A 72089-nucleotide genomic window follows, 5' to 3' on the forward strand; every position below is an offset into this window, starting at 1 on the left:
GTCCATAAAAACAGGTAACTCCTGAAATGGCATGCATGGATGGGAGAGTTCTGATAACAATTGCATTAGGGTACTCTGAAAAATGAGTATGTTGGACCAAAGTTTTTAGCATTCCCAAATTCAATGGAGTCTATATTTTGATTAGTAAGTTAAGGAAGCAACAAAGCTTCCTCTTATATAAACTGTGGGTTAAAAAATTTTAACTCCAGTAATTTTTTTCTTAAAAAGTAAAAACGCAAACCAAAATGTGAACACCCAAATATCTTCTCCTTGCAGTGCTAGACTCAAGTAAAAAATCAGATGAAGTGACGCCTATTCACCTTACCTTTTAAGGGACACCTGTTTACTTCTGTACGAGCCTAGCCCAGTGATTTGAGTTGGCCTGTACGTTTACCCCAGGCCCCCTGCCAATTGCCCTTTTTTGAGTTACGTACCCATTTTTAAACTTAAAAGTCACCTGCAGTCAAGGCTACTCCCTCCTAGAAGCATTCCTAATGCTGTCAATGTGTTGACTCTTTTGAGGGAATTGTGTGGTCAGGGAAATGAAACTGCCCCATTATTTTTACTGTCCTTGGTCACGGAGAGATTATAGGGACCCAGTAAAGGAGTTCTCTATTACTGACTGGAAAACGCAGAAAAGCAGGTTTTAACCATTTGTACATTCAATATTACCCTATAAAATTAGAAATCTTATTACTAAGGAATCTGACAGAGGAACTACCTTTGTAAAATCAAAAATTTTAAGAGAATAAAAGTAGTCACGAAAGAATGTGCCAGAATGACTGATGGGACAAAAGTTATAATTACAAACAAAATACAGGAGAAAAAGCCCCTGATTATAAGGAAAGACTAAAGCCTTTAACAACATCTTCAAAGCAGTATTTCATATTCTTTTATGGAATGTTGCCATCAATCTCCATGCCTTGCTAATTGTCATGTAAAACTGTGTTCAATGATAGACTATGAAAGCTTCGCAATTCCTTTGCCGGAAGGGTTTCAGAATCCAGCTGTCTGCTGATACCACCTTCAACCAAAAGATTATTAATATAATTAATGATTCTAATAAGCACTACAAAGGTTGTTTCCACAGCTTAATGGATTGACAACTGGATATCCTTACTAATTTCACTATTTCTACATTTGATAATGATGTCTACTCCCTCTCGAATTTGTTTAGCACCACTTTCCTAACTCCTGTTTTTCCTTCCTACTTAAGTCTGCTCTCAGGCTCCTCTTTAGCTAATTCTATATATTTTTTAGTATTCCCTAGTATTTGCTCCTTAGTTTCCTTCTCCCCCTTTATATTCTCTCTAGATGCTCCCTATTTCAACTTTCATGACCTAAATGACTCCTAGTTCCCTAATTCTAGCCCTAAGATCTAAAACCACATTCCTGCCTGTGTACCTAACAGACAACTTCAGCTTAAAGCCAAAAAAATCATGATACATTGCTCAAGGCAATGTTGTATCCAAAACTATATTCATCTTCCCCTCCCAACTTGCTGCTTTTCCTAAGAACCAACATTTCTACATATAAAAGTGAAACACTTTTGCATCATTGTGGACTCCTCTCTGCTTCCTTCTCTTCCCATAAACTAAGGATAGCCTGATCTCTTTCACAAGAGCTTCATGCTATGGTTTCTACTTGCTCTTCCAGCTTCATCTCCTCCCTCACCTCAGAATTCTCAGTCTTCTTATGTACACAGCATGCGCTCTTCCTTTCCTCTGCTGAGCTCTCTTCCTTACCTTGCTAAACTGCAGATTCCTACAACCTCTCAGATTTACCTCCAGCATCCCCTCTTGGAACCTGAGAATTGGTTCAATACTTATTGGTGACAGAGACCAAAGTAACTTTCGTTTGGTACTAGGGACAAGTCCTGGCATTACTGCTGATAAGCCTATAAATAAGACTACAAATAATTACAATGCAGTCTGCTATGTACCAGGGTGCCACGGTGCTGCGGCAGCAGAGGAGGCTTACACAATCACTATGTGTTACTTCTATCAGTTTTTCTTGTACTGAGCCTTGTAGATAAGTAGGAATTTGTCTGGTGGACAAGTTAGGTCAGAGGAAGGCATTAGATATCAGAGTACATTCTGGTAACTGCTAGTAAGGTGCACCACACAAGGGGAAATGAGTGGGGTTTGGGGGATAGAGAAGGATGGAGAGGGAGGGCTCACAGGAAGACCTCAAAAGGCGAACTAGCAGCCATGTGGAGGACACATTACAGAGGCCAGGTCAGAGGCTAGGAGACAACCAGGAGGCTACTGCACTACACTTAGCAAAAAATGATGCCCCAAAGCTGTGGCAGCGAGATGGGGGAGCAGGGCACAGAAGACAACTCTTTATCCTTGATCCAAAGTAAAGCCATTTCATCTTCACAAGAAGCCTAAGAGGTAACGTTCCTATTTTTAACTCGAGGAAACTCAAGCTCCTAAGGATGTTGCTCACTTGACATGACACAGCTTAGAAGCAGAAGCAGAGATACAAACTTCAAAGATGCTGCTCCTGAGTAGCATGTGTCAGTATCTTAAATGTATGTCCGAGTATAAAACAATAAATCATGTTTCACGACTAATTCTGGCCTGTTCAACTTACCAGGATTCCTAAGTAAACTTCCTCTTCCCATGGAGAAGCATAGCAAGTATATAGAGGAAGGAGAAATACCCGAGCAGATTTAGGGTTACATAGCAAGATCTTAATATTATTCTAAGATCTGTACAATTTTAGTAGAATATACAAATTCTAAAGTTACCTTATGGGCCTAGTTTAGTGCTACATTCTCCAATTAATAATTTTGCATGGACCACGGAGTTGAAAAGTAATTTTATTTGCCTGTAAAATCTCCACTCTGCCCACTTAATCTTATAGAGGTAGGACATATTAAAAAAAAAAAGAATATAAAAATAAAACAATATAGAAAACAAACTTATGGTTACCGGGGGTAAGGGGGGGGAGGGATAAACTGGGAGATTGGGATTGACATACACACACTACTATATATAAAATAGATAATAAGCACCCACTGTATAGCACAGGGAACTCAATACTCTGTAATGGCCTATATGTGAAATGAATCTCAAAGAGTGTATATATGTATATGTGTAACATTCACTTTGCTGGCCACCTAAAACATAACATTGTAAATCAACTATACTCCAATCAAAATTTAAAAAATAAAATTTTAAAAATAAAAGAAAAAATCTAAAAATAAATAATAAAAATAAAACGATGTGAAAATATGCTTAAAATGACATCAATATTCTGCCTTAGGCAATAGGCTTGAGGAATAAAATATTCAATATTTTAAAATCACTTACTTAACAAACATGCTACATGTATATTACAAAACAATGTGTTTGGCAATCTTTCTAAAATACAGAACATCACCTCTAACCAATGAGATGTTAAAGCTAAGTGAACATGATATTCCTCAAAGTTCTCCTTTAGTGTTCAGGGAATAGATTTCTTATTCTAAATTACTTTTCTAAAAAAAAAAAAGAAGCTAAGGTTAGAAATGACCAATTTCAGAAGAGATATACACCTACACAAAACGTAATCTACCAAACTATATAAATATTAATACAAGCAATATGGGTAACCCCTAAATTTCTTTCATTCTTTAAAACTCACAAAGGAGAGAGTGTAAGTTTACTAATCTACTTAACTCCAATGCTTCCTTCTCATTACAGAATTAAAGATTTATCTTAGACATTAAGAGGAAGATAGGAAGATTTGAACTGTTTTAGGTTAAAAAGCACCCTCGCCATGTCAAGTGTATTGATGGCAGCTATAAATAAAATACTGAGCCCAAATGTACAGTAACAGCACACCTGTAAATGCTGCAAGAAATGTAGTATACATCCTCAGGCCTTGAGACAAAGATAGCAGACAGGTTTCAACTCACATGTCTGTCAACTCCAGCAGATTAAGTAGCTACCTACAACAAAACGAGATTGGGGGATAACCTGACCAAAATGGAGCGTAAATGTCTTCCGTGGGCATAAGAGTATGGTAGCCTGCGTGCTACTCTTTGCCCTCAGCCTTATGCTGACAAAGACTCTGTACTGAAATATTTTTGTCTCTATTATGGATAGGCTATTTCATTATTGTTTCACACCAGATAATGCATCCTGCTGTAAAATATAAGTCAAATCAAGAGAAAAGTTTTGTGGGGTATTTGTGGTTTTGTTCTGGTTTTTGCTATGTCTGACAAAACAAACAATAAACCTAATATCTGTTTTCTAGAAAATACTATGTAATGGATGGCTACCATTACAATAACTAAGGTTATATTTTTAAAATGCTCTTCCTATTCATCTGGAAAATTAAGTGTTACATATAAATATGTATATATGTGTGTGTATATACACACACACAGTTTTAGGAGAAAACATCAGCATTTCAGCTTCGTAACTTAAATAATGTTAACTATGCATGTTTATTTGTAAAACTTCCCATAGTGAAACATGTTACAGTTACCTATAAACATTCATTTCTCACTACTTACAATTTGAATAATTATGAAATGTTTGTATATTGCAAGCAAGTTATAGAAAGTCACATAAACAATATAAATCTGATGCCCAGTCCTTTACAGATATGAAGTTATTTTCACTGGGTTTTCAAACTGTCAAGTATAAATAGGATGAGGTCACCAATACTTAGATGAGGCACTTGAACAATTACCCAAAAAGGTTGTTAAGTGTACAAAAGTGTAAAACAAAACTTTTGATATTAATCTTACTCAATTTCAGACGTGATTAATCTGAGATGGTCTATATTAAGAAGTGTTATAAACTTTTATTTTATTTCTTGCCCTTCTGCTTCCCCTTGACCCAAGGCAACATAACCGTGAAATAGACATCACCACAGACCAGTTAATGTGCTTCCATACAAAGAAACGAAACATTATTTAATGACATTGGGGTTTCAGAAAGTGACTATTTTACCACAAAAACTTGTGCATAATTTTTTTCAGACACATGGATAAATACACTGGTGACTCAAAGGCAAATCAGTATCTTGACCAAGTCCTAGACAAATAGGTCCTCAAATTTATTATCAACTGAATCAAAATTTTAAGTCTTACGTACTTTTTAAACACTGAATTTTTAAAATACTGAGAAATTTTAAAACTTAATTTTAAAAATAGAAAAATTAAAAAATTAAATTTATTAATATTTTCTAGATTACAGTTTAAGATTTAAAAAATAAGGAACAGATGCTTTGTCTTGCCAGCCTTTTGTGAAAGACCTTTTAAACATATATATGTGGCTAATTCATTTTCAACCTTAACATGTTCTCTGTATATTTACACTGTATCTTTTGGTAGTTAAAATATTAAACGCTTGATTAAAAGAGATCAATTCCTGTCGCTTCATGAATTCATAGTACTGTATTTTTCCCTACTGTCAGATTTCAACATACCTCTACTAGTAAAGAAAATAACTCAAATTTTAAAAGTTTATCCAATAGGGTTTAAAATCTGTGGTCCCATTAACTAATAGTTTTAGGTGAGAACAGTTAAATCTCATTAAACTTATTTAATTCTGATAGTTTATAATTTGAGTAATTTCTATAGCCCAGATACCCAAATGCTGTTTGACAAACATATGAGTTAGTTACTCATTGGAACATGGTTAGCCATTCCAAGTCCACTTATCAAAATCACTTCCTGTGTGTGTGCACATGAGCGCACATACACTCCTTAATTCCCTAAAACAGTTCTGCTCCTCTAAAGAGAGAAACTGTCTTTTGATCAGTATGCTACCAGACACCTATGTCTCTGCTAAAATCAGAAGATGGCCAATTTTCAAATAAATGGAAAGGGAAAATACTTATTTAGAACAACAAAAATTAAGCTTGGCAAAAGTAGTTACTTTTATTTACAATTGCATGTATTAAGATTACAAGAGAAACACTAGTGATACCATCTGAACAAAAGCAATGATTTATTGGTAATGGCAATGAACGAAATATTGAAAGTCTCTGGTGAGAATCAAGCAATTATCCAGGAGCTGTAGATCTGACTGCAATATGGTCTTCCAGTGTCTTTTGTACCTTAGTGGCTTTCTCCTTTTTTGCCAACTACCTAGGAAGAACAAAAATAACTTTATATGTACTTCTTATTGATTTAGAAATATGAGTTATTTTAAAAATAATATTACAAATTGTAATCATTTTTAAAAGCTGGTATTAATTTTTATCTTTGCAATTTTTTGGCATGCAGTATTATCTTCATTGTTGAAGCACACTGTGACCCTCCCTCCCTTCCCAGACTCTAGAAATTAAAAATAAAACACATGCAGGCTATTTTTGGTTTCCCACACTGTTTTAAGAAAAAGTAATGCAATTTTTCAAAACAAGGTTGACAGTTTAGAGAAGTTAATAAAAAGATGATGCTACATGAGTGAAACATATTTGGCATACTATTTTTAGGCAATGAGATATCAAATGCCTGCCGATCATAAAATAATGTACAATTAAAAGAGTATGCTAAACTTATGTCTTCATGCCCAGGATGACAGGTTTCTAGACTTTTCTATCAATATGCAGACATGCAATGAAAACAGATTAAAAATGACTAATTTGGCCTAGTTTCTATTTTTAAAAAACCCTGATTGCTACAATGTACTACTGAAATGATAAAGAATAAACCTTGTTTCAGGCAATGACTAGAAAAATTCTCTACTGAAGGGTTTAAAAAATGTTCTAGTTGCTATAAATGTAGCAGATTAAAAATATAAAGAATAAATTTGGTTTCTACCAATAGTTCTAGAAAACAAATCCTCTGTGGGAAGGAAGGCTCTAAAACTACATTCTAATCAAACAATTTACTTTAAATCTAAAGTTTATAACAATGTATTCTCATGGCAGAAATTCCTCTAAGGAAATCTACTTGCAAGCTATTGAACATATATTTATATACAAAAAATTTCTATGTATGTCTGTAAATATAATTTTCATATTTTAAATTGATTCTGGTCCCAATGGTAGTATCTGAATCAAGTAAAACTCACACAGGTCTTCAGTACAAGTCTGGTCTAAACTAGAACATGGCTGGGTCAATGTCATTCATGGGAAAAGATTATAAAAACCCTTTCCACTGAATTCCTAATCACATGATGCTAGAAATGCTGTTTTCCCCATCTTGAGGAAAATCACTTTTACTACTTTAAAATAACTCCTCTCTGATCCAAGGAAACCATGTGTTAAAAAGCCCAAGATGCCAAAAAGATACAAAAGGTAGTCTCATAAAAGAGTACGTGGATGACAGTTAAGAAATTTAGATTTTAAGAGCTGGGGGGAGCTTTCCTAAGAAAGAAGGGGAGGGGGCACTATCTGTACCACAAATGGATTTAAGCAGATAAACACTGAAAGCATTATTGATCATTATATTCCTTGGGAACACACAAAACACAGAGCTATTGGATTAAGCAAAAGAAAACAAAACCAACTAATATTAAAAATTTAAATTTTAACAGATGTGACACAGTAGAAGACATGAATCTGCATACTGTTTCACAGGTTGATAACTCTCAACTTGCCAATGTGTATTCTCTGTAAAAAAGAAGAAATTCAGCATTCCAATATGGAGTTTCTCACCCCAAAAGTAAAGCTCTTTTATTCATTTTTAAGTCTTTATATTACACCTCAGACAAACAAAAATTTTGGTACATCAAAATTAGATGTCAAAAATATTTATTCAGTAAAGAGTCCATTGATCTTCTATGTTAATATTTTAACCCAGCCTAACATCCAGTCCATAAGTCTTTCAACTGGCCTTGATCTCACTTGTGTTGGCAAAGCACAGGACATGCCCACAATTAATCAGCAAAAAGATTTTGGGGCTACAGTTCCAATGAGAAAATAAAACCCACGTCTCTCAAATTCAGCCTAATCAATATATTACACTAGTACTGATATAAAAGAACTTGATGAAACTGCTCGTATTTGATTTCCAAAATGATTCTATAGTTCCTAAAAAATAAAATTTAAACTTCAGATCAGATTAAAACATTAACTAGTTAAATCTAAAAACATTTACAACAATGTAAGTTTTATTGCAAAATTATTTCTCAAAATGTAGCACAAAATTAAATGAGACAGGAGAAAGTAAATTAAAAAAAGTAACAAAAAGTTGGGTGAGCAACCTGGTATGGTAATGAAATTAAAGCACCTAGTTGCAAGCCCAGAACAAAAACCAAAACAAATAAAAGGCCAACTGAGAAACATGACTAGAATGAGATCTGAAGAAGAGACAGTTGAGGAAATTTAGGTAACAAGAAGGCTGATCCAGATGATAGAAGCTGTAGAAATCTTGCCCCAACAATGGTGAGAACATGAGAAGGGTGAGAGCAGACAGGTGCAGAGAAGCAAGGAGGGGAGTAGAGTGAGATAAGGTCAGTCTTTATATTACTTCATTTTTAAAAATCTTCTGGTTTTAGTTCATTTGAGTTGGATTAAAAAAGCTGAAAAATAAACAGACAAAAATGTTACAAAAATAGCTGATACAGTGAATGGCCAGTTAAGAAAAGTCTATTTTTATTAGTCATAGAAAATCTTCTCTGCCTTTCAAATGCACCTCATTCCCTAAGAAGCAGAAGCCCCTTCATTTTTGCTCAGTTTTGTATACTTATATTATTTTTGTGTTCAAATAAAGCAATCCATGTAAAGAGCATATTTTAGCAAAGAAAACATCTACTTCCAATTAAAATGGCAAGCTTTTTTCATGCTGCAACACAAAGAATCCATTTACAACAGAGAGCCTAAGTATATATTATGATCTGGGCATAATGCTTCTTATGAGCCAAAAACAGACCAGTGGAAGGTATGTTCTAGTCTCCAAAATCTGAAAAGTATAACCTTCTAAAGCTGTAACAGCATGCAAGGTGGTCTCAGATTTCTAGCCACATACAAGATTCACCAGCATTACCTTAGCTCTGTCATCTTAGTGACATAAGGAGAAGATCAATGACATTCTGAAAACTAAAATTATCTGGAAACAACTCATACAACATACAAATGCAAACTGAAAACGCTACCAAATTCTATTTTATCATCCATTAAAATCATTTTACACAACTCTCTTCACTACACAGAGGTATCAAAACTTTCCTCTCTGTGCTGATAAAATACATGCCCAATCTATATTGAAATTTTAAATTCCAATTACTATGTACAATTCCTTTAAAATTCAGACTGACTAAATAAAGGAAAGAAGTGCCATACTTGACCCATCCTCGAATGAAGGACCTGCACCTTCCCACTTCCATGCCCAAGGTTCCTGTTTTCCATTCTACCTAGAGTGCCCACTGCTATCTTTTCCTCTATCCATTTCTACTCCCACAGCTTAGTTCTAGGCCCTTTTCCTCCACAAAACATTCTGATATTTTCCCAGCCATTCTTGGGAAGAAGGAAATATCACCAGGCTGGGAAAGGATGAGAATACTCTGTAGAGGAAGAGAGCCGTGAACTAAAGCTTTGATTAACTTTGATTAGCATTCCAAATGTTTGTGCATTACCCTTTAACAATATAAACTCGTTACTGGCAGAGCTTATGACTATACCTAGCATAGTACCACAGGGACAACAAGTACCATACCATGTATCGTTTATTTCCTTTACTAGAAACACCAAGCTCACTGATAGTTTTTAATTAAGTGACTCTACACAAGGCCAATTTCAGTTAAACATAAGCTAGCTTTTTAATTGCAGTTTTCCTACACTGAAGTTGTTGACTTAGCACAACATGAAGAAAACTGAAATATTAGCTTACTCTTGAAGAATAACCCTAGAGTTCAATGAATGACACGAGAACAAAACTCATTTGGAAACTACTGAAAGAAAATGTAATATTTATATAAGAAAGTCATTCAACCAATTAAAATTTATCAAACATTAAAAGCAATGGATTAAGAAGTCCAGAACACGAAGAAGGGAGTCCATTATAGCATTACATTATTTTCACAGCAGTTCTCAGTGTGGTCCAGGCTGGGCATCCCTGAGACCCTTTCATGGAGTCTTCAAGGTCAAAACTATTTTCATAATAATGCTAAATTGTTACTTGCCTCTTTAACTAACTCTCATTGTCTCACAAATGTACAATGAAGTTTTCCAGAGGTTACATGACTTACTATAGCAAAACTGACTGAATGCAGAAGCAGATATGAGAATGAGAGGATTCTATTAAGCTAGACTATAAACAAATTGGTCAAAGTGTAAAAACAATGCTCTTCTTCTCACAAAATTAGTTTTTGTTTTGAAATATATATATTTTAAAATATTACTTGTGTTAACAGTGATTTTATTTGTAAATAAATATTTTTTAAATTTCTCAGTTTCAACTTCTAAAATGGTAAATATTAGATAAATATTGGTCCTCAATAATCTTTAGTACTGTGAAGGGGTCCTGGGACCAAAAAGTTTTGAGAACTATTGTTCTGCCATAATTTTCAATAAGGTTAATAGCATTTTAAAACAAACACAAATACTCTCAGACAAGAAAAGAGAAATACCTTTGCTATCCTGAAGACAGTCCAAAAAAGGTAGTTTGATAGTCAAAAAAGAGAGAAAATAGGCTAGAAGGGATGTGAGGTGGGATGTTAAAAACAAAGAGGTGGAGACATCCTTAGATGGACAATTATTAATGCACATTGGAAAAACTATAACTGAATGGCAGGCTGGTAAGAAGATGGACAAGATAGAGTAGGGGTTACCTAAAGGAAAAATGGAAATCAAGTAGCATAAGCTGAGGTGAGAAGCAGGAAACCAGAGCCGAATTAATGATATGAGAAAATAATAGGATTTAGAATAATAGATCTTAGGAAAGAACTGAGCTAAAAAGAAACTATGCAAGGCATGGTTAAAGCCAAATCCAATGGCATTTAATTCAAACAAGCAAAGTAGCAAAGCAGGTGGCCAAAACGACTCTGTTGCTCACAGTTTCCCAGCGCAGCATATTTCATATCATAAAAACGTAGATGTTTAATCTCTGCTTCTTCTGACCTGTCATTATGTGCATGTCAAACATTTGACATGACAGATCTAATAACTGTTTCTAAACCTCCCAAAAGTTAACTATGCTGTGAGACAGAAAGATAGCAGTTGGAAAATGACATTAAAATATCTATTGTCAAGGTTATCAATTTTGCAAAAACAGCGTACAATTTTATAAGCTCATCCACCGTTATGAAATTTTATGAATTTTTCTGTCATTGGATTAAAATTATATCTGCAGTGCTATCAAAAAGAATACGCTTTCAGGGTGTTCCATGGCTCCAATTCCCCAAACAGGGCTCTAAGTTTTAAGCCAGGTGCCTCTTCCTCCAGGCATTGACAGTGCTAGGGAAACTCTTCCTCTCTTATAATCACCCCAAGTTCTAGACTGCCCGCCAGATGCAGCCATCAGAAACACAAGTAAAACCTACATCTCCGGTGCTGCTGCACATTTAGTCTGTGTACAGCAACCGGGTTCTGTACTGATAAATACATCTATGATCTGTGGTTGTATATTTTAAGAGTCATCCTAAATGAACTGTTACCAATTAGAAGTAGTTCCAAGAATGAAAAAAATGTTCTCTTTCCTAAAGGTCCCATGGAACTTATAAATTCTTTCACAAACTTTGGGACTATGTCCTCAAAAACAAAAAACAAAAAAATTCACTGAATACCTCCATATATGCCTGTTCACTGAATAGTTATTTGCTGAAATGTGTTCTTTCAGCACGAAGACATGGTTTGAAAGCATCTCAGTGTAGTAAAACTGAGTCCATTCTTTTTGATTAAAATTGTCATTTTAAATATGTTTTCATCAGAAACAATGATAATCAAAATCTTAATATAAGCAAAGTTCTTAAAAATTCATTAATAATGATTTAACTTACTACTACTATTTTTCATTATTCCTAACTACTTTCTATAACCAAACAATAATTTTTACCCCTCTTATTTGGATGCCATTCATTAATAGACACTATAACAGTAGGACTTATTTTTATTAGAGATTTCGTTTAGTAAGAAATCTAAAAATGTGATTAGAAGAACCTACTGTTCTGTTTAACCTTATAAAATTTCATGACATATGATTTTGACAGCTTTAAAATTATTTCCTTAAAATTGTTATTTTTATTTCTCCTAGCTATCATTTAAACAAACTTACTCGTTTGAAGTCATTCATATTTGTTGCCTGGACTGGAGTCCCAATAAAAGTAAAATATGAAATTCTTGTTGTTTCTTCTTCACCCTGATTGGACTGAACAAATATCTACACACACACACACACACACACACACACACACACCAAAAAAAGGAAAGAATTTTTACATTAATGATTACACGCCTTCTTTTATAAACATGCTTTAAATTTAATCAATTTCCTTAGGTTATTAATAAAAATATCTTCCATTCTTTGTAAGGATTAATCCAAATTACATTTAGACTAGTACTCCTATAGCATTATTAATTCTATTGTTTGCCCAGCTGTTCTTACCTTCTCCAGGGATGTCATGGCAAGACACTCACATACACAAGTTCTTGATGATTTAGTGTGATGGTGTAGAAGGGTCATAGTTAACTTATTTACAAAGAATGTTGAAAGGGTATGAAATTCATGATTACAATGGGCAGAGTGTTACTGAAACTTTACTAAAATTATAATTTTTCACTGAGGAAAATCTCTGCAGTTATATTCTTTCTGATAATCCTTCATTCATTCTATTTCCTACAATTTTAAAAGAAAAAAATAGTACTGGAAATAGGGTCCTAAAACTATACTGTGGCTTACATGTTTTTTCAAGCTTGGCTCTTTACCCTTTCTATTTAAAAACTCCCCTCAGCATGTTAGGAGACAGAAACTTTACTCATAGATCCTTTTTCAATATACTGAATTTTTAAAATTTGCCCTATTTAAAAAAATAATACTCTACATGCTGTCTACTTAAGATTATTGCCTCTCTTGAATTCAGCAACATACTTTTTTCATTCTCAGATGGCACTAAGCAATCAGTTTTTGTTGTTTTTACAGGAAACCACAGATTCATCTCAAACTGAGCTATTCAATTAAAAACTCTAAGTCTATAAGTGGACTATTAAACTAGCTATCTATTTATTTGCAATGCTTTTTTAATCTAAGCACAACAGTTTATATTTACTGCTTTTAAAATCCATCTACTTATTCTGATTAGACTTCCTGATCAAAGCTGTCATTTCAATTTCAATTTTATCACCAAAAAAAGTGACAGGCATGCTTTCTCTGTTGGGATTTAAGTCACTGACTAAAATTTTGATTTTGATAGGACACAGTGAAGACTGTGAACCTATCACAAGATAACTATGTTCAATGATTCTCAAAGATAAAGGAGATTATATTAGGATCTCTGGGTTTAAAGGGCTTTTCCAATAAACAAATGCCTTCCTCCCATCACTAAATAAAGTAACAGGTGTTATTAATTGAATGTTACAAATATGAGTAAAGTCAAAAAATATTTCATAACCAGTGTTCCAGTATAGTATAACCATTTTCTGTAATTTCATCTGGTTAAAATATTTCAACTACTGAAAACTCAACTTTATATAATCTTTCATCTTACCACCATCTTACCATCATATACCACAAGTATATTCTGTGAAATTCTACTTTCTGAAAACCTCGTAAAATGAACACATGCTATGGCATTCTAATTTACAAAAACCAGAATCCACTAACACAAAGAAATCACATTAGCTTGGCATGCCTTGTTCTCAAGTGACTCTGTGCTGGTTCCCACTCCTTTTTCTAGGTATTCTACTATTCTTTTATAACCCTCCTACCCCCTCCTCTGAAGGAACGGGCTAGGGTGGACAGGTGGTTTAGGAGCATGTGTTGGGTTTTAATACTAAAATTCACAAAAGCAATTAATAACTGCTAAAAAGCTGCTGCTTTCTTAATGTAAATTAAGATAATATAAAACTATCTTTTAAAAGCCATTTTTACTGAGATCGCGGCCACTACACTATTAAAAACTCTATATTCTAGAAAAGTAAATTGGACTTTACAAACGTATCATCACTCATCACCAGGTATGAAGGAAGCACAAATATCTTCTACTTAAGTATAAATGTTCTAGAATAAACTTTTAACAAAAGCTGCCAAAGATGTATATGTAATATATATATATGTAAACTGACAAATCCACAAATTAAAAAAAAATCAATCCGTCTTTCCTCTTTAGGGCACACAGATGAATTAGAAAGAAGAAAATTCAGTTAGCTCATTAGACATGTTTATGCATTTCAAACCAAGTGGACAATTATTACTTTTAAGGATCACTTGGAATCAGCTAGGATACTAAAGATGGCATGAACTGTCACCCACAACCCGTTAAATATATCTGAATGAAATATTACTTACAGTTACACTGTTAACATTCTGAAACTTTACATAACGAAGTGGGACAATACCATCTTCTTTAATATCATCCTCTGTTAGTTCCAGAGCTTGAGTTGGCTCACTTCTTTCTGCCTCTTCAAAATCCATAGACCGGGGTAGATTGATAAAAATTTTTACATACTTAGGACCCTGACCTATAAAATGGTAGAATAAAATTAAATGCTAACGCCAAACATATTACTGGTATATTCTTGGCCTGCTAAAACTATACTAAGTACTAGGAATACTAGATGAAAACACATACATATATATGTACATGCATAACATATACACAGAGTTCTTGCCCTCAACTATAAAAGACATACTATGATACATGCACAACTCTCAGTGAGGAGGTACAGGGAAGGTGGCAGTGGAGTCTGACAGCACATGCAGGCTGACAGAAAGTTTCATAAAAGAAATAACATTGACATGGGTCTTGCAGTTGCCATCAGTTGGTACATTTTGTTATTTAGGAGGAAAGCACTATCAGTGACAACATTTAGCCAGAAGGAAATTAATTACACAAACTACCAAAATTCATCTTAGGGATTAGGATGTGCTCAGTGGTAAAATCATATTGATAGAGTGTCTTAGTCCTTTTAACTTCAGACCAGTGTTTTGTGACTGATTAAGGAATCTTAAGATAGTCACACTGCTTAAATACTCATTTCTATAGCATTTGCTTTTATAAATACTTTGTATTCTCAGAATAAAGAAACAATTTTATTAGTGAAAAGTCATTAATACACGAAAATTTAGAATAGCAAATGATAAGGGAATGCTACCTGATAAGCGTACTGCTTCTCCCAACCAACTAAAAAACCAGAATCCTAGTCCCCACTGCCCACCCCATGCCCCCACCCCTGCCCGCCCCAACCAGCAAAAAACACTTCAGTAAGAAACAGAAAAAAGGGGGTGGGAGGGTGAATAGCACAATTCTTTATTTAATGAAAAGAAAAATGCCAAGTTTGTACAATCATGTTTACAGCATCATAATATGTATAAAGAAGATGAAACTATAATTAGAGCACAAATAGGAAGATCCGGAGCCTGTCTTATCACCTATAACAGGAGGAATGTGAAATAATTCTCCCAGTTCTGATCCTGAAAAACAGCTACCTCAACCCTAGAATCTTTAGTTGGAAGAAAGGGCTACCTCGTTTTCAGATTAAAAGGGAACTTAAATTCTAAAATAAAAAACTTTGGAAAAAGGGTAAACGTTTCTTTTTTTATTACTTTCGGTCCAATAATCTCACATTATTTGCCCACTGCTTTGTTCTAAGAACAATTTCACTCCTTCCCAAAACAAGAAATCTTTACCTCTATTTAATAAAAAGTTTTAACCTAAGTGTCCATCAACAGAATGGATAAAGAAGATGTAGTAAATATATATACAATGGAATCCTACTCAACCATAAAAAAGAATGAAATTTTGCCATTTGCAACAACATGGATGGACCTGGAGGGTATTATGCTAAGTGAAATAGGTCAGACAGAGAAAGACAAATGCTGTATGATATCACTTACTTATATGTGGAATCTGAAAACTACGACAAACTTGGGAATATAACAAAAAAGAAGCAGACTCACAGATAAAGAAAACAAACTAGTGGTTACCAGTGTGGAAGAGGGGAGGAGGGAGGAGCAAGATAGGGGTAAGAGATTAAGAGGTACAAACTTCTATGTATAAAATGAATAAGCTACAAGGATATACTGTACAACACAGGGAATACAGCCAATATTTTAGAATTACTATAAATGGAATAACCCTTAAAAATTGTGAATCATTATGTTGTACACTTAAAACTTACATAGCAGTATACATCAACTATACCTCAATTTAAAAAAAAAGAAAAGAAAAAAAAGAAAAGTTTTAAATATGTGCTAGCAGGTCTACAGAGCAGAAAGTTAGTTTAAAGAAAAGCTGCCCATTACTCACCATTATCCGGCCCTTGAAATTTCATTGAATAAAGCTTAACAGGCTGATTGAATGCCACGGTAATAAGTAGCTGTGAAGAAAATAATAGTTTCATTTTTAAAGGACTGTTGAACACCTTAAATAACACAATAGCTAAGGAGATTTAAATAATTAAGCAGCAGACAAAATTTAATTCATCTAACAAAACCAATGTAATACAGAATATCAGTAAGTTGAAAGTAACTTGATTAGGTTGACATTTGAGAAATACATTAATGTATTATTCGTATAAAGAAATAACAACAAAATTTAATAGAATTAACTAAAATTATATGTAAGAACCTAAAGTCTTGTAACCTAAAACTGATAAGCAATCTGCTTTCCAAAAAAACAAACAAAATCCCGAAATTAAAATTTAAACTATATATTTTAGCATATTAAGCTTATTATTTTGCAAAACAATTTATTTGTGGAAGCATCCACCCACGTCACTTGACAATTTGGAGACAATGCACACAGGCTACGTGGAGAGACTAGACCTCAAATGAACTCTATTTGATCCCAAACTCAAGAGAACAGGACTCACAGCTCTAACAGTAACCTCCAAACCTCCATCTTAAATTTATCTGACTAACTGAATCTGAAAAGCCAGGTAAGGGAACTGGAACACAAAACAATGCCGAAATGCCTGTCTCTGATTCATTCACTCAATCTTCTTTCCAGCTAAAATTCTGTCTGATGTAGGTACCTATGCTTCTACCCTGGGAGGAAGATTTCCTTGGCAGGAAGATTTCAGGGAAGCTGTAGCCAGTCCTTCTGATATGCATCACCACATTATTTCAGGGCACCATTTACAAGGAGCACAATGTGAATGATATTCTCAAAGCTATACAGTAAGGTAGCTCTGGCTGGAGCAAAGAAAGATGGGATTTGGATTTATGATTTCAAATCACTGTGGTCTATTTGCTTAAGAAAATACTTAAATTACTCCCTTTGGTTATGTAAGTACCTTTTATACTTGACCTGTAATTGTGTGCCAGAAAATAAGCATGACATGCTTAGAGACTTGAACCACAGGTGAAGAGGATTATGAGAGTAGAAAGCTAGAAGCAGATAAAGTCAGCAAGAATATGACACCTTCTTCCTGAAGTCACTGAAGAACCATTTAACTCTTTTAAGAAAGAGAAGCATGATCAGATTTATATTTTAGAGAAATAACTTTTGTGAACATGTAAAAGATGAACAGGAAATGGGAACAAAGCAGAGGCAATGGAATAGAAATTAAATTAAGGAAAATAACAGTCAAGATGAAGACAGAGATGGCTTGATAAAGGCAGTACTATACTACACTACTTCCTCTGGAACAATAACGCTGGGAATTATAGGGAACTACAACAGGTTTACATCTGGGAGTGTGGACTAGACATACAGGGAGGGCTCATCTAATTAGTTTCTATTTCTCAGGGACAAAGTCGTGTAGGAAGTATGAAGGCAAGTCAAGAATGAACAAAAGGACTTAAGAAGAGTGAAGGCTCAACTCAGCCTTCGGGGCAATCCAAGAGATCGGTGATTCTCCGCAGTGCAGCTGGCATAGAAGAACAAAGAAACGAGGGGGGTCTGCAGGGTCAAAGGACAGGGGTGAAGTTATAAAAAGGAAGAAAGAAATGAGCATCTGGAAAAGAGAAACATGAAATCCTGAGATGGAAACCTGAACAAGAAACAGCAGGCATAAATACTGATAATCCTTACAAGCCTTAAGCATTCGGTTACCTGTTCATCACAATCAGATTCCAAGAAGGTCATGTCTTTTCGTAAACAGTTGTCAAATCCATGCTCGTCGCTTTCATTAAGACATTCACAGCCAGCTTTGTTAATAAAAGGCATTAAATCCATCTGAAAAAAATTAAACCAAGACTTTAGGCAAAGCATTTGGATTTGGTATAAAAATCTTAATAAGAAATGTAAATATGTGATTCTTTTTTTTATTGTACAATATTGTGTTTCCGGGGTACAACACAGTGATTAACAATTTTTAAAGGTTATATTCCATTTATAGTTACTATAAGATACTGACTATTCCCTGTGTTGTACAATACATCCTTGTATGTGATTCTTTTTTTCTAAACTTTTTATTTTATATTGGAGTGACTCTCTCGATTAAGCAATTTTAAAGAAAACTTATATCTCATTTAAAATAGTTACTAAAACTTTTATAATAACCCTTTCATTTGAACTTCTAACTGACATCTATCACTAATAATTAAAGCCAAATTTAGGCTTAGCCCACTTAATAAGAATCCAAAATCAAGTCTTTAACACAAAGATTATTAAATGTTGACTTATACATTTTTTAATAGCAGTGTTTTGAAGTGGAAAATATGCAAATTAAAATATCTACAAAATATCCAAAGAAAGCCTACCTCCCTCTTCTAGTAATCATGCACTCTTTAAACCTATATCCGTGAAGAGTTTAAAGATGAATAGCAAATAACTATTTAAAAAATTTTTATCATGGAAAATTCCAAACATACACAAATAGACTAATACAGTGAACCTCAGGTATCCACCTCCCAGCTACAATAATCATCAACTCATGCCCACTCTTATCTCACCTTTACCCTGTAACCATTCCCAACCTTTCTCCCAATTATTTTCAAGTAAATTTTAGACATTTTTTTCATTTCATTCATGAACATTTCAGTGTGTTCACAAGAGATAAGTACTCAAAAAAAAATCCTCAGTATCATTATCACAACTAAAACAATTTTAATATCATCAATATCAATGTTCAAATTTCTTCAACTGTCTCATAAATGTTTTACAGTTGAAATTACTGAGTCTCAGAATAAGAATCCAAGAAAAGTACAAATACCGTATTTGGTTAATGTCTCTTAAATCTCTTTTAATCTATAGTCATTTAGCCTATAGATTTCTTATATTCTGGATTTTGCTGAGTGCTTCCCTGTGGCGTCATTTAACATTTTCCTGTATATGTTTTGGCTAATACTTTCAACACAACGCCATAGAGCTGCAGTGACAGTGGTCATCCCTGTCTTGTTTCTGACTTCAGTGGGAATGCCTCCAGTACTTCCCCATTAAAATTTTATTGAACACTTTAGGAATAAATAGATATTGCACTCTGTCAAATGCTTTTTCCCCATATTAGGAAATCATGATTTTTCTCCTCTAGATTGCTGAATTTTGTTTACTAATATTTTATTTAAGATTTGTACACCAATATTCCTAACTGGAACTGGTTGGTAGCTTTCTTTTTTGCTGCAAACTTTGTCAGATTCTGGGATCAATGTCATAACTTACTTCAAAATGAAACTTTTAAGTTTTCTCTCTTTTTATACGGTCTTGAGTAGTTGCAGTTAACACAAGACTACCTGATCTTTAGAGATTTGGTAGAATTTCCCTGTGAAGTCATCTTGGTATTTATGTAAGAGCTCTTTTACTATTTTCTCTACTTCCTCAATGGTGATTGGTCTATTTAGGAGTTCTGCTTCTAGTGGAGTTGATTTTGAAACTATTTTTCTAGAAAAGTATCCATTTCACCTACTAAACAAAAACTGTTTTTAAAGTTTACCAAGTAATTTAAAAAAAATAAAAAATAAAAAAATAAAGATTACCAAGTATTCTAAGTTATCAGATACATGTTCACCATTCTATCAGTCTTCATTACGAATACTAATACACATACTAATACATGTGTATATGGTTCTGAAAGACTAAAGAAAACTTTACATTTCAAATAATTATCAATATGGTAATAATCCATTAGAATATACCCTTAATTATTCATAGACTAGCCTAGATGCTTCCAAAGCCAAAATATTCTTTTCTATTATATCAAATGTTACATTGCATTAGATGTTAAATGTATTACTCAGGGTAACATAATGTAGCCAATTCAAAAAGGGAGGCAGGAAGAAAAGGAGCACTACACAGCTAAGTTCTACTACTACAGAATTATTCTGAACTTCTTGAACATTTGCCTTGAAAATGTGACAAAATCTTTCAAACATTTGCCTACCATCCTACCGAGATGCCTCTTCCATACTATATGCAGGATCAAGACCCCAGGCTTGAAGACAACATTGCAGTCGTACTTCCAATACCTTAATGATGAAAATAAACTAAATAGGTAAATAATTTAAAATTGCTTTTTAATTTATCATGGGGCACACAAAACAAGTATCATATTTGAACAGTTGCATTAAAGTGCTCTGTTTTACAACACTGTCTGGGACAAACTGGCATAATATTGTATACTTGACATAACTGCAAACTGACATATTTGGAAAATATGTAATTGGAAATAAGTATCACTACTTATGCAATCAACTTGCCAATAATGAGGAAAGAATCATGAGAACACAATCAGACAAATCCAGACTGTGGGACACTGTGTAAGACAAATGGTCCAGACCTGCACTGTACGATGAGACCGCCATTAGCCACGTGTGTAAATTTAAAACTAAGTCAATTAAAAACATATAAAACTAAAAATTCAGTTCCTCAGTTGCCCCAGTCACATAAAAAATGCCACATGTGCCTAGTGGCTACTACAGTAGACTGGCGTTGCTTTAAACTTTAAAAAAAGGCAGTCATGGGACTTCCCTGGAGGTCCAGTGGTTGGGACTCTGCGCTTCCAATACAGGGGGCTCAGGTTCGATCCCTGGTCAGGGAACTAGGATCCCACATGCCGCATGGCACAGCCAAATTAAAAGGCAGTCATGAAAGAAAAAAGGCGGAGAGAAGTTTCTAGACTAAAGAACACTAAAGAGATTGACAACTTAAATGCAATGCATGACCCTTGATTTGATCCAAGATTGGGGAAAAACAGCTATAAAGTATATTTTGGAGATATATTAAGGAAATCTGAATATAGGCTGTACATTAGGGATAGATATCATATCAATGTTAAATTTCTTAGAAGTGATAATGGTATCATGGCTATACAAGAGAATGTCCTTGTTCTTAGGAGCTCCATGCTGAAATATTCACAGATGAACCATCTAGATGCCTATAACTTACTCTGTAAATGATGCTGCAAAATATAAAAGCAGATAAATACATATCAAGATAGAACAAAAACAGGGAAATATTCACAACTGATGAACACAGGTGAATGACATGCATGTTTATAACACTACTCTGTCAACTAGATTTTTTGTTTGCTTGAACAAATTTCACCTTTGGGGGGAGGAGGTGAGTGGAATCCAACATGAGACACACAGGAAGTTAGAAAGTTTTTGGTTAAAGAAAAATCTGTTCTACCTACTACATAAATTAGGGACATTTAATGTTTATTTTGATGCATGTGACATATTTGTAGACCAAAACCTACAGGTCAGAGGTTGGAACACTGAAATACACTAATAAGTCTCAAGATTTAGAACACATGTAAATACAAGTTTGATTCCAGAGTGCCTAGACTGCAAACTTCTAGAGAGGAAGACTTGATATTGATAGCCCCCTCATGCGATTTGAAGCCATACTAGGTACTCTTATAAAATATGGGATTGTAAAGCAATTATACTCCAATAAAGATACCTTTAAAAAAATAAATTATGGGGGCTTCCCTGGTGGCACAGTGGTTGAGAGTCCGCCTGCCGATGCAGGGGACATGGGTTCGTGCCCCAGTCCGGGAAGATCCCACATGCCACAGAGCAGCTGGGCCCGTGAGCCATGGCCGCTGGACCTGTGCGTCCGGAGCCTGTGCTCTGCAGCAGGAGAGGCCACAACAGTGGGAGGCCCGCGTACCGCAAAAAAATTAAAATAAAAATTAAAATAAATAAATAAATAAATTATGGGACAGGAGGGGTGGGAGGGAGATGCAAGAGGGGGGAGATATGGGGATGTATGTATATGTATAGCTGATTCACTTTGTTATAAAGCAGAAACTAACATACCATTGTAAAGCAATTATACTCTAGTAAGGGTGTTAACAAAATAAAATGAAATAAATAAAATTTTAAAAATAATAAGTAAATTAAAAAAAGAAAATAGGGGAGAGAAAAAATAGAATGTTTAAAACTTTCCCAACTTCTAAAGAGATACTTGGGGCAGAGACTTATTTTTTTCTTTCTGGCTGCGTTGGGTCTTTGTTGTGGCATGTGGGAGCTTTTTTGTTGTTGTGGCGCATGGGCTTCTCTCTAGTTGTGGTGTGAGGGCTCCAGAGCACGCAGGCTCTCTGGTTGAGGCACATGGGCTCAGAAGTTGTGGCGCTCGGGCTTAGCTGCTCTGCAGCATGTGGGGTCTCAGTTCCCAACCAGATACCGAGCCCGCGTCCCCTGCATTGGAAAGTGGATTCTTTACCACTGGACGACCAGGGAAGTCCCAGGGTGGGGAATTTATAGCACTAAATGCCTATATTAGGCAAGAAGAAAGGTCTCAAATTCGACCTTAAGAAACTAGAAAGAGAAGAGCAAATTAAACCCAAAGTAAACAGAGAAAAGAAAATAATAAACATCAAAGCAATGAAATGAAAAACGATAGAGAAACTCAATGAAATCAAAAGCTGCTTCTCTGACAAGATCAGTGAGTTAAGAAACATCTAGCCAGAGTGGTCAAGACAAAAAAATCCCAATATTAGGAGAGGTGACAGTACTACAGTTTCTTTAGATATTAAAAAAATGAGAGAATATTATGAACAATATTTTGCACGTAAGTTCAACAACACAAATGAAATGGACAAATTCCTTGAAAGACACAAACCACCAAAGCCCACTCAAGAAGAAATAGATAACTGGATTGTTTACCTATTTTTAAAAATTAAATTTGTAGTTAAAAGTCTTCCCACAGAGCTTCCCTGGTGGCGCAGTGGTTGAGGGTCCTCCTGCCGATGCAGGGGACGCGTGTTCATGCCCCGGTCCGGGAGGATCCCACATGCCGCGGAGCAGCTGGGCCCGTGGGCCATGGCCGCTAAGCCTGCGCATCCGGAGCCTGTGCTCCGCGACAGAGAGGCCACAACAGTGAGAGGCCCGCGTACCGCAAAAAAAAAAAAACAAAAAAAAAAAACAAAAAAATCTTCCCACAAAGAAAACTCCAGGAACAGCTGGCTTTACTATTAAATTCTAACAAATATTATAGGAAGAAATAGTACCCATTCTACACAAACTCTTCCAGAAAATTGAAGAGGAGAGAATATTTACTAATTTAATGACACCAGCATTACCCTGATACCAAAACATACAAGAAAGGAAACTACAGACCAATGTCCCTCATATACATAGAGGCAAATATTTTAAACAAAATTTTAGCAAACCTAATTCAACAATATATTAAAAGGATAATGCATCATAGTCAAGAGTGGCTAGAGTATGCTAGGTTATGGTAGGTTGGTTTAACAGGCAGAAGTCACTCAATGTAATTCACCATGTTAAGAAACAAAATGTTGAAATATGATCATCTCAATGGACACAGAAAAAAATATTTGTAAGAATCTAATACCCATTTCTGATTTTAAAAAATTCTCAACAAATTAGGAATAGAAGAGAATTTCTTCAACCTGATAAAAGGCATATATGAGAAACTTCCAGCTAACATCATACTTAATAGTGAAAGACTGCATGCTTTCCCCCTAAGATGAGGAACGAGTCAAGGATGTCTGCTTTCAATACTACTGTGGAAAAAGTCACTATAGTAAGATAAGAGAAATAAATAAAAGACAACAGGATTGGAAAAACAAAATTTTTTCGAACTTCAATAAACATATTAAAAACTCAAAGTCATGATGTTTACAAAAACACTGTATTACTTCCGATTTTTGATTCTTAACCTTTTGAGTATCATACCCTACATCTTTTGTAATATCTCAAACCCCTCGAAGAGAGATATTTCTTTCTTTCACTCTGGCTCCAGTCAAATCAGGAGTTTCAAAACTATAGGATGTGTGAAATCAATAATTATATAGCCTTTTAGCATTTAAACGTAATGAGAGAAAGTCTTTATTCTAAGAAACCTAAAATTTTATTTTAAAATTGTCAATACATTTTTGTAATACTTATATTTAAATCTACTTTAAGATACAGGTTTTCATTCAGTTTCCATTTGTGTTGTGAAAACAATGCCGTTCTTGGGAACACATTACCAGTTTTAAATATTTAATGACCCTATAAGACCTATAGTTCAAAACTTTTAAAGTCTTCATTGACACCTGATGGAAAAAAATGAAAATGTTTTTAACAGCTTTTTACTTTGTATTCATAACATCTGGATGAAATTAAATGTCTTATTTCCTAAAACGTCATTTTTCCCTGCTTATTTCCTACCCAAAGCCAAAACCCTGATATCACACTTAGCTGATGTAAAGAAGTATCGCTGCAGCTAAGCAGCCAAGACTGTTGTGCCCATAAGACTTTTTCATGCAAAAACCCTTACTAATAAAGGAAAAAATACAAAGAAGTAAACACAACTGTTTACAAGTCAAATGATTTCCAAAATTTTCCAAAAGGCGTCATAACCCTGACTTACACATGTTCACACTTTCTAACTGAATATTACCATTTCAAATTATCATATAACAGTTCTATTTTAAATAAATATTAATTATTAAGTCCTTAACTTAAAGTAATTAATGCCACTACCACATGTTAAAGACACTTTCTGAAGGCACAACTCCCCCTCCACCCATAAACACAAAAAGAATCTCTCATATATACCTGACTACAGGTTCTCCTTATTCAACATGAATTTAAGGGCCTTACATAATGACTGGTAGCTCCATGTTTTAATGTACTTGGTGGACTTCCCTGGTGGTCCAATAGTTAAGAATCCTCCTTCCAATGCAGGTGACACAAGTTTGATCCCTGGTCAGGGAACTAAGATCCCACATGCCGTGGGGCAACTAAGCCCGCGCACCACAACTACTGAGCCCGCAAGCTCTAGAGCCCGTGCACCACAACTAGAGAATTCATGTGCTGCAACTACTGAGCCTGCACACTCTGGAGCCTGCACACTACAGCTACAGCCCACATGCTGTAACTTCTGAGCCCACACGTTCTAGAGCCCACGCGCCACAACTAGAGAGAAGTCCTCACACCACAACGAAGAGGCCGTGTACTGCGACAAAAGATTCCGCATGCCACAACTAAGACCTGACTCAGCCAAATAAATAAATAAATTTAAAAATTTTTAAATGTACTTGTTACACATGCTTTCATATACTAGCTTTAACTTGAGGTAACACTTTTTAAAAAAAAATCATTTTTAATCTGCCAACACAATAACTTTATAACAAGCAAAATTAAAAAATATATATACAAATATTATTTTGGTAGGCAGGTTTTACCAATTTGCATAAACAAGTCAGCTACCATGAAGTGGTACTTCTGAATTTTACTTCCTTCCTGAATAGCTCTCATATGATAGACACAAATTATGACTATTCATATTATATAGTTTTCAAAAACTTTGACATTCTTAAGTCTTCAAGTTATTATTTAGAATAATAACTCTTAAAAGTTTGAAAAACATATCCAGTACTAAAGTCACATTTGGTTTTAAAACAAAATCAATAACTAGGGTTTTTAAATAGATACATTTAAAAAGAGGGAGAAAACTTTAGAAACCAGCAGAAAAGGGAGTTCAGTATGTAATGGTCATACACTAAAATTTACATGCCATTTTACACAATTGTCAAAAAGTGAAAAATTTTTCCAATGAAAAGTTTTTCACTTTGGGAGGGAAAAAAAGTAAAAAACAAACGTATAAAAATGGCTTTTGGGACTTCCCTGGTGGCACAGTGGTTAAGAATCTGCCTGCCAATGCAGGGGACACAGGTTCGAGCCCTGGTCCGGGAAGATCCCACATGCCGTGGAGCAACTAAGCCTGTGCGCCACAACTCCTGAGCCTGCGCTCTAGAGCCTGTGAGCGACAACTACTGAGCCCACATGCCACAACTACTGAAGCCCGTGCACCTAGAGTCCCTGCTCCGCAACAAGAGAAGCCACTGCAATGAGAAGCCCGTGCACCGCAACGAAGAGGAGCCCCCCATTCACCGCAACTAGAGAAAGCCCGCGCGCAGCAACAAAGACCCAACGCAGCCAAAAATAAAATAAAACAAAAATAAATAAATAATTTTTTTAAAATGGCTATTAAAATAGTTCAGAAAGCAGATTAAAAAACAAGTGGCAGGGCTTCCCTGGTGGCACAGTGGTTGAGAGTCCGCCTGCAGATGCAGGGGACACGGGTTTGTGCCCCGGTCCGGGAGGATCCCACGTGCCGCGGAGCGGCTGGGCCCGTGAGCCACCGCCGCTGGGCCTGCGCGTCCGGAGCCTGTGCTCCGCACCGAGAGAGGCCACAACGGTGAGAGGCCTGCGTACCACAAAAAAATAAATAAATAAAAATAAAAAATAGTTTATGATGGGGGCTTAAGGTTATAACACACACAACACAGACAAAATCAAATAGTCAGCTATTACATTTACTTTTAAAGTTCTTAACTGAAAGTATTCTTAACTAGCAAAAAACAAAACATGAAAACAGTGAACTTCACTTCAACCAAATAATGACAAATGCAAGACACATCATGATTTCACTTTTAATTCTACATACATAGCCTTTTGGAATATCTGTGTCCTCGTTGCTTCCAGGGTCGTTTTCCAAGTGCTGCTTGATCTTTTCCTCTAGTCCCACAGCATCTGCTCCTTGATATTGATCAATTCTCACTTTGTTTCGAAAAAATAGAAATGTAGGTGTTGCTGATATATTGTTGGTGGCAGCTGTTCCCTAGAATTGTCAAGTTAGATAGCATTATGAATCAAAACTAATCTTAAACCACTCTGAATATTCACTCTACATCTCTATGGAAGTTAAATATCACAAGCATGAACTAAAAACATGTAAAATAACTTACTCCTAATTGTTACTTAAGAAAAAACAGGCCTATTCTTAAGGGGCACAACTATATTACCCTTATGTCCGCAACAAAGAATAGCCCTGCATTTTTGTTTTGGTGTTAAGTGCTTCATCCAATAGAACAATCGGCTTCTAACACAGAAATTGCACTTTACAACACCAGACAGTTCTCTCATAAGTACAGACTGTTTCTCAAATGGAGAACCCCAGAAGGGTATTGAGATATGTCAACACAAACCACTGCTACTAGGAAAAAGTACACATCTGAAAAAACAGTAGCCCATCTGTCCGTGAAAAGGAGGTAACATCCTTTGCACTGCAATCCTCATCTAGTTCTATTCTTTTTTTTTTTTTTGCGGTATGCGGGCCTCTCACTGTTGTGGCCTCTCCCGTTGCGGAGCACAGGCTCCGGACGCGCAGGCTCAGCGGCCATGGCTCACGGGCCTAGCCACTCGGCAGCATGTGGGATCTTCCCGGACCGGGGCACGAACCCGTGTCCCCTGCATTGGCAGGCAGACTCTCAACCACTGCGCCACCAGGGAAGCCCTAGTTCTACTCTTAAAGAAATGACTTCTGGTCTTCCATCAAAAACACCACAATGGGTATCTTTTTAAATTCTGCTCCAACTCCACGAGATCATAAGACTAGCTACCGAATGAAAATTAATCAGTCACTGATTCATTAAACTCATTAAACTCTTCATGAGAAGTGTAAAGAAAATAGTAAAATAAGTATGTCACCTTGCATATTCAAACACTAGGAAGAGGTACCACTATATTGTTTTTTTAAAAAAAGCATAAAGTTTACAGAGATGTCTTCTCTAAGCCTCATTAAAAAAAATGACCTTTTAGAACAGTGCTGTCCAAAAGAAATATAATACAAGATACAAATGTGAGCTACACATGTAATTTTAAATATTCTAGTATCCACAAGAAAAAAGTGAAGAGAAACAACTGAAATCCATTTTAATAATTTATTTTAGCAAATCCAAATATGCAATTCAACATATAGTCAATGTAAAAAGTTAATGACATACTTTACGTATTTTATTTCATACTAAGCCTTCAAAATCCTATGTGTATTTTACAGCACATCTCAATTTGGACTTGCCACACTTCAAGTACTCAGTACCCAACCACATGTGGTTACTGTACAGGACCACACAGCTCCAGAAGACAGCACTTCCAGATCAGAGACAGTGAATACTTAAAATAAGGCAAAATAAGGCCAGGGCTGCTGTCCAGAAGTATGCGATATAAGTACTAAACAATAAACATGTAACATAGAGTTTGCACGAAATCCCCAAAATACTTATCTGCAAGCTATGTAACATTCTAAGATTTTTTTCCAACCCAGAAATGTATCAAAGACAAAAGCTTCACTGGAAAAAAAAAAAAAGTTACAGAGCTGTTATTTATGTATGTCCAAAGACTACATTTTTAGTGTTGGAAGAAGCCTTCAAAACATTTTTTTCTCTAACAATTCCTCCATACATCTAGATATGCAAATGCAGAACTGTCACACAGCCATGCTGACTAAGTAACCAGGGCAATCTACCTACAACACTGTGGCTCAATCAATAGTAACCAACATTTTAAACTTTCTGCTGAGTAAGCAGCTTTGGAGCTAGGGTTATAACTGATCAATTCAAAACAAACTATATCCAAGAATTCTCTGCCATGGCTTTCTAATCAACCAGTGTGTCTGTAGTACAAGATATAATTTTAGATTTACAAAAAAATAAACGAAGAAATGTAAAACACAGAACTGCCAGGTGACCTATTAAGTTTAACAACATAATATTAGTTTTGTACCAGAAAAATATTATTAGCAAACCCAGAAGCAATTAATATTGGACTACCCTTCTTAACTAATGCAGCCATAACAACATTTGTAATAATTACATTAACATAATATTATCCTACCTTCAAAAAAATAAGTACTTAGTGCATAAAGAGATAAAGGATGAAATTAATGCTGAATTTCAAATCAATTTATAAATAAAAAGACATTTTTTTAAGGACTCTTTGCCTTACCTGACACTGATGTACATCTACTTCCAAGAATACTGCTTGTGGATACTTATTACTCATAGAACTGAATGCTGGGGCAATCCTTAAACACGGTCCACACCTGTGAGAAAAGTAAGAGATGCTTGGTAAAATAACACCCAAGATTGTACTAATTTATACTCTAAAGATCTTGTCAATTAAAATGCAGAATTAAAAACATTCTGATCAACTTATCTTTAGACTTTCTTGTCTTTTCCACTGTACTATTTAGATACACTTGCATCAGTACCACACTGTCTTAATGACTACAGATTTATATTAAGTCTTTAAGTCTAACAGTGTTGTCTTCCAGCTTTCTTCTCACTGAACGAAATTAAAGATCTAAATAAATGGAGGAATATACTATACCTATGAACTGGAAAACTCAACACTGTCAAGATGTCAAGTCTCCTCAATTTGATCTTTAAAGTCAATGTAAAATTCCAAGGTTTGCTTGGAAAAATTAACAAATTTAAATTCTAAAATTTATAGGGAAATAAATATCAAGGATAGCCCAAGCATTTTGGGGTTCAAAGCTGAAGAAATTACATTACTAGATATTAATAACTACCAAAAAGCTTTATAAAATTAAGAGTATAAAGGATAAACAAACTCACCAATTTTAAAAGAAAAGGGTCCAAAAACAGACCCATCCCATACACAGTAACTGAACTTCTGAAAAAGTTGACACAGCAGTACAGTGGGGAAAGGATGGTCTTTTCAATAAACAGTGCTGAGTCAATATGGATATCCACATGGGGGGGAAAAATAATGAATCTTTACCCCTAACTCACACTGTACACAAAAAACAATTCCAGATGGATTATAGATCTAAATGGGAAAGGTAAAACAACAGTTTTAGGAAAAAAATAGAGGATACTTTCAAAACCTTGGAGTAAGCAAAGATTTATTTCTTAAAACACAAAAAGCACTAAAGAAAAAAGGGAAGAATTGATATGTTGGGATATACTTGATAAGCTGGAAAATATTAAGGTTAAGACCTTTTGTTCATCAAGATACCACTTAGAGGGTGAAAAGACAAACCACAGACTAGTAAAAAGTATCTGTAAAACATATCAAACGTAGGACTTATACCTCTAATATGTAAAAAAGCCCCTACAAATCAATAAGAAGACTGACATTCAAAAGAAAAAAGGGTACTCTCAAAATGGACAAATGAGGTTATCCAAACAGTCCATAAAGAGAAAAAGACTTCCTCGGTCACTATGGAAACCAGGGAAATGCAAATTTGGAGACACAAGAGGGAGGAGATATGTATATGTGTAACAGATTCACTTTGTTATAAAGCAGAAACGAACACACCATTGTAAAGCAATGATACTCTAATAAAGATGTTAAAAAAAATTTTTTTAATTAAAAAAAAATAAAACTACTCCCACCAAAACAGCTAAAACAATAGAGAAGGAAGTACTGTCAAGAACTTGGAGCAACTGACCTGTTAGTGACAGTGCAAACTGGTATAACCACTTCAGGGGGTAAGAAAAGAAACTGACAGTATCTGCTAATGCAAGATTTATGCCTACTTATGACCATTTCTAGGGTATATAAAACAGAAATGTCTGTATATGTTTGCCTTAGGGTTTTTGAAAAAATATTGGTAGTAGCAATATTTCTAATGGCCAAAAACTGGATACCACCTAAGTTCCTTTCAACAACAGAATAAGTAAACTAACTGTAGTTACTCACATACTGGAACACTACACAACAATGAAAATGACTGATGTAAAACCTCATGCCAAAATATGGATGAATCTCACAAATAACACTGAGAAGAGAAGTACACTATATGATTCCATTTATGTACAGTTCAAAGGCAGGCAAAACAAATCAATGGTATTATAAATCAGGACAATGGTTACTTTTGTGAGAGTTAGTGACAGGATAAGGGCATGAGAGAGATTTCAAGAGGCTAGAAATGTTCTAATTGTCCAGAAGCTGATTAAACGTGCATGTATATTCAGTTTGTGTAAACTCTCTAAACTATACATTTATAATTGTATACTGTGTATATCTCAATAAAAGTTCCAAAAAATGAGAAAAACCTTGGCTTTAGCAGATAGGAACACAAGGAAAAGCAAACTCTAAAATACAAGATTTTCAAATTCAAGCTATGATTCTCTCTCCATTCTTAACATTTTAATCAGCATTTTCACTTTTTGCCATCCTTAAGATTCATACCAAAAAGTTAAGAAAGTAATTCTTAATTTCTTAAATATTAAACTTGATCCTTCTGAAAGTAAATTTTTGGATCTAACAATGCTGAAATAGGGCCTGAGACTAAATTTTAAAGGAACAAACATTTACAGTCGACAAAACCTATGTTTAGTTTAGCAAAATACTTCTGGTTATTAATAAGTCTTAAACACTATGGATGGGAGTACAAATTGGTAGAGCCTTTTTGAAGGGCCATTTGGTCATTATATACCAATTTTAAATGAACACAACCCAAGAGTCAACAATCTCACTTCTAAAAGTCAATCTTATCTTAACACTTACTCAATTTCACAATAATATGTATAAGGAAGTTCAATGCAATGTTTGAAATAGTAAAAATAATAATAATAATCTAAATGGCAATCAATAGAAAACTATTTTTTAAAGTTATAACATAAAATAAGTTACAAGGATATATTGTACAACACGGGGAATATAGCCAATATTTTATAATAACTATAAATGAAGTGTAACCTTTAAAAACTGTGCATCACTATACTGTACACTTGTAACTTACATAATACTGTATATCAACTACACTTCAATTAAAAAAAATTATGACACATTCACACCAAAGGATAAGGATAATTTATACAGTTTAAAAGAAAACTAAGTCTCACGATAAAATATTTTCTATGACCATGTTAAAAATATGTATTTATATATGTATTTATATGTTATATATGTACATAAATATATATTGAAAAGTTAGGTGGGTCACACAATAAACAATTACTTCTGTAAAGTGGGACTAGAAAAGGAAGGGAGTTTAGGGGAGACTTTTAAAACTACCTATACTTCTGTATCCTTTGCTTTTATATGATAAACAGGTATTTTCATAAAATATTAAATTGCAAATAGAGAATTGAATGTTAACTGCATTTAAACAGTAGTCATGGATGAAGCACAGGTATCATGCTGTACCACAAAATATACCTGGTATACACACAGTATCAGGTTTTCTCATTCCTGAAAAACCTTCCTTCTGCAAAAGCATGCCTTCGAAAATAAGAAGGCTTATGGAAAAAATAAAAATTTAAAAATAAAAATTTAAACCCATGCAACTTTGTAAAAACATTCCTAAGAAAAATAGTAACTAGTATTCAGGAAATACCTGGACAGACAGGCAGGTGGCTCAGACCTAGAGGTTACACCTCAGAGGATATTTAAAGTGTACAAAAACAAACGAGTGGAAGTGCCCGCTTACAGGTGCTGTGAGTATCCAGATGGAAGGGGAGCTCTGAGCCCACGGGGCTGCCATCCAGGCAGGGAGAGGAGGAAGCAAGCACAACATGAGAATGACCCCCGCTGGGGACCAGGAGCTGGCTGCAGGAGCTCAGATGTAATTTTATTAATTTTGACTTTCTTAAAAGGAACCTGAAAGGGAGCCTGCCTCTGTGGCTGAGGGCTTTTCTCCTTCCTGCTAAAGGTTCTATTTCTATTCCTGCTCTTCACTACCTAAGAAAAATAGAATATGAACCAACCTCACCTACACACTGTACTGACATAATCACTCTACTCATCAATCAAGTATGAGCTACCTGGAGTTAAAGAAACTCTTCTTGAAGCTAAAGAGACTGTACTAAAATAATGGCTACCTTGAAAATAAGTGTTCCCTTTCAAAATTTAACCTTATCTAGATCCTTTGTTTAATTTTAGTTAGCCATCATAGGTTGGAACTTTAGTCAAAAATCAAAATAAATCATAGAACACAGAAGCATAGATATATACAGCAGCATACTTTCACATTATAATCACTCAAATGAACTGATTTGTTATTTTAAGTAAGATGTTTTCCTAGCTTACCCCTAGCATTTAAAAGTAAACTTAAAGTTCCATTTTTAGCTGAGATCATGAACAAATTATTTGATTTCTCTGTATAAAATGAGAAGGGACTAGATTCTTTAAGGACCTTTCCTATCTCTAAAATATTTTTCTCCAAGTATGCCTAAATTTCAGGATTGTACTTTTTTCTCTTGCACAGCCCTTGATTTGCAGTCTTTAGACAGTACATAACCTCAGGACCTTTGAACTTGTTGTAAAAGAGACCAGACCATCTAGTCCAGAGGCTTAAATAAGAAAGAAAGAAAGAAAGAAAGAAAGAAAGAAAAAAAGTTCTTTTTCCACCTCTGAACTTCTTTTTGATGGAAAGCTGATCTGTTAGGTCCAATATGTAAGAAAGATTCTGACTTATGCTTTTTGAGAAAAACCTCAGCAGACAACCCTCTAGCTTTCTGCAAAACGTAAAGAACCAAACCCACAAAACTGAAACTTTAAAACTGACCTAACCTAACACCATTATTCAATAAATGAGAAGTGAAGACCAGAAAAGTTGAACGACTTGATCAAGGTCAGACATTCCAGTTAATGGCAGGACCACAACTAGAACAGTCAAGTCCTAAAGCCAATCCAAGATCAGCTTTCTTTGAAAGCACCACGTTAGGTTCTTAGTAAGATTTGTGTTTACAGTTTTTCATAGTCTGCTGGATTAGGTATTATTTACTGATAAAACCTAAATACATAAAGGCTTTATATCAAACTAAAGATGTTTAAAAACCTAGCTGGAACAGAGAAAATGGAAGGAAATTGTTAATAGACATGTCATTTTCGGTTATGAAATCTATTTTTAACTTTTTAAGTTATAGAAAAGTCACTATGAAAATTCTTCATTTCTGTCTTCTGATACAAGCACCTGGTACCACACAGCTACCATGGAAATATTCTGTAAAAATTACTTTTAAGAAAAACTCTGCAGGATAAACAACAAGGTCCTACTGTACAGCACAGGGAACCATATTCAATACCCTGTGATAAACCATAATGGAAAAGAATATGAAAAAGAACGTATATTTATGTATAACTGAATCACTTTGCTGTAGAGTGGAAATAACACAACATTGTAAATCAACTATACTTCAATAAAATAAAAAAATGTGTGTTTACTGTCATAATATAAATAGATTTTATTTCAAGAACTTGCTATTCTTTCCTATTTGCTAAAGTAGTCAGTGCTCCACCTTGAGCAGTAATATGTGTAAACACATTCAGCTGGTGTGGGTGTGGAAAATGTATGTGCTTTCTGAAGATGTATTTTAAGTTTATTTTTCTGCGGGGCATAACTTTAAAACAGGTTATTTCTAGATGTCTTATATTTACTAATGGACAGGCATAACCATAACTGGTCCTATTAATAACACAAAATAGCTAACGTTCATTAAGCATTTATTATATGTTAGGTAACTTATAAAACGTTTAAATTCATTTAAGCTTTACCATTCCTCATTTCAAAGACAAGAACAATGAAGTACAGTGCTGAAATTTGATCACAAAATCCAACTCTTAACTGCTATTTCAAAACCCCCAAAACAGTGGCCTACATTGTGCTTTTTTGTTTTTTTGGTTGTTATTTCTAAATTAACTGCCAAGATTAAGACTATTTATATGCTCTTGAAAGGAATCCAGACAGATTACATACTATATGATACCATTGTTATAAAGTTCAAATACAGACGAAATTAGTCTACAGTGTTAAAGTTCGAGAGTGATGAGAAGGAGCCTGCAGGAGGTTGCCGGGGGTGGGGATGTGACTGTGCTATGCTGCTATTCCTGACCTGTGTATTGGTTAAACGGGTGTGATCACCGCGAAAATTTATCAGACTCTACACTTAAATGATTTGTATACATTTTTGCGTGCCTGCTACACTTTTTTAAATAAAAATATTTTTTAAAATTCTCTACATGTTCTCTAGGGCCTCACCATTCGCTAGTTATCTTACAGACACCCACCTCACTCCCTAATATTATCTGCCCAGTCCTTATGAACTGTTGGGCCTCCTAACTCTGTATTATGGTAAAGTACCTTCAGTCCACAGCAATTTTACAATATATAATTAATACTATTATACAATGTATTATTGGGACAAACTATCATAATCGTTAGATTTCACCATCCTAACGTACACTGACATTCTAACTGGATGGTAACAATAACACCTAACCAACTACAAAGTAAGACCTACTTTAAGAAAACTGAGAGAACCTACTGTATAGCACAAGGAACTCTACTCAATGCTCTGTGGTGACCTAAATGGGAAGGAAATCCAAAAAAAGAGGGGATATATGTATACCTATAGCTGATTCACTTTGCTGTACAGTAGAAACTAACACAACATTGTAAAGCAACTATACTCCAATAAAAATTTTAAGAAACCCAAAACTGAATATATGGTAAACATATCTACAAAAGTGGTACACTCATGAATTCAAGATAAAAATCACTCATTGCTGAGTTTCACAGGAAAGAAAATGCATATCCTTTTAAATTTGGCATTTACCCATCAGTGATAACAAAACTAGCACTGTTTATGACCACTTAAGCGTACCCGGGTATATTTAAGAAGTAATAGTTTGGAGATACCAGTTACAAAAATATGTTACCACAGTATATAATGCACATATATAATTTCATTCTCTAAACGATATGGTTCGTCTACATGTTATTATTCCCACTTTACAGGTAGGGAAATGAATATCAGAGTGTGAACTGAACTGACTTCCATCAAAGGATTTTGCAGGCAAAGCTTATTCAAGGCAACATTTACTGAAAAATGTCAGGCTCCACGCAATACAGAGGTGAACCTGCATGTCCCTTCTGCTTAGGCTGGGAAGAACAGGACAGCACTTCACAACCCAAAGAGTACATTCAACACTGGGACCTTAAACAAATCATTTAATCTCCTTCTGACTCAACTTCCTCATTTGTAAAATGGAGATAATTTTAAACATTATTTTGAGGACTGCAGAAGTCAATAAGTGCTCCAATAAGTCCCTTACACAGACCAAATTTGATGTAAGTGACAACTATTTTAATTGCTTAAAAAAATACTGGAGAAGGGTGCCATTCAATGGGTGAAAGACAGTTTTTTCAACAAATGGTGCTGGGAAAACTGGATATCCACATGCAAAAAAATGAAGTTGGACCTTTACTTAACACCATATATAAAAATTAACTCAAGATAGATCGAAGACCTAACTTAAGAGTAAAAACTATAAAATTCTTTGATGAAAACATAGGGAGGAATCTCCATGACACTGGATTTGTCAATGATTTCTGGAATATGACACCAAAAGCACAAGAAACAACAAAAGAAAAAACCATAGATAAATTGGACTTCAGCAAAATTTTTAAACTTTTGTGCATCAAAGGACACCATCAAGAAACTGAAAAGGCAACCAATGGAAGAAAATATTTGCAAATGATATATCAGAAAAAGGATTAAGACCCAAAATATATAAAGAACTCCTACAACTCCACAACAAAAAAACAAACAATCCAATTCAAAATGGGCAAAGGACTTGAAAAGACATTTCTCCAAAGGCAAATGACCAACGAGCATGAGAAAAAATACTCAAAATTACCAGTCATCAAGGAAATGCAAATCAAAACCACCAGATACCACTTCACACTCATCTAGGATGGCCACTAAAATATAAAAGAAGTTGGTAAGTAGAGAAATGGGAACTCTCCTGCATTGCTGGTGGAAAGGCAAACTTGTGCAGCCACCGTGGGCAAATAGTTTGCTGGTTTCTCAAAAAGTTATATACAGAATTACCATACAATCTAGCAATTCCACTCACAGACGTATACCCAAAAGAACTGAAAGCAGGGACTCACAGAGATCCTTGCACACCAATGTTCAGAGCAGTATTATTTACAATAGTCAAAAGATGGAAACAACCCAAATGTTCATCAAAAATATGCGGTATATACATACAACAGAATGTTGTATGTATATATACATATACATATGTATATGTACATATACATATACAACAGGATATTACTCAGCTTTAAAAAGGAAAATCTGACACATGCTAGAACATGGATGAATCTTAAAAACATTATGCTAAAATAAGCCATAAACAAAAGGACAAATATTATATAATTCCACTTAAATGAGTTATCAAGAATAGGCAAATTCATGGAGACAGAAACTAGAAGAGAGGTTACCAGGGGCTGGGGGCAGTGGAGAGAAGGTATGGGAATTACTGTTTAATGCGTGCACAGTTTCTGTTTGAGATAATGAAAAGATTCTAGGATATGGATGGGGTAATGACAGTACAACATTGTGAATGTACTAGAACTTCCCCGGCGGTCCAGCGGTTACGACTCCACGCTTCCAATACAAGGGGCGCGGGTTCGATCCCTGGTTGGGGAACTAAGATCCCACATGCCACGCAGCGCGGCCAAAAAGATTAAAAAATGTGTGTGTGTGTGTGTGTGTGTGTGTGTGTGTAGTGAGTACTTAATGTCACTGAACTGTATATTTTAAAATGGCAAATTTATGTTACATGTATTTCACTACAATTTAAAAAACAACCGAAATACTGGAGAGCCACTGAAGATTCTGAAACAGAAGAATGACAATCTGTATAGTGTTTTAGTAAAAATAATAGGATGGACAAAGCACAGCAGGTGAGAATAAGGAATAAGGCTTCAAGTAGGGATGGAAAGGAAATGGAAAAACAGGTGGTTGAGAAAACTATGTTCTTGGCCTAAAGTGGGATGACAGTAACTTTTCTCACTTCATATAAATCATGTATTACTCTTCATCTCTCCCCCTGCTATGGTTAAGGGGAAAAGAGAGTATATCATTGAGGCATAAAAGTATAAACACTCCCACTAACTAGAATTAGAAAAGTGAACTAAAAATGAGGTTCGTTGTTAAAATCATCTCTTCCTTTTTCCAACTTCCACCTAGGACTTAACAAATGTATATAGGTATTCCCTCATATTAAGAATGGTCATGATAAAATCAACAAAACTGGGAAGACGAACCTTAAAATCTAATGTATCCCCCCCTTTCCAATTCTGTATGAGAGAGATTGGTCCCAAGGTAAGTCCTAACTTGTTTTCATCTCTACCTACATCCCTCCATCCCCTAAACCTAATCTAATCCTAATGCCACCATCTGTATATTCAACATTTATAGAATCACGTTCGATAGGTTTGAATCACTTTTTGCTCTAAGACTCAAAACACTGCCTTATGTCTATACAGTTACCTGGACAACAAAATGTGTTGCATAAACAGTGGTATTTGTAGTAGATTTCTCCAAGTTAGTGTAAGTGTAAATAACACCAGGGGGTCAAGGTAGATCAAGAGGAGACTTCTAATCCTTCCCACTGGACACTGACATACACAAGGGGATGTAAGCAAATACACAAGCTCGCTGAAATCTTGGTTCTGAATGTCTATTTCCAGCACGTCACTCTCATACAGGGACCCAACATGGAAGAGCCGCCAGCTCTGCGACCTATGAATTATGTTGAGATTTACCAAAGCCAGATAACATCTTTCAAGTGCCCTGTCCTCTTAAATCATCAAGTCAAAAATGGAGTCTACTTGGTCAAAGCCAGATATCTGGACACCTGTCTACGTGTACTGTATATATATACCGACTATAATTTCCGTGATCAGATGCAACTTACACAAAGTGGCCTAACTTACAAACTTACAAATCAAAGAAGTAACAGAAACGTTAAGAAAATTAAAAAGCATCCTGACCCAACATTAACTTAATTTAAAATGCATTAGCTTTAGGTCTAAGCACTCCGCGGATTAGTTGGGTAGCTGAATCTTCCTACAGTTTTCCACATATGCAGGTGGTGAAGAGAATCAAACCGTTTGGGTAAATTAAAATTTGCAAGTTTCTAAGATGCAAGTGACAGCTGCATCCCGGGAAAGAAGGGGACAGGCGCAAGCAGGGGCGGCTGTGGGAGACTCCCACAGACAAGAAGGGAAAGAGCCGGGTCACCCCCAAGAGCAGACCCCTTCCGAGGACTCAGAAACAACGGGCGGGGATCTCGCGGGCTGGGGAATGCGGTCGGCCAGGCCTCCGAGCCTGCCAGAGACGCCCCGGTGCACAAACGGGGGTTCACACCCAGGAACTGAGGCCTAACCGGGCAGTGGCCTTGGGCTGCGGCCAGCGCCGGACATTCCGCAGCAGAACACGACCACAAGGCAGGCGGGATCGGGAAACAGAGAAAGAAAAGCACAGACAGCCGGGACTCACTGGGCTCGGGCCCGGACTCACCCTCGCATGGTGAACTTGACCACAGCGAGTCTGGAGCCCGCGCCGCTCAGCTCCGGCTGGAAATCCGGGTCACTCCCAACCGGCTTCACACCCACCATTCTCAGAAGTCTGGCAGGGCCGCAGCGAAGCCACCGGCTTCAAAACTGAAGAAGACCCGGGAGAGGAAGGAGGGAGGCTCAGGAAGGCCGAGGCCTGGGCAGAGGAGGTAGCGACCGCGGAGTCTTCTCCTGGGGCTCTCAATGCCGAGTCACGCCAGGGAGCGGAGCGGCCGTGGGGGCGGGGATGGGAGCGGGGGTAAAAGGCAGAGGCGAGGAAAGGGAAGGCGTGCGGCACCCGGCAGCCACCGCGCAGCAGGGCCGCCGGCGCTTACGTACCTTGACGTCATTTCCGTGCCGTCCGTTTGCTCCCACTGTCCAATCCTAAAGCGCAACCCGTGGCCCCACCCTCGACTGAGGAGCTCCTCATTGGCTGGAGCGGCGCAGGCGCAGAAGAGGAGCGGTCACAGGCACAGGCGCAGGCGCAGATTGCACTTAAGTGCGTGTATTCCTCCGCGGTTCGGAGACCAGGGTGTTTCACCGAGGAGTTTCCCTGTGGGAAAGTGAGAAAAGAATCGTTTTTTCTCCGGGGTTCTTGGCTGTTGCCTAAGGTATTAAGTTCCCTCCTGGAAATACTTTGAGTATAGTCCTGTCTCATATTCGGGACAAGTCGCCACACTAGACAAAGTAGACTTTAGGAACATTTATTTAGGGATCTCATTACACTTGGGCGCTCTCTGGATAGTCATGCGGCAAATACTAATGTTATTCACCTTTCACTTGTGCCTAAAAACATGAAAACACCGTCTCTCCTTTAGGAACTCACAGTCTGGTGATAGACGCAAACAATAGTTACAGTAACAAAGAAGTTTGCAAAGGAAACGGTGGAAACAAATGAGATAGGATGGGGCAGGATAAATTTGCTAGGCGATGTGACCCCTGAATCGAATCTTGATAAGGAAAAAAGAAGGGCATAGCCAGATGGTAAGAGATGATAGGGTACTCCAGACCGAGAAAGCAGCAATGCAAATGCAATGCATGGGTTGAGAGGGATGGGGATGATGATGATGATAATAATAATAATAGTTAACAAATTATGTGCCAGGCAACATCCAAGCTCTTTATGTGTATTAGCTCATTTAATCCTCACAACAGCCCTAATTTTCCAAAGTTCACACACCTAATGCAAAGTCAAGCCGGTGTTCAAGTTAAGGCGGTCTAACACCATAGTGTTCATTTAAATATTAGGCTAGGAGACAAATCAAGTAATTTACCTTTGCTTTTAGCTGGGGTGATGAAATTGAAGAGGAAGGTGAAGGTCAGATAATAACTAGGAAAGGAATTTGTATTTTAACATGAAGACAATGGAGTGGTCACTGCAGGACAATTTTGTGGTTACAAGTGTCTTTAGAAAAAGCACGGGAGGGCTTCCCTGGTGGCGCAGTGGTTGAGAGTCCGCCTGCCGATGCAGGGGACACGGGTTTGTGCCCCAGTCCAGGAAGATCCCACATGCCGCGGAGCGCCTAGGCCTGTGAGCCATGGCTACTGAGCCTGCGCGTCCGGAGCCTGTGCTCCGCGACGGGAGAGGCCACAACAGTGAGAGGCCCGCGTACCGCAAAGAAAAAAAAAAAAAAAAGCGCGGGAGATAGCAGTGAGGACGAAAAGCAGTGGAACTCCACTTTAGGAGTTCACTGTGGTACTCCAGGAAATGACTTACAGGAGCAGCTGCAGTCAAATGATATACTTGAGAAACAATTAGAAGATAAAAACCACAGGGTTGAGTGAGCAGTCAGACCAATTTGGTGAGATGACGAAGGAGTCTAGGATAATGCAAATATTTCAGTCTTCTGGCTCTTTTTACTGATATGAGATGTCAGAAGGACATCCAGGTGAGGTGTATGTTAGGTAGTGGGAAGGATGAGTCTGAAAGTAAAGAAAGGAGTAGGCTAAAGCTGCAGAGTTGAGAGTCATCAGTTTGGGTGGTAATTGAAGCCCAAGAAATGTGAAAAGAGAAGCCTAAGTGTGCTGCAGAAACATAATTATTCCTAACTGAACACAGCCAGAGCCTTAGTAACTCTGTTCCTTTCTCATGTGATACCAGAACAGTGTAATGGCTTTAGACTCAAAGAGACAAAATGTTCAATAATAAATCTCTGCTACTTATTATTTTGTGGCCATGGACAAGCCACTAACCTCTCTGAACTTCACTTTCTTGTCCATGAGAATTGGATTAATAATACCTACTTTCTAGGATTGTGAAGGTTAAAAGTAATAGTAGATGAGGTACATAAAGAACTAGAATATAAGGTGCTCAATAAAAGATATTTATAAATAGTGGTGTGTTAGGGCTGCCATAACAAAATGCCACAGATGGGGTGACTTTAACAGAAATTTGTTTTGAAGCTCTGAAGACTGGAAATCCAATATCAAGGTGTCAGCAGGGTTGGTTTCTCCTAAGGCCTCTTTTCTTGGCTTGTAGATAACCACCTTCTCACTGTGTCCTCATGCACACACACAAGCATGTACACTCCTGATGTCCCTCTTCTTATAAGGACACCAGGTCTATTGGATTGGGGCCCACCCTCATGACCTCATTTAACCTTATTACCTCCTTAAAGGTTTTGTCTCCAAATATGAAGGCTGGGAGTAAGAATCACTCCTGCCTGTTAGTAGAACTCCTAACCTACTGAGGCTGTCCTTGGAGAAACACACTGCTGTAAGAGATCCTAACACAATCCGGAGATGCAGGCCAGGTGACAGTTGTTGTCCCTATTCTACTGATGACAAGACTGACTTTCGAAGAAGTATGTAAGTATTCCATTATACAATTATGCACTGCTTAGCCCTGTCAAGGTTATGCTCAACATTATACAGAAACAGACTTTATATATGTAAATGGAAACATTTAGCAGATGTTATTACAAGGTGATGCTCTTAGGGGTGATTTTTTTCTCATCAATATTTTCTAAATTTCTTCACTAATTATAAATAGTATATGTAATAATAAAAAAAAAAAAAGGGCACATCTAGAAAAAAATCCTACACGAGAATTCTACAAAGGTCCAAGTTTCTTCCTTGCCCTATTAGTAATAACTAAAACAAAAATAATATTCACAGTTAATCGGTCTCCCTGTGTCATTTAACTAATGCTTAATTTCATTAAGTAAAAGAAGATTTTAGTGGATGGAATTTTCCCAAAAGATGTTACTGTTTTTCTTCTAAATTTGTATATGCCACCCTGAAAATCTGGAATTACCATGAAAAAAAAAAACAAAAAACCCAAATTACAAACCCTAAAACCTCTGCAAGAGTGACTTGTGATTATCCTTATCTCTCCATTCCCGAGATTAACATATTCAGAAATGTCAAATATGCTGCACATAAACTCCTCCTACCCCTTCCCTGACTTGGCCATGGCATACACCACTATTAGAGGCTACGGTTTCCCAGAGTCTCTGCCTCAGAATTGTGTTTGGCCCCCATTACCAGAGTCAGCCCTCAAGATAAAATCTGTTTGCCATCCCACTCCTTATTATGACTGTCATACCCTGAAATTCATAGTTCTCAAACTGCAGTGAATTCATTAACATGTGGGTTCCCAGTTTCACAGCCAGAGATTCTGATTCAGTAGAGCTGGAGCATGGCCCAGGAATCTAAATTTTAAAAAGCACCCAGGGTAGCTGATGCAAGGGGTCCATATTTTGTGAAACATTATTCAATGATGACTTGTCTACTATTATATAACATTTACCATTCACTTACTATGTACAAGGTACTGTGATGATGCTTTTTTTTTAAACATATTTATTGGAGTATAATTGCTTTCCAATGGTGTGTGAGAATGCTTTGAAACACCACTCCTCCAGGGACATCACAAGGGAGACAAGACATTTCTACAAAAGCTAAAAAGGTAGTAAGTGCCATAGCAGAAATATAGATAATATATCATAGTAGTTCCGAAAAAGTAGAGAAAATTTTCAGCTGGAATGAGTATATAATGCTTTATGAAGGAAGGTGTTCTACTAGTCAGACCTAGAAAAACACAGGAAGGAAATGCATGAACTTCTTCACTTCACAGAAGTGACTCCTGACTTTCCTCTTAACTCATCAATAATATAATTTGCTTCCAACTCACTTGTTCTTACCAAGTTCTGCCACTCAGTAGAGAAAGTCTTTCTGTCATGACTTGTAGCTGCCATGGTTCACTTTAACTGATTTTACAAATACATACGTTAAAGATATATCATACGTGGCTTTATCTCTCCCATAGTCCTTTGCACATAGTAGATACAAAATAAGTATTGGTCAAATGAATGAATGATTAGGAAGCATAATGAGTATGAATCTCAGTCCACAAAAATCAGGTGTACAAAAAATATTACTTTGTGTTGTATAACTCAATTTCATTTTGACTCTTAATTCCCGCTCTCTCACCACATCCAACTAGAACAAAAACTTAACATTCTCTACTCCTCTGCCTACATCAGAAATTGTACCACATTTCTGGGTTTCGGTTGGGAGTGGGGCTTTGGAGTGCAGCTCTCTAAAATCACTCTCTCTGTCTGCTTACTCTCTGCGGGTCGAGCCCTCCCTGCGTCATGTGACCACTTCAGCAAGCAGGACATTTGGCTGAGGCTGCCTATGGACCCAACTGCCTGGATACACCAAGGTTAGGGTCAGGGTTAGGGAACGGGTACGGTTTAGGGTACAGGTTAGGGTACGACAACGGTTAGGGTTAGGGTTAGGGAACGTGTTAGGATACGGGTTAGTGTTAGGGTACAGGTTAGGATTAGGGTACGGGTTAGGGTAAGGGTTAGCATTAGGGTTAGGGTTACGGTTAGGTTTAGGGAACGGGTACGGTTTAGGGTACAGGTTAGGGTATGACAATGGTTTAGGTTTAGCGTACGTGTTAGGGTACGGGTTAATGTTAGTGTACGGGTTAGGATTAGGATATGTGTTAGGGTAAGGCTTCAGGTAAGGGTTAGGGTTAGGGTTAGGGGATGGGTACAGTTTAGGGTACAGGTTAGAGTACGACAACGATTTAGGGTTAGCATACGTGTTAGGGTATGGGTTAGTGTTAGTGTACGGGTTAGGATTAGGGTACGGGTTAGGGTAAGGCTTCGGGTAAGGGTTAGGGTTAGAGTTAGAGTTAGGGTTAGGGTTAGGGAACGGGTATGGTTTAGGGTACAGGTTAGGGTACGACAACAGTTTAGAGTTAGCGTACGTGTTAGGTTACATGTTAGTGTTAGTGTACGGGTTACAATATATTTAGGAAAAGCCCCATTCTATGTATTGGTCAAAATTTTTCAATGGCTTTTCATTGCCTTTAGAATAAAGTCCAGAAAGCTTATAAGGGCAATGAAGGCTTCTTGTCATCTGAACTTATTCTATTTCTTTCCAGGTTATTTTTTATTACTGGGTCTAGGCCCACTCTGATAAAGACTATATCAACCTAAGAGAGAGCTCCAGGGCAAAGACTGCCTGTTGAAGGAGTCCTTCATGGGGCAGAAATAGCTGAGTCCTAATATCACATTTTCTCGTTGTGTACATCTACTTTATGTCCTCTGTACTTCCCCTAAATTTAACTTTCTCTTTATTGTATATACTCATGTTTTACATTTCAATACTAGCAACAAAGGTGTTTTCCTTTCCCAGTTTTCCTATTCTAAATCCTACCCATTTTTCTAGACTTCCATAAAATCAAATGTGATTATCCCTCCTCACCACAACCTAGAAGCAATTTACCTTTCTCCACTATTTCTTCTTCTTATTATTTTTTTTAAAAAATACATAGTCTTTTGCTACTGGTCTCCCTTTTTAAAAAATTAATTAATTAGTTTATTTATTTTTGGCTGCATCCGGTCTTAGCTGCAGCACTTGGGATTCTTCATTGCGGTGTGTGGGCTTAGTTGCCCTGTGGCATGTGGGATCTTAGTTCCCTGACCAGGGATTGAACTAGCATCCCCTGCACTGGAAGGTGGATTCTTAACCACTGGACCACCAGGGAAGTCACTCTCTGCTACTTCTTATGTTGTGTATTGGCAGCACTATATTACAGCCATATATGGAAACCTTGGTGGACATGTGTCATTCACTTTAGCTGCCCAGCATCCAAACACCTTCTGATGTTTAGGGAATTCCCTATTTTATGGGAAGCAGAGCCTGCCTTCCTCTGTAGAAATTAAACCTGCCAAATTCTTGCTTTCTCATCTTGCTTTTCAGTTAGGGTTCAATAAATATTATGTTGAATCAAAATTTTTGATTATTTAAATGTTTTAAGATTTTGTGTAATTCCTCCAGGGTTATGGTTAGGTTAGAGTATAATATTGAAACGATTAGCATGCTGAAGGCAAAAATCTTAATTTACAGGAAGATTAAATGTGTAAAACATATATATGTGTGTATAAAAATGTGTGAGTTTTTCTGAACTCATTAATATTTGAAAATTTATTTTAGTCCTGTGGCTTAGGAGATACACACATATATAGACTTTGGCAATAAATTTTGCAAACTTGGTGGAGAGGGGCCAGAATGTTAATAGTCTGAAAGCTTCTCATTAATGTTCCAATTAACCTTTGTATTCCTAGGAAGGTATTTGAAACATAATGTGTTCAATTAATATTTTTTGAATAAAAGAGTCAACTTTATCTAGGAAAGAGAACTGATAGATTTACTTTATAAACCAAACAAGCTTTAATGTAGCCTAAGATTATCCTTTGGTAAGCACTCTGTGCTTCCTATATTTCCAAAAAGTCCTTATAAAGTGTAAAGGGGATTATGAATTAAACAGCTTAAATGTATTCATCATCACAACAGATAGAGTAAGTATACTGGACCCAGCTGGCAGAGGAATTAATTTCTTCTAGTTAACAGCATTTCCCTCTTCCCTGATGTGATTGCCAGGCAGTTAGTCAAAAGTAAAAGAAAATCACAGAATTCCAATTTTCAGTATAAGACAATTTCAGAATTATTGATTTTCAAGCGTTCCATTGACAACACTCCCTTGGTCAATATTATGATTTAGTTTTTCTCATTATGGTGACAGCAGAGCTGGTCTCTACAAATTGACAGCAACAGCATATAAGAAACAACACCTGAGACCTAGAGGATGCTAAATGGCCTAGTGAAGGAAAGGGAGGTATGCCATCTAGGACACTGATGGGTCTGTAATGTGTTGCTGGAAGGAGGATGTCTAAGATGAGGAGAAGGGAGGGGGAAGTTTGCCATTAGTAGCAGTAAACGAAAAGAACAAAGAGTCTCTCTAATCATCCAGTTATACAAAGGGTTAAGTTGCAACCCACTGTAGCTGCCCACAAACGGTGCACATTGAGGGGAATTCAGAATGGAGAAAAATAGGATAAAGTATTCCGTTTTGGATATACGGGCCCCTAAGTAGTTAACATGCATACCTAAGGAAGAATTTCACTGACACCCAGACTCTTGCATCTTCCCATACTTAGAAAAGCACTAAAATCATTAACTTGAGATTATCGGGGGTGTGTGTGCCTGTGTGTGCATGTGTGTGTGTGTTTAGCAGTAATCTTTTTACCAAGATGTATGTTTAACTACATGTATTCCCAGGCAAAAAATTTATATATAGATATGTATATATATATATATACACACACACGTACATATATGCACTTCTTCCCTACTTCTTTGGAGCAGTCCCCTCAGAGTTACACAGAGGTTGTTTCCTGGACTACAGTCCTCAGTCCTGTCCATGAATAAAACTTAACTCACAACTTTTACGTTGTGCTTTTTTCTTCCAGTTGACAGTTTTGGTGACCACAAAGGGTCCTAGAGCTGACTTCTCTCCTTTGCCTAAACTCTACAAGGGTCTGAAGCCTTGCTACCAGCAAGGGCCCCTTGTGCCTGTTCACCTCTTAGGTGAGTCCACATGATTCGGTGAGTTTCTCCTGGTCTTGGATTTCCTGTCTTGGTTGATGATCCTGATTCTTCTTCTGTGGTGTATAAACTCCACATTATGAGCTAATAGTTTCCCTGAACTTAAGGTAGTTCAGGAAGGAGGTACTTTGAATTCTAAGTTGAAAGACACTGGGAAGATTTTGCTCAGTTGAAAGACACTGAGGGGATTGCTCAGTTGAAAGACACTGGGGAGGTTTGGATTGGGTGATTAGGTAGGAGACTGGTCTGTTCTTTTCCTTGAATTGGTTACTTTAACAGAATTTGTTGGAATAAAAGTGAAGATACCATATGAGAGCTTTCAGTTCTGAAGATAAGGGACAGAACTCCTCCTGGCCAGTTTACATCTTTCTCAGGCAACTGGGAAACTTGCGGGAGTGGTAGAAGCAAGTCTTCATATAGTGCAGCTGTCCCATAGTGAAACCCATTTATTAATTTAAAGAAACTTGGTTGTCTGGGGATGCACACATAGGTCTGGCCATCCAGTGCTCTGAGCACCCATGGCAGTTTTCTACTACAGGAGGGAGAAACCAAGACATGTAAAAGAGCTGAAACAATTCTAGGTTCACACCTAGAGGTATTAAGCTCACAAACAGCACAATGACCCATTACACAGCTTTCAATAGTAATTTTATCCAAACCTGACATAGGGAACAAAGCTTTGAAAACAGAAAAAAGAGGGGTGACAGATTGCCAACCTCCAACTAACAACCCAGAAAAAAATTACACTGAGATAACCAACCAGAAATTGCTTGGGGGCAACAGTTAAGCCAATTAATCAAGTTAAAGATAGACAAAAAGCCTGGTTCCCTTAGCTTGACCCCTCACTGTGGACCCCAAAAACCTTTTATACAAAAATAGATAAAATGGCTGGGGGTTAAAAAAGGAAAATTTCTGGGACTCCCTGTAAGACCAAGGAGTCATGGAGTCCTAATGGAGACTAAGGTTAAAGGTATAAGAATTGATAGATGGGACTTCCCTGGTGGCACAGTGGTTAAGAATCTGCCAGTCAATGCAGGGGACATGGGTTCAATCCCTGGTCTGGAAGATCCCACATGCCGCGGAGCAACTAAGCCCGTGCACCACAACTACTGAGCCTGCGCTCTAGAGCTTGTGAGCCACAACTACTGAAGCCTGCACAACCTAGAGCCTGTGCTCTGCAACAAAGAGTTGCCACAACTAGAGAAAGCCAGAGCGCAGCAACGAAGACCCAACGCAGCCAAAAAAAATTAAAAAGATTAAAAAATAAAATTCAAACTGCTGGAAAGGCTCCCTCACCCAAAATCTAATTCAAAGCCTCCTTAAGGTTTTGCCAAGGATGAATGCAAATCTTAAAAGTCTTTTCTGGGAATTCCCTCGTGGTCCAGTGGTTGGAACTCTGCGCTTTCACTGCTGAGGGTGCAGGTTCAATCCCTTGTCAGGGAACTAAGATCCCATAAGCTGCACAGAACGGCCAAAAATAAAAAAAGTCTTTTCTGCAAGTAGCAAAAAGCCTTAGCCATTTGAGCTGATAAACTTAACTTATTCCACTGTTATTTATAAACTGTAAGTTTTATATTGTAATACATGTTTCTTGACTAAGTTTTAAAATGAAGCTGTGAGATCTCTGGTTACAGCTGTTTATCTGTCTCTACCTCCAGATGGTATTACCAAATCAATTTGTTAAAGAGCTCTATTTAATTTACTTAAAAGTAGATGTTTATAAATTAAATATTTCTAAATGTTATACCAACTAACCTAAATGAATTTCAACTTTATGTGATCTGGGAGATATTCAATATTAAATTAATATTCAGTATTAAAGATTAAGCTTATTGGTTTAATTAATACAGACATGTCTTACTTGTAATGAACCTAGGTTTACTAAAAGTTTTCAAATATTATCTCTGTTATGAAATTTATTGCAAGGAGAATAGCTTGGGATAAGGGCTGACTTGGTCTAATATCTCATGAAATTTTCATGCATAAGCTAAACATAATTGTTGGGAACAAGTAAATTAAATAGATATAAATGGGGTAAGAGCTTTTAGGTGAACTCTTTAAAAGTAATTTTGTTTTATGGCATTGTGTACAGGGAATGTTGCCTGCCATTCCAGTAAATAAAGAATGTGGCTTGCCATTCCAGTAAACAAGGTTCAAGTCATCAGCCACTGTAGCCCCTCGAACCCCTCCCCCCCAAATGGTGCACCCTGAGGGGAATCCAGGATAGAGAAAGACAAGGAGCATTATTTGCTTTGGATACTGGCACTAGATAGTTAAGATGCATATCTAAGGAATAATTTCAATGAGCCCAGATTCTTGCATCTTCCCATAGATAGAAAAGCACTAAAATCATTAACCTGAGGTGCCTATTTTTGTGATTAGCTGTAATTTTTTGATGTTTGACTATGTGTGGTTTTTTTTTTTTCCCCTCTAGCAAAAGACTCTTATATATCCTGGCTCTTTTCTTACTTCTTTGGAGCAGTTTCTCAGAGCTATTTGAGAGGTTTTCCCCGGGGCTAGAGTCCTCAACAAGGTCCCCAAATAAAATTTAACTTGCAACTTTTAGGTTATTTTTTCTTCAGTCAACAGTATGTCTACTTAAAAATACCTTCTCCAGATTTTTGGTAACTTGAAACCTTGAAGTTTAGCTAAGTTCAGTTAAATGATAGAAGTTTATTAAATATATAGATGATTACCAAGTAAAATAAGATACTGAAACATTAATTACTGAACATAGGCTTCCTTTTACAGAGAAACTAAAGATATTCAGGACTGTTTTCATTTGTTTGTTTTATGGCCGCACTGCGTGGCATGCGGGCCCTTAGTTCCCTGACCAAGGATTGAACCCATGCCCCCTGCATTGGGAGGGTGGAGTTTTAACCACTGGACCACTAGGGAAGTCCCAGGACTATTAATAAGTATGTTTGGTGCTGCACTGAGAAATTTTCTATAAAAATTTTTTTTTAGAAATCACAAATAGTAATTGTAAGTTTGCCAATCTATAGAATGTGAATGTAAAAGACAATTCATAATCACTTATTTCTTAATTTTCACTACAAATTAAAGTTTTTAAAGGTTAAGAACTCTAATGTCTAATTAATTAAATTAATAAGGAAAACATCTTCAGATGCAAGGAAAAAAGATATAAAGAATAGAAATGCATTTTGTTAAGGGAAAAGAAAGTGATTTTGTCTTAAATCTGGTTATTTCTAAATGGGGGGAAAACGGACGGACAAATAAAGACATAAAACATTGTAAAAGGTTTGTGAGAAAGAAGGAATCTTTAGAAAGGAATTCTATGTGGTCAGGACTGGCTAAGAGTAGAATAAATTTAAGTATGTAAATAAATTTTAATAATAAAGGTAAGGTGGTGCAAAACTAGAATTTGATTTACTCTCTTTGTTAAAAAGAAAAAAATTTCTTAAAATATTGATCTGCTTTTTGATAACATATTGAAAAAAGTTTCTTTGCCTTTTAAGTGATGTTAACTTTCTGTATTTTGCCTTTTAAATCTTTTGTCACTTTGGTTAACTGAATAAGTATTGTTTCACAGTGAACTATGATTCTACTTGACAAGCTTCCCCAAATCAAATTCTAAATGAATTTCTTTTGATCTCTAGCTCACTTTGGGATGCTTCAGAGGGCTCCTGAAACATCTCAAAGAGAGATACTACATAATTAGGGCCTATTTGGTATGTTAAATTATATAGGACACATTGTCAAATAGTGATGATAAATCTACTTAGTTTATATTGTGTGGTAAGTGTTATTATATGAAATTACTAAAATTTGGATATGTCCTGGTATGTTATCAATCATAAATCTAGTTATTATCTTAATGTATTGTGTGTCACAGAAATAACCAAATTTCCCTGTCAATTGTATTGTAATTAGATCTTTAACCATGCCATTTTCACTCTTCTGTCATTTATAGACAGTTGTTGTTTTACTCTGATGATTTACAAGACTGAAGATCTTCAGGAAGATTCATAAAAAGGACTTTTTGACACATATAGGTTTCTGATAATTTTTAGATTATACCACTGAACTGGGTAAGAAATAACAAAACTGTAATGGAAAACCTGATGGCTTGTGAAACTACTAACAAAAGACCTAAATCAACAAGAATTATTTACATGTGACTGAATGAACTGATGAGTAAAATTTACAATTTTACGACTTTTTCTCTTAAATATTACTGGCTCTTACTATTTTTTTTCCAGATAAGAGTAAAACTTTCCTCTTATGCCAACTATGATGAGCAGCAAGTTGATAAATTATACCTTTGGAAATGAAGATAAGACATTTATCCTTTTCTCTCTACCTGATCTTTCCAGAATTTGGCTTCTCTATCTGGCTCCCCTCTGGATTTGTTGGCTTATTGCGATCCTGATTACAACTAGTTATACTAATCAGTGTTTTAATTTTTTCTCTTTGTTGTTTTCAGACGTTTTGTGTCTCTCGCTGCTATACTATGACCTTATTAATGCTACTACCTATATTACTTATATCCTATTTTATAAGATTGTTGTTCCTTGTTGTTCCATTACTTTATGTGTAACCAGATCTCTGACAAAACAAATGATGGCTAATTGTCGTGAGGCAATTGATCACATATATAGCTCTATACAAAATTACCTATAATAGTACAACTCTAGTTATAGGAAAAAGCAACAAGGGAGAAACAATTCCTGGATCATAATAGACTAGTAAAAAACATAATCCAGAGAATTTTTAGGTTATTAACAGGGCCTAATCCAGATATAGCATTTGAATAGCCTTTCAACAAAATCCTTGCCTGACCCAGGAATGAGCATTCCTAGTGCTGTGGGACAAATTGGTCACAAAATGCCTCCCAAAACATGGTCAACTTTATGACCAAAAGGAGGGAATATCTAAACAAAAAGAAGAGTCTTGGGGCTTCCCTGGTGGCGCAGTGGTTGAGAGTCCGTCTGCCGATGCAGGGGACACGGGTTTGTGCCCTGCTCCGGGAAGATCCCACATGCTGCGGAGCAGCTGGGCCCGTGGGCCATGGCCGCTGAGCCTGCGCGTCCGGAGCCTGTGCTCCGCAACGGGAGAGGCCACAACAGTGAGAGGCCCGCGTACCGCAAAAAAAAAAAAAAAAAAAAAAAAAAAAAAAAAAAAAAAAAAAAAAAAGAAGAGTCTTGCTCATCATCCAGTTATATTAAGGGTTAATATAACCCACTGCCCTGAGGGGAATTCAGAGTGGAGAAAAATAGGATGGAGCATTCTGTGCTTTGGATGTATGGCCCCTAAATAATAAAGATGCATTTCTAAGGAAGATTCTTGCATCTTCCCATACATAGAAAAGCACTAAAATCATTAACTTGAGATACCTTTGTGTGTGTGTGTGTGTGTGTGTGTGTGTGATTAGCAATAACCTTTTAGGAAGATGTATGCTTGACCCGTGTATTCCCCAGACAAGGTGCACTCAGCCACCCCTCCACCCCCTGTCCCCCGCCCTCCTCGCTGCGTAGCTTGCGAGATCTTAGGCTTGTGCGGTCTTAGTTCCCTGACCAGGGATTGAACCTGGGTTATTGCAGTGAAAGCACTGAGTCCTAACCACTGGACCGCCCGGGAAGTCCCCAAAATTTCATTCTTATAAACTGGCTACTCCCCAACCTCTTAGGAGCAGTCCCCTCAGAGCTACTGAGAGGCTATTTCCAGGTCTATAGTCCTCATAAGTTCCTTGAATGAAACTTAACTCACAATTTCTACGTTGTGCATAGAGCAGGAATAATAAAACATTCCTTTTGTTGGTTTTTGACCAAACCAACACTTAGCTCTCTTTTGGTAAATTAACAAAGAAATGATCCAGTCTGAAGGAGTTGTTTCTCTGTTCTGATGCCTTAATTGGCTGCTTCAGGGCCCATCCAAGAGGACTTTGCTAATCAAGGTGTGATCCAAGGACCAGCAGGAATGGGCATTACCTGGGAGCTTGTTAGAATGGGAGAATCTCAGACCCCACTCCAGACCTACGGAATCAGAAACTTCATTTCAACAAGCTCCCCAGGTGATTCATACACACAGTAACTTCTGAGGACTGCAATAGAATTCTTACTTGTCCTATAAACCCATTAGTGAGATTACAAAGGAAAAACAAAGCCAGGGAATGAATATATTGTCTATCTTTTTAACACAACTGACTGTTGGTCACCAGCATAGCACGAGTTTTCTCCTTGGTTACCATTCATTCATTCACTCATTCACCAAATATTTGGGAGGCAGATAAGCAAGCATAATAAGTAATTAACATCTATTGAGCTTGTTTAACCTTCTAGACATCCACGAGGTTATTATGCCTATTTCGTATGTGGGGATATTGAAGAGAAAAAGCAAGATGCCCCAGATGACACTAACAGTGTGCAGTGGAGGAACCGGGATCCGAATACATGCCTCTCTGAATGCAGAACTTACGTCCACCACTCTTTGCCGCCCACACGAGTGTACATTCATTCTCTCCCCTGTACAGGAATGTTGCACAAGGTCAGACTTCCCCTAGTTAAGTAGCCGAGTTCCTCCTCTGGCCCTGTGCATCGGGGCCAACAGCCAAGATCGGGGTCAGAGGAAAACAGTAACCAAGTCCCAGAGCTAACACTTTCCAGGAGTCTGGACCGAGTCTCGGGAGCAGAAGACTAAATCTGCAACATCCTGGTCACAGGGCAACATCCTGGTCACAGGACACAAACACCTAGACTTGCCATTTCATCCATCCCTCCATCTTGGTCCTCCCAGCATGGGACTCCGAGGCGAGAAGAAAGCCTAGACAAGCCTTCCCATAACAAAAATGGCTGCCATACACTCCCTGCCCACAGCTGACATGGTAGCCTCCGTTTGGTCTCCATGGTAACGCAGGCCGCTCTTTTCGAGCCGGCCTAGGCCAGGCTTGTAGGGAAATGAGGGGAGTTTCCCTCCCCCTCATTTTTGCGACAGTTGCCGGGAAAGTCACGGCAGTTGGCTGGTGTCAGCTGATTTACTGCAGCGGCGGTGGCGGTGGCGGCGGCAACGGCAGCTTGCAGCCTCTCTGGAGAGACGGAGGCTGGGCTGGGGTTACAGTCCAAAGTTTTCCCACGAGGATTTGCCCACCCCACCTCCTCTCTGGATACGTCCTCGCCTTGTCCTCGTTGCCAGGACGCCTGCAGGTGGTGGGACAGAAAACACCGAGGCATAAGATGAAGCTGTGACAGGTAAAGGGCTTTCGAGCTTCCCCGGGGCGGGGGGGACCCCAGCGCGGAATGTGCCCTCAACGTGAAGGTCAGAGGCCGGGGTTCAAGGGTCACAGCTCCGCTCCAACTGGGGGCGGTGGCAGCTGTCAGAGCGCAGCTGCTGGAAGCTCTGGTCTGTGCGGCGCCTGCAGATTCAGGCCCACGACTAGGCTCCTGTGCCTGGAGCGTGGGTCCTGCCAGGGGTCTCTGGGACTCCTTGGCCTAGTGAGTGACATTTGCTACTGGTGACACTGGCTTTGGTCTTGAGACGGGACCGCCTTGCCCGCAGTGGCAATCTAAACGGGGTGAGATGCTTAATGTTGATGGGTGGGTGGTTCTTAACAGTGCTTTTGGGAAATGCTGTGCTTGCTTTTGGGGTACACATAGCCTCTCCTGGTACTCTTTAGTTTGCCCTTGCCTAAGGTACTGAGACGTCTGTTAGTACACCTGCCCGCTCTCATCCTTTGCCCTAAGACTTGGTCTAAGAGGATTCCTGCTATGCCTGCTCCCTTACTAGTGGGTCCCAGCGTTCTGAAACTATATGTTTGGAGTTAGCAATACCCTGCCTTGGATTCAAAAATTGCGTTTTATGTTTTGATTCACTTGCTGTGTCAGTTTCTCAGGTCCTACAATTTGAAACTATGGCAGCTACAGTTGCATCACAGACAGCACTGGAATTGTTGATGCTGCTGATTTAGGGTTCAGTGAGAGCTACAGCTTGCTTTTGCGTTAGCATTTGCCAGGAGCCAAAAAAGGCAAGCTGTGACTCTTTCCGACGTTTATTGTTTAGGGCTTTATGGGCAGGATGTCAAGAATTGCCTGTTATATGAGAGAAATTGATTGAGTTTTTGAAATATACACACACACTTCTTTATAAGTAATTTGTGACAGTATGGAGGTGGAGGACAGCTTAAAAGTGAAAATAATGTGTTGAAATGCCTTTATTATTTCAAATCGGGCAAACAGAACAGTATAAATACGTAGTAAATGCCTTGTTAATTTCCTTTTTTTAAAAAATGTATTTTATTAAGGGACTTCCCTGGTGGTCCAATGGTTAAGACTTCCTGTTTCCACTGGAGGGGGCGCGGGTTCGATCCCTGGTCGGGGAACTAAGGTCCTGCATGCCGCGCGGTGCGACCAGAAAAAAAAAAATTTTTTTTATTGAAGTACAGTTGATTTATAATGTTGTGTTACTTTCTGGTGTACAGCAAAGTGATTCAGTTGTACATATATATAATAGTTTGCATTTGCTAATCCCAAATTCCCAATCTATCCCTCCCCCCCCCCCCCCTCCCTCTGTGCAATCACAAGTCTATTCTCTATGTTTGTGAGTCTGTATCTGCTTTGTAGATAAGTTCATTTGTGTCATATTTTAGATTCCACACATGCCTTGTTAATTTTCAGAGATTATTGTGAGAAATTCATTTAAGTGTCTATATTTTAAATTTTGTTAATTTTCAGAGATTGTTAATTTTCAGAGATTATTGTGAGAAATTCATTTAAGTGTCTATCTTTATTTTAAAAATACTTCAAACCTTACTTAACAGCAAGACCGGAGTGTACACTTTGTTTTTTCTTATTGCCACCTGTAGCTAAATTTTAAAAGATCTTGATAATTGGATAACTCAAAGGGACTGGGCTTTGCCTTGTTTGAATACCACTGTGGGAACTTAAATTTTGAGATAGCCTTTTCTTTTCTTTTTTTTTAATAGGGGGGAATACCAACCTTTATTTACACTTGGGTTCAAGTTCAGAGCCTTCTTAGTATAGCGAAGTGGTAAAAAGCACAGATCCTGGGACTAAGGTTCATATTCCAACACAGAATAATAAGTAAGTGATAACTGGCAAATGTTACCCACAGTCTCTTCAGTAAAGTGGGGAGAGCATCACCGCAGCTTCTAGCAGCTATCATGGCTGCCTCTGCCCCAGTGTCCACCCTGGGTACTCCACCTCGGAGGCAGCTCAGCTAAGAGAGTGTGGGCTCTGCAGGTCTCAGCTCAGAGATTAGAGTGGGACTCAGTGAGTTACTGAACCTCGGAGGTAGCCCCTCACTCCAAGACATTTCACCAAAGGCAAGAAACAGGAACGTGGAGTGGTTCAAGGACTGAGTGAGATCTTACAATTTCCTTTGGTTTTCATTTGGATATAAGCAATGTTTTGAGGCAGAGGAAGCGAGGTGGTCTATCTGTGTGACAGGCTTAGCATCGCAGACTCTAAAGGTAGCGAGCTGGTTTTGTGCCTTTGCCATCGGAAGGTAGGGTGACATTTAGCCTTAGTGGTGTCCTCTATGTTAGGTGAGTCCTTAAAGTTTGTTTTGTACCTCAAATGCAGAGGATTGAGTTAATTTTTTCAATTCAGTCATCATCATTGGGCTGTTCAACGTGTATCTCCGGTTTTTTTCCATTCATTGTCTTTTATATCCAGTTTCCACTCCCTCCCCTTGCCCACCAACCCATAGACAGCCATTCTGACGTGTAGGATGTGTATCCTTCTGTTGGTATGTTATTAAATGTGTGTTATTTTGGGTGCCCACATTTTATATAAATTTATTTAATTATTTGTTTATTTTATTTTTGGCTACATTGGGTCTTTGTTGCTGCGCCAGGGCCCTCTCCGCCGCGGCGAGCGGGGGGTGGGGGGGCTACTCTTCATTGCGGCGCGCGGGCTTCTCATTGCGGTGGCCTTTCCTGCTGTGAAGCGTGGGCTCCATGTACGCGGGCCTCAGTAGTTGTGGCTCGCAGCCTCTAGAGCACAGACTCAGCAGTTCTGTCGCACGGGCCTAGTGGCTCTGCGGCACGTGGGACCGTCCCGGACCAGGACTTGAACCTGTGTCCCCTGCACTGGCAGACCAACTCCCAACCACTGCGCCACCAGGGAAGTCCCCCTAGGCACCCAAATTTTAAATTTATAGAGATGATATCATGCATGATCTCATTAAAGTTTTTTCGCTCCCTACTGTCTACTATTTAAGGGCCTATTTGTGTTGCTGTCCATTGCTTCTAACTGATACACAGTACTTCAGAATTTCCATCTACTACAGTTTATATGCCAACTGTCCTATTTGTGGATACCCATGTAACGTTCATTTTCCTACCACTTTAGGCAATACTGTGATAAACATACCTTTTAGACCTCTGTGATGCTTTCTTTGAGATACATATCCAGCAATGTGATTTCTGGATCATAGGGTTTTCATATATTTTATTGAAGGATTGCCAGATTGTGTTCCAGAACAAGCTGCTGTGGTCTCTACACCTGCAGGTGGTTCAGGAAAGTTTCTGTATCCTTGTAACCCCACCAATGTTTAGTGTTATCCAGCCCCTTGCTTCTTCCAGACGAATGGATGCAAAGTGAAATCTCATTTTAAATTACATTTCACTATTACTCATGAGTTTGAGCCTGTCTTCATGGGCATTTTATCCTTTTGGGTTTTCCCTTTTGTAAAATTGTTTATTCCTTTACCCATTTTTATTCTGAGGTTTCACGCCTTGTTGACCTTCACAAGCTCCTTGTATTTCCTAGATATTAGTCCTTTAAATATTGTATCTGTTCCTATTCTGTCATTTGTCTATAACTTTTTTTTATGATGTCCTTCATTGAACAGAAATTTTCTACTTGATATAATCAAATTAAAAGTTTTTTGCCTATGGTTTGTGTTTTGGGGGTTTTGTTTAAGAAATCTTTCCCCAATTCTGTGTCACAAAGTTACTTATTTTATGTACTACTAACTTTATAGTTTTCCTTTAAATTTATAGGTATTGAATACATCCAGAGTGTCTTTTTACATGTCACAAGGCAGAGATCCAGTTTATTTTCCATATAGTGTGCCAGTTTTCCTAGTGTCATTCTCTCCTTTTCCCACAGATAAGTGGTACCACACTTACTGTATATTAACCTCTCATAGAAGCTCTGAAAACTGCCTTCTGTTCCTTTGGCTTATTTGTTTGCTCTTGCTCTAATATCATGCTGTTTTAGTACTGTGGCTTTGTATGGTTATTTTTTCCTACATGAGTAAGTTTTCCTATTTATTTTGTTTTAGCTTTATTTTGAAATAATTATAGATTAAAGAAGTTGCAAAACTAGTACAGAGAGGTCTGGGTTCCCCAATGGTTACATTTCATATAACTTCACCCAATTTCCCTCAGCTGTTACATTTTATACAACTATGATGAAATAGCAAAACCAAGAAATTGACATTGGTACAATACCTGTATATAGTTCTATGCCATTTTATCACCTGTGTAGGTAGATACCTGTAACTACCACTGCAGTCAAGATACAGAACTACTCTATCACCACTAAGACCTCCTTTGTGCCACCCCTTTCAAGTCAGTTCCGTCTCCCTTCCTCTATTATCTCTAACCCCTGTTCACTAGTCAATTTTCCATCTATACTTTGATCCTTACAGGTGTGCTGTATAAATGGAATTAGACAGCATGTGACTCTTTGAGATTGAGACTCATCTGAATTGTTGGGTGAGACAATTTTTGAGACTCATCTGAACTGTTGTGTAATTTGGGTAGTATTCCATGGTATGTATGTACCACAGTTTGTTTAAACATTCACTGGGACATTGGGGCTGTTTTCAGTTTTTTGCTATTACAAATAAAGCTGCCTATGGACATGCTTGTACAGTTTTTTTTGTGGATATAATTTTCCACATCTTCTGGGATAAATGCCTAGGAATGTGATTGATAGGTGGTATGGTGAGTATACGTTTAGTTTTTGAAGAACTTGCTAAACTGTTTTCCAGAGTGGCTGCACCATTGTACATTCCCACCAGCAGTGTATGAGAGATTGAGTTTCTTTGCATCCTCGCGAGCGTTTGGTAATTGTCACTATAATTCACTGTGGTCTTAATTTATGTTTCCCAAATGGCTAATGATGTTAAATTTCTGGTAAGGCAAGTTTTCCATTCTTTTTCCATTTTCAAAGTTGGCTTAGCTATTTGTGGATTTTTATTCTTTTCTATATATTTTGGAGCTAGAGTTTCTAAAGACAGCACAACTAGAATTTTGATTTAGTATGCATTGAATTTATAGATTTATTTTGGGGACAATTGACATTTTTATAATATTAGATCACCCTATCCAAGAGCATGGAATGGCTTTCCATTTATGACTGAGCAGGAAGAAATTCTTTGCAGTTTTAAAAAATATCGTGAATAGATACTAATTTAAAGTAGATTATTGCTGATAGAAGAAAATGCTACTGATTTTCATATATTGATATTCTACCTTTGTGTGTGTGTGTTCTACTAGACAGAGATCAAAATCCGTAGTATAAATCTTGAAATAGTTTTGGTACTTGTAGAGTTAGGCCTGGAACTAGGTAGTGCTTTTATTCCTGGTTTATCTGTTACATTTCTCTGTGACACTGTTTTGTTTGTTGCGATGGATAAACTCAATGATTAGAGTATGGGGCTTTATAGGTTCTAGTCCCATTTTGTCCATTCATTGTTGCACTTTACAGAGAGTTCGTAATCTTCCATATATGCATGCCAGTGATCGTGGGCAAAACCAACTGAGAGCTTATGTGTGGCTCAGTGAGATCCTGTCATCAATAAGAGGATACCTTACCTTTCTACTTATAGATACTATGATTGTGATGTTAACTTAGAATTCGAACTCTGTGCACATTCATTTGCCTTGATCTGTATCTGATACTTAAAGCCACTTTGCTGATAAGAGCACAAAAGATATTATTGGAAGAAGTCCTACACCATGACTGCATTCAGAAAGTCCTGTCCAAGTGGAATTTTTTTGTTTTCTATTAAGTAACATATACACGATATTCATAAAATAGTAAATATTCTAAATAAAATTAGGCATCTTTTCCAAAATGTGTTGGTGATGTTTAATGAAAATGTAGGTTTTTTGGGCTGATGGTTTCTTGTGTTAGTAGTCGTCAAAAAATGTTGGAACAATAAAGTGTTAGGGCCCTGGTCAGTTCAGGGCGGAGAAAATTTCTGAAGTACTGGGAGTTATTCTGTAGGCTCTTGTAGAATAGAAAACTACTGGAAAGACGTGGCTTTTTAACCACTGCCTCCCATTCAGTTAGCAATTGTAATTTATGACCCTTCAAACTCACCGAAAACATTTTACTAGTGTTTTGCACATACATATTTCTCTCTGAATGTTGGTAGTTAGTATATGTCAATGATAACAGATTGATAGAATGTGCCAGTTACCTTCTGTTCTCACATTCAAGTTGTTTATTTGGCTGTCTTCCTTAAGGGCTCTTCTTTTTTCTAAACATTTCAAATACAAACAAACAGTAAAAAACCACCATTAATGGGAATGAAAAGTTCGCTCTAATGCAATATCAGTTTACTTAGTTTGAAACAGTTTTGTGATTCACTAACAGGCCTTGGTGAGTGTGGTAGCGATTAGTTAAAGTAAACCATGTTAGGTGATTTGCTGCATAGGTCCTAAGACATGTCTTGTTGTGTGTGTGTCACAGAGTAAAAGAGGCTAGAATATAGGTGCAACCTGCAGCTGGGGAAAAGCAATTAGTACATTAACAGGGAGTTGATTAAGGAGACTTGTGTTAATTGTTGGCACTATTATAGAAAAATTCATTGAAAAGAAACTCTGAAATCCGAAGCATGTAAAATCAAGATGTATTTTAATTTATTGATGGGTACAACATTTTTAAAGCCAAGCAAATGAACGTCATTCATTACTTTGTTCATTTATCGAGTAAATATTTGGGTACCTCATATGTGGCAGAAATTCTAGGCGCTGGGAATACAGTATAGAACAAAACAAAAATCATCACCTTCTTGGAGCTTGTGTTATAGTGGCAGATTCAGACAGGCTATAAATAAGTATGACACTTGGTATGTTAAATGACTGTAAGTGCTCTGGAGAAGTATAATAAAATACCATGGGAGTTTGCAATTTATGCTGGTCAGGAAAGGCCTCACTGCGAAGATGACATTTTAGCAGAGACCTAAAGTGGTTGAAGGAGCTCTAAAGATGGACTTGCCATTACTTGAGATGCGGAAGACTGTGGGAGGGGCAGATTTGGGGAAGAAGACCAGAGACTCACTTTTGAACATGTCAAGTTTGAGAAGCTTATTAGCTATCCAGATGGAAATGTTGAGTAGGAAACTGCATATGTGGAATCAGAAGAGAGCCACCAGCTAGAAATTGGGAAATTGTTAATGTATAGGTGGTATTTAAAGCTGCGAGGCTTGGTGAGATCACGGAGGGAGGGAGGGAGGGAGTATTGCCAGAGGAGAGAAGTCCAAGGACTAAGCTCTGGGTATGCCAATATTTAAAGGTCAGAAAATGAGGAAAACTAGAGACTAAAGCCATAGACTTTAGCCTGCTACTAAAGGTAGCAGGAAAGTGTGAAGACTTGGGGGCCAAGTGAAAAAGTGTTTCAAGGAGGAGGAAGTATGAACTATGCCAAATGCTGCTGGTAGGTCAAGAAAGATGCGGATTATGACTTGACACTGGGTTTAGCAATGGGGAGGTTTTGGTGACCTTGTCAAGAGCATTTGTGTGACAGGTGGAAACTTTTCTATGATCTATGCATTGATATAAGGAGGGGGATAATGTTACAAATGAGGACATTCTGATTTGGAAAGAGGTACATATTTCCTTAAGGTTACAGTTAATAAATGGGGGAGCTGGGTCTGCCCTAGTTAGTGTGAGTCTCAAATCTTCATACTTACTCAACACAGCTTACTGATCCCCATATTGTGACAGTTCATCTTCTATTTGGGAAAGCATGTTTGTTTTTTCTTCTGGGTATTTTAATTTATGAACAATGAGAAGCTTCAGTGCTCAGTTTAGAGTTTTGATGACAGTGTGAGGGAAAGCAGTAGGAATGGTTGGGGATGGAGGTGAGATTAGAGGTGGTTCGGGAGATAAGGTTGAAGTTGGTTCTACCAGATGGGATCTGTTTACCTAAAATGTAGGGGCTTGGTGGGCATAGTTTGCTTTTAGGTTAATCAGTAACTCTTGAAACTGAGGCAGGTTGGTGATGGATAGAGCATAAGTAGCTGCAGACATTTAAAACGTGATTCATATGCCTCAAAATCTATGAATCATTTTTAAAATTGTGATTTATTTTTGACCAGCTAGCTCTACAGTTCTTCAAAACCCAGCTCTTGCTTGCTCAGGGCTGTCTTAGCAATGAGAAGTAAGTGTAGTCTTCTGTTGCCATCTGCTCATGCCACATGTTCTTTTGAAACAGAATACTGGAACTTCCTTTAGCAAAGCCATCCTAAAGTGTCAAGTTCACTGGGAGGAGATTTCTTGCCACTCAAATAAGAGAGGATTATCTTGTCAACTTAGCGACAAGCTTGGTGTTCAGAAGGTGGTGTCCCTCACAGCTGTTTAATTCCAGACACCCTTTGTTCTGAGGAAGCAACTCAGTTAATTCCTTCATGCATTTTATGATCTAGCTATCTCATTGCATTATAATAAACAGTCTTCATTACCTGATTCAGTGTTTTCTAAGTCTTCAATGAGTTGATAGCAAAGGCACAAGCACAAAGAAAATTCATAATATTAATGACTACTTCCTTCATCAAACCATGAATTTGACTTGAACACACTTTTTTGACAAATGATATAGGGATGTTCTGAGAATTTGAATAAACCTTTAAAGATTTCTTTCTTCGTTCATTGCAATGGTGGCAGTAGGTTTAGTTATTTAGTCTGTAGTCCCTGCTTTTCATAATCCCCATTGGTAGGTGGGTAGTGGAGGCCTGCTTGCTCTTGTTCATGTGTGCCTGTTCTCATGAGAGAGAATTTGAGTTTGTTTTTGTCTGCAGGTCTCAGAGGGCCTGCCTTGGGGCACAGGAAGCAAACAGACCAAGACAGTATTGACTCTCTGGTGAAAATGCCTGTATTCCTGGGCTAGAAATACATCTTGCTTTTGCATTTGAGCATTAGAAAGGCAATATAGAGAAATGAACATTGATCTGATACTAGATTTTTCATATGTAATCTTTTTTTATAGCTTTTAGAAATCACATGGGATACCAGTATCCCATGAGATTTTGCGAACAGTATGGTCTTATCAGAGTATCACTCCATAGGTTATTCATGGTTTTAAAGGGGAAAATAGCCTTAGTCAAGTGGTCATAGGTGGCATCACTGATAGTGGGACAGTGTAATGTTACGTCTCCTGTGGTGATGCAGTGTGAAGTGTACATCACCTATGAAGGATACTTGCCAAACATGTTTCACTTGAGTTCGATGATGCCTTTAGATCCAACTTCCAGTTTATAGGAAGAAGAGGAGATAGATGAACATGTGATAAATGACATTGTAAATAAAATCAGACAAATATAAAATCTGGAACATTCTACAAGCAATTGGTTTTGTTTATTTAAAGTTAATACGAAGAGTGAAAGTTAATATGAAAAATGAAGTAGGACTCTTCTAGAACTAAAGAGTAAAGAGGCATCACAACCAAATGCAGTCAGTAAAACTTGAATATTTTACTTACTGGTTTTAAAAAAATTATAAAAGATATTTTTTAGACAGTCAAAGTAATTTGAATATGGACTGGATTTTAGATACTATTAGAGGATTATTATGGTATTGATAATGGTGATTGTGATAATGGCATTGTGTTTATGAAGGAAAATGTTCTTATTTTTAAGCTTGGTATTTAGGGGTGAACTGTCATGATATGTGTAGGTTATTTTCAAATGGCTCAGCAAAAAAAAGTCTCTCTCTTTATATACACATGTATGACAAAGGAAATTTGACAAAATATTATTTATGGAGTGATCTTGAGTGATCTTTATACTATTTTCAAACTTTTTGTATATTCAGCATTTTTTGTAATAAAACGTTGGGGAGAATCACAAGGGGAAAAGTAAATATCATCTTAAGCCTTTTATTAAAAGAACAATCAAATTTCAAAAATATTCCCTTGGGGGACTTCCCTGGCAGTCCAGTGGTTAAGACTCTGCACTTCCACTGCAGGGAACACAGGTTCTATCCCTGGTCCGGGAACTAGGATCCCGCATGTCACACGGTGCAGCCACGAAAAAGGATTAATCTCCAAAACATACAAGCAACTCATGCAGCTCAATATCAAAAAAACAAACAACCCAATCCAAAAATGGGCAGAAGACCTAAATAGACATTTCTCCAAAGAAGATATACAGATTGCCAACAAACACATGAAAGGATGCTCAACATTGTTAATCATTAGAGAAATGCAAATCAAAACTACAATGAGATATCATCTCACACCGGTCAGAATGGCCATCATCAAAAAATCTAGAAACAATAAATGCTGGAGAGGGTGTGGAGAAAAGGGAACCCTCTTGCACTGCTGGTGGGAATGTAAATTGATAGTCACTATGGAAAACAGTATGGAGGTTCCTTAAAAAACTACAAATAGAACTACCATACGACCCAACAATCCCACTACTGGGCATATACCCTGAGCAAACCATAATTCAAAAAGAGTCATGTACCAAAATGTTCATTTCAGCTCTATTTACAATAGCCAGGAGATGGAAACAACCTGAGTGTCCATCATTGGATGAATGGATAAAGAAGATGTGGCACATATATACAATGGAATATTACTCAGCCATAAAAAGAAATGAAATTGAGTTATTTGTAGTGAGGTGGATGGACCTAGGGTCTGTCATACAGAGCGAAGTAAGTCAGAAAGAGAAAAAAAAATACCGTATGCTAACACATATATATGGAATCTAAGAAAAAAAAAAAAAGGTCATGAAGAACCTAGGGGTAAGACGGGAATAAAGACACAGACCTACTAGAGAATGGACTTGAGGATATGGGGGGGGAAGGGTAAGCTGTGACAAAGTGAGAGAGTGGCATGGAAATATATACACTACCAAACGTAAAATAGATAGCTAGTGGGAAGCAGCCGCATAGCACAGGGAGATCAGCTCGGGGCTTTGTGACCACCTAGAGGGGTGGGATAGGGAGGGTGGGAGGGAGGGAGACGCAAGAGGGAAGAGATATGGGAACATATGTATATGTATAACTGATTCACTTCGTTATAAAGCAGAAACTAACACACCATTGTAAAGCAATTATACTCCAATAAAGATGTTAAAAAAAAATAAAGAGCTCATCTCCACTTTTGTAGAGCAGAAGGGTGAATTTGGAGCTGAGAAACAATAAATTGATAACTGGCACTGGGAAGGTCTTTTGATGACACTTGTATCAATTTTCATCTGAAAGTTTCACCCTCATTCTTGATAAAAATTTTGCTGGGTGTACAATTTATTTTTTCCTCAGCACTTGAAAATATCATTCCATGGTCTTTTGACTTTAATTGAGAAGTCAGCTGTCAAAAAAAAAAAAAAAAATTCCCTTGGGAGTTCTGTGGTTGCCTAGTGGTTAGTATTCTAGGCTTTTACTGCTGTGTCATTCAATCCCTGATAGGGGAACTGAGATTCCACAGGCCGCTGCAAGGTGCAGCCAAAAAGAAAAAAAAAAAAAAGTCCAAATCTAGTGAAAAACAGGGATGAAAGATCCTCCCTTGTTCCTTGAAGTTTTCTTAGAGCTTTCTAGGCCTTCACATAGCTAGGCAGAATAAAGCTGAAAAAATAGGAAGAAGATAATTGGGAGAGTACGCTGTACCAGAAACCAAAGAGAGAGGGTTGAGAATTAGCAAATGATCAGCCGTGTCAAACTAGTAGCTGTGTAAGACTGAATATAATGTAAGGACTGAGTAAGATGGTTAGAAAGAGTAGGTATCAACAGTCCATTAATGTCAAAGAATCCTCTCTTTCCTCACTTCTCTCCTAAGGCCTTGCTTCTCTCTGCAGTATTGGAGAGTTCTTTCCTGGAGCATCACATTAGAGAAATGTTGACCTCTTCATGTAGAGGGAGGGCAATCTTGAGCAGCCTTAGATTAGGTGTGTTTGAAGATAGAACCTAGATTACATGAGGCCTTTTGTAGTAAGGAAATGGAAACACTATGTTTAAGACCGTGGGTTTCAAGATGTTGATTGTAATTACAGTGAGAGAAACAGAGAGATAAAATGAGAGAAAGAATGAATGAGAGAGAGAGAGAGAGAGAGCGAGCGATTACTAGATTTACAAGCAGAGGCTATTAACAAGTGAAAGTGTTTTGGACAAAAATGAGATGTGAACATGTTTGAAGGACAAAGCCTAATTTAACTGAAAGACAGATGAAATGGTAGACAGTGAAAGGATAATTAAGGGAGTAAGATCCTTCAAAGAGTCCAGGAAGAATTAGATTTAGCAAAAAAGATGAGACAGTCCTTCCTCAGAAATATCTTGCTTGGCACACAGTGAAAGCTTAATAAATGCTAATTATTGTTATTCTCTGTTTTTTCATTCAGTAAGTACATACTGGTCACTAGTAAAAGTCTGTAACTATTCTAGGTGCTGGTAAGTCACCTCAAATCCCAGTGAAATGCAGTTTGCTTGATAATGATTAAATAACAAAGATGGTGGGCTTACGTCGATGATTTGGTTTTACTCTTCAGGGAAACAGATTTTAGTGGAATGGATGCATTTGTAAACAAATAACTACACACAAAGTGACGAGTGTTCTGCACCAGTGTGTAGAAAATCTTGTGAAAACGTGGTTGCAGGAGCAGTGAATCACAGGTTTGGGGACAGGGCACTCACAGCAGAGAGGAGCTAGTGTTGGAACAGGTTATAGGCTAAAGACAAATACTTGTTAAAGTTAAACGGTTTTTTGAAAACTCCATGTTGTGTGTGTATGTGCATCTTTAAAATAAAAGAACCTGGTGAATCACGGCCATGGATTTTATTTTATTTGTTTATTTATTTTGGCCCTGCACATCTTGTGGGATCTTGGTTCCCCTACCAGGGATCGAGCCTGGGCCCCTTGCAGTGGAAGTGCGGCCTCCTAACTGCCGGACCACCAGAGAAGTCCCGTGGGCCATTTAATTTATTTATTAAACTGTTTTTGGAATACAGTGAAATACCCAAAGGCCGGGGCTAAAAACCCCTTAAGACCAAAGGATTTATCTTGAGAATCAGGATTCCCACACAATCCAGTCTCTTACTTCTCTTACTCTTCCTTTTCAGAGGTAGTTTTCATTACTGTTTTTTTTTTTTTTTAAAAATTTGGTATCATTACAGAATTATTCTAAACGTTTGTGTGTGTGTGTATTACAGATGTGTGTAGATACATATATATACCCCTTTTAGAACCTAAAATGGGAATGTATTTTATACACTGTACTGCACCTTTTCATCCCACTATATATTTTGGAGATTATTTCATATCTCATGCTGCAGTGTTCCATTGTAAGACTCTAATAATTTATTTAATCCCTGATTTATGGACACTAAAGTTCTTTCCATGTACCCATTAACAATTAGAGAAATTTTCAAACACACAAAAACAGTAAGAACAATGTAATGAACACTCTTGTACTAAAAGGAACCTCAACGTTTATTTTTACAGTTTGGGTTCCCTGGCAAGCAGATTCTGAGATGGAGATTAGCACTGAGGTTTCTAAGGGAGTGCTTTTAGTCAGACACCTGGGGAAAGGAAGCAGATTTGGCCAGAGGGAGAAGTTGAGCTGTAATGAGTCTCAGCGGAAGGAATCTCAGTTGAGCCTGGGGGTAGTTCCAAAGATGGAATGACCCTTCAGAACTATACTGAATTGATATGAGGGGGCCTGGCCTTTACTGTTTATCCCAGGATCCATCAGTTGTTGGATGTGGGCTGTCCTACTGGAAGGCGGCAAGGTGTCTCCCTTTGGCTGGGGCAGTCGTTAGTGGGGGCTGACAGCCCAGTGCTCTCAGCGGCTGGGGTAATAAGTCCTTTATTCCCGAGGTACATCTGGATGCATACCACCCATCACACTTACGTTCCTGTTTCATCTTCATCCCTTCCAATACCTCTTACTCCCTCTTCCCCTCCACCATCTCCCACATGCCAGACCCCAGACATCAGATCATTTCATCCCTAAATACTACAGTTCTACTTACTTTTGAGTAATGTGTTTTAGTAAAATCTTGATTAACCAGATTGACTGGAGAATGAAGTTTTCTGGTAAATGGAATTTTGTGGTAAATGCAGACAACATAGAATAAGGAAGGGTATTTACTTCATTAGGAATCAGGAGGTCTGTGTGTGTCTCTGAGCTCTGAGATGAGTTTGCAGTGTGATTTTGAGAGAGTTGCTGAAGGACCTAAATGTGGCGGGCGGGAGGAGGGGCTCAGCGGCCCCTTCCCATAGTGAGTAGTTATGTTTAGGCAAAACTTTGTAGTCTTCTTTCCCTTTTATGGCAGATTTTGATAAAACTGCGAAACCGGGTTTAATTTTCTTTTCTATCAACTTTGAATTTGGAAAATGTGAGCAACTAAGCTCTTCTGTGCCTATTTAAATTAAGGGAAAAAAAATCCACTAAGGGGATTGCCGCTCACAGAACCTGAGAATAAAACCTCTTAAAGTGGGGTTTGCTCCAGGGGCTGCTGGATAGGTTTACCGTTCTGGCTCCCCCAGGCTTGGAGTCAGCGCTGATGTTACAGTTTCACAGTCCAGTCACCAACACCTTCCTTGCCTCTTACCCTGGAGCCAGTCTGTTCTTGGTAACAGTGAGAGAAGTCCGTGTTCCCACTTTAGTGACACCTGGGTTGTTTGTTGTTTTTTAAATTATCTTTAAGGAGGAAGGGCCCCATTGAAGGGTAAACTTGTGATAAATTGGAATTTCAAATATTATGTACTTGTGTTTATAAAGAATAAATAAATAAATATCCACTCAAATAGATCTCTATAAGATGGTAACGGGCTATATACTTCTCTCCATTTCTATATTAGGAAGGCAGTTTTTTTTTTTTTTTGTCAGTTACAAAAGCCTTTCTTTTACAACTGCTTAAATATCAAAAACAAAAGCAAAACAGCAGGAGGTTGACCCATATTTCATCAACTTTTGCAATGACTTGGTTCACTGATACAGGCAAAGGGTGATTGGATTTTTCCCGTTCACGTGGGACGATTTTTGTTGAGTTCTCTGGTGCCATTTTGTGAACATATTTTCTGAGCTCTAATTTCTCTGAGACCAGATTATGCCTCTGTTTCTCTGTTGCCTCATTACGTTCTTATTTTCCTCTCTCCCTCCTCCCTCCTCCCCCCACCCCCATGCTTGCTTACTTTCTCTTATCACTCTGCTTGGAAAGTAATGTTGCCAAATCTGGCTCCCTGTGCACCAATGCTGAATAAAAATATGGAGACAGAGAAATGGAAGGTGAGAGATAGAGAGGCTTTTTATTTTCTTTGCCAGGCAAAGGGAAGGCATAGCAGGCTAGTGCCTCAAGAACTGTGCCCCCCGCTTCCTGGGGAATTACAGGGATTCTTATAGGGGAGTTCTGATAAGGATCAAAATGGTGAAGGTCTTGCATTATTTCAAAACAGTCATTGCTGGAGTCAGGCAACCTGGTAATTGGGTCCGTTAGCCTCTGGGTTATCGGTCTACATATGACCTCCTTTCTGAAATGCAAACAGCTACAAGGGGTTATTTGCTACAAGAGTTTATAGGGAGAGTAAAGAGTAAATACCAGGTGCAGGGTGTAAATTACCTAAATTACACAGGATTAGGGGTGACAGGTTAGTTTTGTGAAGGACAAATCTAACTATAGACACTACAGATTAGTAACAGTTAAAATAAAACTAGGATTGATTAACTCAGGCCAGTTTATGTTTCTTCTCTAGCCTGTTCACTGTTCCCTTTATTTTCCTGGTTATCAGGAGAGGAAAAACCTCATTTCTATTTTTGTTGCAACAGTAATAGTCATTCATGTCTTTTTCTTGCCTCACGCCTTACATATTTCATCAAACCCGATGATTTACTGTTCTTCTATAATGCCTTATATTTTCTTTTTCTTTCAAAACTCTCATCATTTTAGCCAGGTTCTTATCACTGCAGCCAGGCTTATTGCAGTAGCATCCCATTTGCTTTTCCTGTATACTATCTCAAATAGTCTTAGCATACTGCTTCTCTGCTTAGATGGATATATAGTTATGGGACCATTAAGTCTCTTTAAACTCTGGTCCTGCTCAAGACCATTGTGAAACCTTGCAGTATCTTCTTACTTCTCAAAACCTAAATTTGTAAATTCTGGTTAGGTGTATAATAATTTATCTCACATATTAGAATCTGAAATTATTGATGACTTCACTGGGCATCAGTATCATAATAATAGTGCCTATTCTTTATGTAGAGGGCGTTTAGTATTTTAAATTGTTTTCTCTTGTTTGTTCTTGGAGTACCTTTGTGTAAAAAAACTGTTCTTGAAGTACCTTTGTGTAAAAAAACTGTATCGAAATCTATGTTGTGTTTTTATCAATTTGGTGTGTTGAACACCAAGTCCTATCTATTGTAAATCTAAAACAGCTCTCATATTCATCTTATTATTACCATTTTCACCACTGCTACCCTTCATCATATATTTATTAAAGATGTCCCATATGGCAGACACTATGCTCCATCCACATCATATGGTGGTAAATACATCGATGTGGTTCTTGTTCTTAGGGAGCTTAAAGACTAGTAGGGGAGACAGCCATTAGACAGAGAAATCCAGAAATAGTAATGAAGTTGTGATACATTTAGGCACCATCTCTCTTACCAGCAGTACTGCAGTAGCCCCACTGGTCTTCAAACCCAGAGTTTTCTCCCTCCCTTTTGTATTGTAGCTAGAGGGATCTTTCTGAAAAGCTAATCAGATTTAAAACAGTTGACCTGTTTTCCATTGCTATCAGGTTAAACTCCAAATTCCTTGAGGTGGGATACCAAGTTCTTATGATTTGGTGCATGTGGGCTTGTTGTTTCTTGTCTCATTCTGCCTTTGTGCTCTGAATGCCAGCCCTGCTATTTTCACTGTCCGGAAAGAACTGAGATCTCTCACCTTGGGGACTTAGAATATGTGATTCCTTGAGCCTCTTCCTTGGGTAATTACTACTCATTCTCACTCATCATTTCTTCCAAGAACCCTTCCTGAAGTATAGGTTAGGATATCCATCTTTTGTGTCTCCATTAGGTCTTGAGATTCCTCCTGTATCACACTCTGTGGTAGTTGTTTGCATGTGTGTAAGCCCCATTGTGTAGGTCAATGTGTCTATTTTATCTCCTGTTGTAATTCCATGGTATAGACACAGAATGGAAACTTGGGAAATGAGATCAGAATTTAATTTGAAAGCTGTCTTAGTATTGGGATTGGAGTTTGTAGTATTATTTCTAATAACGTCATGCAGAATTGAATTGTCATATTTGCAGATAGAATTGTTTGACAGGCATATACAGTAGTAGTACTTTTATATTGTGTCAAAAAGTCAGTGAAAGATAGTAACCTCTTGAAAAGGTACAACTTTA

The 72089-nt window shown here is 37.4% G+C and overlaps 2 protein-coding genes across 8 annotated transcripts in view; one reads left to right on the forward strand and one right to left on the reverse strand.

Moving 5' to 3' along the window:
- Positions 1-5859: 5859 nt before the first annotated feature.
- Positions 5860-39963, reverse strand: TXNL1 (thioredoxin like 1). Of its 2 annotated transcripts, XM_027118591.1 has the most exons (9): positions 39580-39879; positions 29866-30079; positions 29234-29330; positions 26895-27068; positions 18102-18224; positions 16353-16422; positions 14393-14565; positions 12164-12268; positions 5860-6094 (listed from the first exon to the last, which is right to left on the reverse strand). In XM_027118591.1, exons 3-9 carry the CDS (start codon positions 29288-29290, stop codon positions 6065-6067), a joined length of 732 nt encoding a protein of 243 aa, XP_026974392.1. In that variant the 5' UTR covers positions 29291-29330; positions 29866-30079; positions 39580-39879; the 3' UTR covers positions 5860-6064. The 2 variants fall into 2 exon arrangements, with proteins under 2 accessions (XP_026974392.1, XP_026974391.1); XM_027118590.1 differs by lacking the exon at positions 29866-30079 and having other exon boundaries at positions 39580-39963.
- A 14557-nt stretch (positions 39964-54520) lies between these two features.
- The window catches only part of WDR7 (WD repeat domain 7), a 391118-nt gene continuing 373549 nt past the window's right edge, over positions 54521-72089 (forward strand). For 4 of the 6 annotated variants that reach the window (XM_027118595.1, XM_027118593.1, XM_027118592.1 and 1 more), the window contains exon 1: positions 54525-54730. The gene's annotated coding sequence lies outside the window, so the exon portion shown is untranslated. Of the gene's footprint in view, positions 54731-72089 lie in introns of all 6 variants that reach the window. The other 2 variants (XM_027118597.1, XM_027118596.1) reach the window with 2 other exon arrangements.

Source organism: Aethalodelphis obliquidens, unplaced genomic scaffold, assembly GCF_003676395.1.
Source record: "Aethalodelphis obliquidens isolate GAN/ISIS:26980383/991018 unplaced genomic scaffold, ASM367639v1 scaffold19, whole genome shotgun sequence".
Lineage (NCBI taxonomy): Eukaryota > Metazoa > Chordata > Mammalia > Artiodactyla > Delphinidae > Aethalodelphis > Aethalodelphis obliquidens.

Coding starts and splice junctions, on each gene's coding strand:
- TXNL1 (XM_027118590.1), bottom strand. CDS start 39,677: ATGGTGGGTGTGAAGCCGGTTGGGAGTGACCCGGATTTCCAGCCGGAG. Junction 18,225..26,894: donor CAGATATTCCAAAAGGCTAT/GTATGTAGAATT, acceptor AATTTTTTTCAG/ATGGATTTAATGCCTTTTAT. Junction 16,423..18,101: donor AATCTGATTGTGATGAACAG/GTAACCGAATGC, acceptor TTTTCTTCACAG/CTACTTATTACCGTGGCATT.